Consider the following 72,089-nt stretch of genomic DNA (forward strand, 5'->3'; position numbering starts at 1 on the left):
GATTTAGAAGCTAGAGTTGTTTCTTTTGTGTTGCATAGTGTAGAAATATTAAGGACTCAAAAAACCACTGCTATAAGAACTTGAGAAGATTCATAGTTTTTATAAAGAAATAAAAACTGCTGCCCACCACCACCCTCTAAGCAAAATTCCAGAGGTAAAGGTTTGGTGATAAAGGAAAGGAGTCTTCATTCAAAAACTTCACAATTTTGGGATAACATGCAGTAGTCACTTAAGCCTATCAAATAAGGCCAAACTCTTTAACTCTTTAGTTATAGCTTTAATCACTTAAGCCTATTAATTAAGGCTAAACTCTTTAACACCTGAGTTCTCCTATCATTTTTCCCTCTTTTACAAACTAAAACAACATAAGATACAAAAGCCACACAATTTTGGAAGAATGGCAGGCTTCTGCCTCAGAAGTTGTCGCCTCTAGAACACCCAAAAAAGAATAACCCTGCTATCTTTACCAGGCCAGTCTATACTAAGCTGCACCTGGGGTTCCTTCCCATACAAAATACTGTCTGGTGGAAAATGCAGGCAGCTGCAGCACTATCATCCAGACGTCCTCCATGAAGAGAAAGCCAGCCAGTGAGGCTGGAGCCTGAGAGTGCTTCTTTTATTTGAAATCTTTTTGCCCATAATTTCATGCACTCTGGAGGCATTCAGCTTCTCAGCCAATCCCATCCTAGACTATTTACCATTGTCTTGGCAAATTCCTCCTCTGGCCCCTCCCTACTTCTCCTCAGTGATCTGATCAGATCTCTCTGTATCATGCTGGCAAATCTTAGATCCTGGCTAGAGGAGACCCATAATTAATGTCAGGCTTTATAGAAGCCAAAGTGGTAACATGACTTAAATTTTTATATGATGAACAAATTAATTGCTCAGGAAAAAGAACAACTATTTCTGACAGCAGAGAAAGGTTCTCTTTTGGGAGACTTCCCAGTCTCGTACACTCCCATTCAAGAATACGGAAGCTAGATAATCTTTGCATGCTATTCACTGAGATGGATTGGGTGTAGCAATGATGTATGCATGTATATTCCAGGTCTGCCCCACATTTATTACCAGTATTAAGGTTTTTACTTGAACTTAAAATCTTGGGTGCATCTGAAATTAGCCTTTTCTGGTCCAGGGATCTTTAGAAAACATAATTCTCTTATTTGTGTGTACCTTTGATGTATGTGGTTCCCACACTCAATTATTGTATTAAACTCAGTGATCTTCCTTCCTAGGGTATTGTGTAGCCAAAGTTGACTTTCATCCTTCAGTTAAATCTAATTAAGAAAATCAACTGAAGGAATGTCCTGTAACAGTGAGATGTTATTATGTGCTAATTAAAGGCAGACTGCCTCCTAGTTACAGCAGTCATAAACACCAGGTTGCATTCCTGTTATATGGTCTTAATTATGTGTCCCTGGAGTGTTCTCATAATAATGGTTATTATCAGGTGTTAATAAATGCTCAAATATACAGTATGCATGCAGAGTATGTTCTACCAAATATTTGAAATGATGGTTTTTGTTAAGCTTACCCAAATGTAAGACCCTAAGTTGCTCTACTTCTTTACAGCAAAACCATTTACTTTGTAAATTTCATGTAGAAGGTTCCCTTCTTTTCTTATATATCCAAGAATGTTCTTGGACAAACTATTGTGGAGGAAGGAGTGGGAGTGGGGTGCTAATCAGGAAGTTAATCTTACTGACCTCAGCACAGGTGGGTCTTGATGTGACTAGCCTCATCGGTCTCCTCTCTCCACCAAGGCTAATTTGCCACAGTATGTCCCTCCTTCATTCCAGCTCTCTCACACAATGGTTAGCATTGGCAATTTATTTTTTCCAGTATTCCCCTGCCTAGATAGTCTAACCATAATCAATTATATCAGACCTCAGTGTTTTTTTGTTTTTTTTTTTTTTTAATGTAGAATCAACTGGATCTCAGAGCCATTGCATAATATCAGAAATACTAAGGACATAATTTTTATTTCACTAGGTCACAAATTATTCCCTTGTACCACCCATAAGTGATGGACCTTACAGAACTAAGTACCTCAAATGTATGCTGTCTCTCTTAACTTCTTTCTTTTTTCACTTTTTTTGCAGAGTGTTTTTTTTAAAAGTCCTCAATCCAAATCAACTTTTTCTCTGGGAATTCCCTGCTCTTCCTAAGAGAGGTTTGTGTATTTGTACAGGTGTGTGTGTGTGTGTGTGTGTGTGTGTGTGTGTGTGTCTGGTTTATTCTGTATCACAAAGCTTTTTATTATCTTGTAAACTAGGGTCCTGGGCTTTAATGGAAGGTTTCTTCTTGGCTGGGTCCCAGCCTGCTCTCAAACAGGTGGAAGAGGCAATGGCCCCTAAATGAGATTAAAATGACTTTTTTGGTTTTTTTCTTTAAAAAGTCCTACATATCCTTTCTATCTTTTGCATCAGCATGAGTTTGGGTGGATTCTATCATTAGAAGCAAGCACCACATGGCAAGATGAGCACTATTTTTTTTTTGATGTAGTGTTAAGAAGCATCCAACCTTTCCCTGGAATTACTTACAATTCAAGAGTCAAGCCAAATTAGGCTCTTCTTCTATTTCTCATCATCTTTCTTCCTCCATTCCCTTCTCCCAATTAAAGTGTTTCTTCAGTTCATCTTTGTATAATTGCAATAACCACATATGAATCATGGATCATTTAAAAACCAATCACTCCAAAGAACAACCTGAAACTGTAAAAAATATCAGAGTTACCTGATATTTCTTCCCCCCTATTCTTACATTATTATTCCCCGGTCTTCTTTGCCAACTTTTCAGGATTTGGGATGTAATCTGTAACATGCTGATGAAGCATCATCTATTCAGTTGATAAGTGTCAAGTGCCTGGTCACTTAACATTTGTCCACATTCACACATAAAGTATTGGTAGAGTTCATGGGCGCCAGGTTCCTAGTCTCCATACCTTACTCATCATGCATCCTTTTCCTTCGAATCTCATCTCTCTAACATTTTCATGAACTGTTTGAGATTATACTCATGCCCATTCCTCCTTAACTCACCCCTACACAGGTTCCATTTCCTTGGCAGCAGTTTCCATATTTGTAATTTTATAAAATGTTATTTAATATCTGTCACTTTTGCTATAGAGTGAGCTCCCCCAGGGAAGGGACCATGACTACCTCGCTCATGCTCTGTCCACATCATGGACCTCGGTACTTGGCAAGAAAGTTCTGGATCAATAAGTAAACATTGAAAGTGCTGTCTTATTTTCCCCACCAATCACAAAGCCTACATTCATTAAAAACTTCCCTGGACAGAATTCAAAGTTAAAGAATATTACAGAATTTGAAATAAAGTCATCAGATTTTATCATAGCTTTGACAATAAAGTAAGCAGAACTCTAGCTTCAAAAAACTATCTTCTGATTCAATTCAGAATGTTTAATTATGTTACTCCAATTCTCTATCCAAAACTACTTTCAAGAGCAAAGTTAATTGTAAGTGCTTCTCTATGCAAAGACATCCATTGCTTGTCTAAGAAACAGAGAGAGATTCTTTACTCCAGAGGCAGAAAAAAGAATCTTGTCTGGGAAAATTAAACACAGATAGTCCCAATGACAAGTGAGATGTATGTCTTTTCTGTTCAGTGCCTGAAGAGCAGGGCAGCCAACACCATTCTCTGGGAGCCGGGAGCACTGACTATGCCAAATTACATGAAGCTGGTCCAAGGTAGGAAGCCACGCCTGCAGCAGGGCTTCTAACAGCAACCAAACTGTCTTGATAAACTGATAATGTTGCTAAGAAAAGTTAATGTTGCTAAGTTTCTCCATTTTTATAAATTAGCATTTTTAATAAATAAGTTATAGGTTATAATTTAATAAGAGGATTTACTTGAGAGCCAGTTTTAAATACCAAAAACTTAACCCTATATTTTAAAGTCACCTGCTAGTTGATGCTTACCATACTTATAGGTACAGTCTTAGACTTATAAGTCCAAACTGTAAAATTAAAGTTCTACAATGGTAAATGCTGCTGCTGTCAGTAGCGCTTGGAGGAGATCTATTTCCTCAGATGGACTGCTGCTGTCTCATCACACCGACTGTAGGAGTGGGATCTTTTTCTGTTTGTAGGATAAGCAAAGTCCCTGGAAATGTTGCTAATGTAGAAACTCTTCCTAGAACAGTCCACAAACACACTACACCCTCATACCCATCCCATGCATTTGTGCAGCTATCAGTGTTATATATATAACCCACTAGATGAAAATTTCCAGCTCACTTGTCCTTCTGTCCCCAGAATAATCCTTGCTGGGTGGCAGAAAGCCAACCAAGGGCAACAAGAAGCCATGCAAGGAGTGTCCTTTCACAGGTAATGAGGCCAGGTTGGGGGAGGACCAGATAGAAATGAGCTGGGGGCTGTATGCCAGGTCAACAAAGGAAGCTAGGGTCAGGCTTGTGGGAATATAGGAGATGTGTGCTGAGACTCTGAAGGGGACCGCAAACATGAGCTGGAGTGACAGGAAAAATCTGCAGGGTGGGAAACAAGAAAATGATGTGCAGTGCAACAGGGAAGTGGAAGCTTGATTTTTTGGTGGGGATCCAAAAGGTCACCACGGCTATGTGGGAGCCCTAAGGAAGAGCTGCAGTTCCAGGGGAACAGAGCCATCTGGAAGCTTCAGCATAAGAACTAAAGTGCCAGGTCCCAGCTTTGCTGGGGACCCTTGAGTGTTGCTGAAGTCTCTTCCTCCCAGTTTTTACTCTTTTACTTTTTGCTTTTATTTATTCTTCCCTTTTTCCAAGCAGTTCCAGAGAACCAATGGGAAAAACACATCATCCAAAGTTATTTGTCCCAGTCTTGGTAACTTTAACTCATCTCAAGATTCTCAGGTTAGGATCCAGAGATAGATTGTGAGAAATGTGAAGAAGTCCTTTAGTCAAAGATCCTCACTTTACCTCCTACCTGGGTTCTTCTGCTTCCATTGTCTTTGGGCTATGTCATCCTCACCCTCACCCCCACTTTTTCTAACTTCCCCTACTCTCTAGGGATAGGCAAAGCATCAGCCCCTAGCCTTCAGTACAGCAGGCAGAGGCAGACACAGGTCCTGGGTCAGAAAAACTGAGTATCCCACCTGTGGGAGTTGCTATATTTTCTTCTGTCCATGGGGAACTTTTGAAGCTGTTGTAACAGAATGGTGTGATCACACAGCAACATTTGTGCTTTAAGAAGGCTGTACTGCAGAGTAGATGATGGATTCTACAGAAGTCATAGTGGTGGCTGGGTGACTAATCAGTAAGCAGACTGAGCAGTATTCCAGGAAAAAGAAAGTGCCAATGGCAGCAGGGATAGAAACTATTAAGCCTACACGTGATAGATTAAAAGATCAGCATACACCATCTTTTGGAATTCTGAGTTTTATAAGTTTACTATATTAAGATACTTTATTTTTTAATATTACCAGTGCCTCAATGGTCCCAAAAGGTCTAGTGTCATCACTGGAAGTGTCCTCTAAATACCTGTGACCAATAGATATGGTCCCTTGAGGGCTGTAGGGACCATGAGTGCTTGAGAAGTTCTCAGCCTGGCTGGTGAGCTCTCCTCCGTGGAGCCTGGGTGTCAACTGCATTTAAAGATCTCTTCTTTAAATTCAATTTTGTTTAGTTGCCTACTAAGTTAGGTAGTCAAGTAGATTTACAGGAGAGAAAAAGAGACATGTGTGGAGCTGCACTTTGCATGCCTGTGATGTCCCTGGAATGCAGGACCAGCACATCTTGTTCAATGACATGTTTAATGGAAGTGCCAGCAGTGGCTGGACTTAGTGGCTCCCCTTGCACCTGACTTGCTTAAGCTCAGAATATTTGCAATCTCAAAGCCCATAGACTCCTATGTGAGTCAGGTGCGAAGGATTTTAATGCCTTCTGTGAGCTCAGAGAGGATTTTCTGACCACATTTCTAAAAAATCTGTCCTATGAAAATTAAATCCAAAGGACAGTAATAATAATGATCACTATGTACTGAACATTCCCTGCCAGTTCTGGGTCTGTCTGGTGTTTTGGAAGGGTATTTGTGAGACTGACATGGCTCCACAAGGGAGGCACTTAACTGCACTTACCTACTGCTGCTTCACAAACTGTCCCAGAGCTCAGTGGCTTAAAAAAACAAAAGCAAGAATTTGTTATTATTGTGACTAATGATAGTGTGGACAGGAATTTGGATATAGCACATTCTGAAGAGCTCACCTCTGCTTCATGATGTCTGAGATCTCAACTGGGATGGTTGTAATGGCTGGGGGCTGGAAGAACTGGGGCCGGCTGGGCTTCTCTACCTCCACACACACATCTCCTGTTAGCTTAGGCTTCCTCAGATAATGGCAGCCTCAGGGCAGTTGGACTGTTAGGGCTCCACTACTGACAGCAAGTAGGAGCTGCCTTGCTCTGAGGCCTGGGCCCTGAAACAACATCACTTCATCTATGTTCTATTGGCCAAAGTAGTCACAGAAACTGCATTCTGGGGAGTGTTCAAGGGAAGGGCCATAACACTCTACCGCTCAATGGGAGGAGTGGCAGAGATTTAACAGGCATTTTTAATTCACTACATTATTATCATCCCCATTTTATAGAAGAGGAAACTGAGGCCAAGTGATTTAAGAAACTGTGTTTCTTCTTATAAGAAATACAGCTGAGGCTGGAAAGTATGAGTTATTATAGGTCTTTTCACTTTCCAGTACACAGCGCTGCTCTCTCAACATGTGAGTGAACATTTGGTATAAATAAGATAAAACTTAGTGAGGGGCAAACTGCTTTTCTGACAGAATTTAGAATAAAGCATAACAAGTCATTTTGCTGCCATCTTTCCATACCATGTATCATGGCTGATGAGGCGCAGTCCAGCACACAGCTGTAGAACTTAATGCTTCTCTTCAGTTTGAGAGGTTGTTCAAGGTAAAGGAAGAAGGAAATGCAAATGAGTAAAATCACCAATTTAAAAGAGAAATACCTGGCTCAGTGTAGTTTTCTTTCCCCCAGAGGATACAAATGTATTTACATTATGAAATAAGCTGAATCCAATGGGAACCTCTTGTTATTATTAGATTTCCTCTTGAGAAGGAGTTATAAATAAAAACATAACTTGCTATTTTAGTATTTTGTTTTTCAGGGAAGAAAAACCTATTGCAAAAACAAATTTTAAAAAGAAAAACTTACCCCTTTCAAGAACTTGTTTATTTTCTTATTTACCAAACTAAAACTGTCTTCTTTCATCTCTGATTTTGTTGGGAGCTGAGGAGAAGAGGGTTGGTTTTTCCCCTTTTTCCAAATCTGAAAAGTCTCTTCTCGAACGTTAGCATTACTAAATCCTTCCCTTATTGGAGGCTGCAATTGATTCCAAGCGCTCCTCCCGCAGAGCTGTGGGCCAAGAGCGCCTCGGAGTGGGAGAAAAGGGAAAGGCAGAGCAGAGGGCGCCTGGGGCCAGCCAGCAGTTTCATTGGGGATTTCCGAGGCCCCACCGGATGGATTACTGTGGTCATAACTATTCTCTGGATCTTTCATATTTTTTTTTCTAGCATATGTCCTGCCATAATGTTGCTATTCTATCTCCTCAGCTACAGAAGAAGTTTGACAAAAAGTTTTCTGTAGCTGCTTTTGCGATCCTAGTGCATTGTGTGGATTTGACACTTTCATGTTTGGGTAAGCTCTGTATCATACACTGTGAGCACTTTCTTATCTTTATTAACATCTATTAATTTCTAACCACACAAGTAGAAGAAAGTTGCATTTACATAAGAGATATGTTCTTGGAGATTTTCAAACAGAATCCGAACTTCGCCTGAATCTAGTCTTGACAACGGATGGATGTGTGTCTTGGCTCATTGCTAAGCCTCACCAACATATGCTAGGCCTTATCAGCCATGCTCTTTGTCCAGATGGCCCATGGCCCAAGCCATCTCTTCTGCAGCTCTTCATTCAACTGTCACCTGCACAGTGAGGTAACTGCCCCTACTCTCACACATGCACTGTCCCAACTCCTCTTCCTGCTTTACATTCCCTGAAGCAGGGAAACCATCTAGCCTTCTATCTTCACTGACTCAGTTCCTGCTTGTCTCCCACTCCCCAACCTGCACCCTTGCTGCCCTAGCACCTAAGCTCCATGAGCACCAGGAGGGATTTCTGTCTGTTCTGTTCGTGGCTGCATCCCAAGCCTGGAGTAGGGCCTAATATGAAGAAGCTACTCCTTAGGTATTTGTTGAATGAATGCCTAAAGGGTGAATAGTTAACAAGTCTTTATTCCCGACAGTTTCAAGTTGTGCAATTCTAGAGGAATTCTTATGTAAAAGATGCCTGTTATTTTTAAAATTTCACTGATTAAGTTAGGCATTATTAATATTTTATGTTGTATTATTTCATATTTGCATAATTTACATTTGTACAAAATGTAACCACATGAATATATTCCGCTGGAAATAAAGTAAAATTATTACAATTTAAGACTAAAGTTCCTCTCACAGTTATATCTGTGGGGTATAGTTTTTAAAAGAGAACATTTACTGAATAGAAGTAGGGTATCTGTAAGTTGTACAGTAGGACACCACTAAGGCAGTTCAGTACGTTGGTTTCAACTTTCTTTTAAATATCACTAGCAGTGAAGGTTCTATACCTTCTTTCTTCTTTAAAATAATATTCATCAAAACAATTGTGTTAGTTTAAATGGATATAAAAGAAACCTGTTATTAAATATACCAGGATTAATGCCACAGATCTTTCCAGTTTTACTGTATTCTGAACTCTTGGGAAACAATGCTTACTTTTGTGTACAAAATACTGAGAGGTATCACTTTTATGTGGAAAATTCAGTGATGAAGGCGAAGGTTCCCACAATCTGACTCTGTAATCCAAAGTAGCAATCATTTCTGTTTGAGACCATGTGGTGTAAAACCATGTGCACGTGGTGCCACCCTGTGTTTGGTGGGGAGAACTACAAGACCACAAGCAACGAGGGATGAACGCCAGAAAGGTGCCTTAGAGGCTAAGACCTTCTCAGTACAATATGCCTATTGTATCTGCTAGGGATGTTTCTTTCTCAACCATTTGGTAACTTATTTCAGTCATACCTAATAAGTTCCTAAGTGTAACTTTTCAGTTATTAGCGAACTTTCAAAATAATAACAGTGCACTGTGTATTGTAAAGTACACTGTGATGTTTAAAAAAAACATTTGAAAATCTATCATTGGTTCATATGGCTAAGCAGAGATGGTGTGTGAGTTGCTATTTAAGCTACTAAAAAACAAAGGCTATTTTTCTGTCCATTATAGTGGCTCAAGTATAGATTTGGAGTCAAATGGTTCTGGGTTCAAGTCCTGCCTTCCCATTTACTGGTTGTGAAAACTTTGGCAAGTTATTTAGCTTCTGTAAACCTCAGTGTCCTCCTATGTATAATGGGATAATAATAGTGCTTCTTAGGTGGTACACATAACACACTTGCTAGCTGCTCAATAGCCATTTGTCTCATGATTGCCAGGACCCCAGAATCAGTTGTTGGCCTCCATCAGGAGCCTGGAGGGTCAGGCAAACTGAACAGTGCTGGATCCACTCCCAGCACCACCGTCATCCACCTCCTCCCTACTGAAGCAGAGACTACTATGGGACTATGGCTATGCTGGACTCTGTTTCAGCTTAGATTTTGCTGGTTCTGCATTTTCTGTGTTGAGAAAAGAGGACTGGCACACATGGTAAGGCCCTACTGGTCTTTCTTCGTTTTCACACACTCACTTTCTTGCTCTGTGTTTGATAGTCTATTGAAAATATGAAGAATTTTTAGATGATGATTTTGCGCAAGGTTAAAGTAGGAGAGATCCAAGGAACCATGGAGAAAACCCAGCAAATAGAAGCAGATGACAAGCTAAAGAAATTGTTTTAAAGTAGGGTCCCACCAAGGCTCCTGAGGAAACAGCCCCAAGCATTCTAACTCATCTTTCTGCTCACTCTCCCATAGCAATGCAGGTTAAACTGTGAGATAAGGCCAGGAGTAGGCACCATCAGAACATTATAATAAGGCACTACAGATGCAGGTACAGGGGAGCAGTTTATCAGTTAAGACCACACACATGCATTATGTGCCTGTTACATGTGAGACATTGTTCTAAACACCAGCAAACAAAATATCCAAAGACACCTGACATCATGGAGCTTAAATTCCATGGGGAGAGAAAAACAATAAAACAAACAAACAAAAAAAAAAAAAACTGAGTAAATGATATCATGTTAGAAGATGAACAGTACTATGCAGGAAAGCAGGACAATGTTAGGGACTGAAAGTGTAGAGGAGGAGAGGGAGCAGGATGCAGTATCAGTGGAGCAGCCTTACAGAGCAGTGAGGTTTGAGCAGACTTCAAGAAGGCAAGGAATCTTCTGGAAGCTCTCTGGTGAAAGTGCTCCAGGTGAGAAAACACTAAAGCAAAGGCCTTAAGGTGAGGTTTGCCTGTGTATTTAAGAAGAGGTGTGGCCAGTGTGAACCAGGAAAAACCACAGACAAAGGCAGACCTGTGGGAGGTGCTCAGGTTCTGGTAGGTCTTGCAGGCTGTTGTCAGCCCTTTGGCTTTTCCTGTAAAAAAAAAAAAAAAAAAAAAAAAGTGGGGGGTGAGGGGAGTAATTGGGGAGGTTTGCAGCCAGCAGTGACTTGATCTAATATCTCTGAAAAAGATCCTCTGGGTGTTGTGTTGAGAATAACCTGTGTGTCCCAGACAAGAAAAAAGCTAAAAGAGTTCATTACCACCAAACTGTTAAAGACCCCTGGGCTGCTCCAATTGAAACAGAACCCATGGACTCTTTAGTTAGGGGCCCAATTGCCCGCCACCAAAATTATAACCCTGAATACCAGAGCCAGAGTTTAGTGAAAAGAAAAAGAATTGTTTATTTAACAGTTATATAAATTTAGATTATTTGCGGATTTCTGCTGTTAAGTTTTATGTTCCTTATATCACCCATAAACACATATCCGGACTTCCGGCCAAGATGGAGGCTTAGACGGACATGCTCGGCCTCCCTCTACAACTAGAGAGGAATACAACTACTTCAAAAGAAAAGATAACTAGAAATTCCAGAAAACAAAACTACACGGAAGCACAACGTATGAAGTTACAAACCAGCAGCGCCCTTTGGGCAGGTAGGAAGAGCGAAAGTGGGTGGTGTTGTTTGCGGTAGCACCAGGGACAGCGGCAGGGAGAACAATCCCAGCAGCAGGGAGGACAATCCCGGCTGCAGTCAAACCCCAGCGGCTCGCAACCCCAACGCTGGGAGAAGCAGCCACCATATCGCCTGGAACAGTGAGGCCCAGGTGGCGGGAGGACGGATCCCGGTCTCCTAGCAGAATAACTGTGTGAATCCATCTTGGACCCCCGCCTCCACACAAAGCACCACAGGGCTGTGAAATAGGTTGCGGATCGCGCGCCACTGGTCGCTGGGCAGTGACAACAAAGCGCCGGCGAGAAAGGTTGCGGATCGGCGCCAGTCGCTGGGTTGTGACGAGTACACAGGCACTGCCCCCTGTAGCTGGCCCAAGAAAACAAAACTCATCTGTCAAAATGAGGCAGACAACTATAGAAATCCCGGTGGTGCAGCTCACCAGGCAACAGATGAAGAATCTGACAGATGAACAAATAAGAGGCTCAGTTCAGGGCCATTGTTATCAGGTGGCTTACAGAATTAACAAAAGGTCTGGAAAAAGATGAGAAAGAATCGAAAAACATTCATACTGAAAGGAACAAAACCACATACGAGACAGATGGTGAGGAAATAAAATCCAGAGTTCAAATCAATAAACCAGAACACAAAGAAGGAACAAACAGTCAACCAGTACAGAGAGAAAAACGGGAAGCAAGGAAAATGATGAGAGGATCAGAAACCTCTGGGACAGCTATGAAAGGCCCAACATAAGAATCATTGGTTTGCCAGAGGGCGAAGAAGATGAACTAGAAATTGAAAAGTTAAGTGAAAATATAATAAAGCAGAACTTCCCAAACTTGGGGAAGGAAATAGACTTACAGGTCCAGGAAGCACAGAGAATTCCAAAACAACTGGACCCAGGGAGAACCACTCCAAGACACATTATAATCAACATGTCAAAAGTTAAAGATAAAGAGAGAATCTTAAAAGCAGCAAGAGAGAAGAAAAGAATCATGTACAAAGGGGTCCCAATTAGACTATCAGCTGACTTCTCAAGGGAGGCCCTGCAGGCAAGAAGGGACTGGCAAGAAATATTCAAAGTAATGAAAATCCAAAACCTACAACCACGAATACTCTTTCCAGCGAAATTGTCATTCAGAATAGAAGGGCAGAGAAAGTGTTTCCAGGACAAAATAAAACTGAAAGAGTTCATTAGATCCAAACCACTGTTATATGAGATGTTAAAGGGACTGGTTTAGAAAAAGGAGGATCAAAACTATGAACACTAAAATGAAAACTGCATCACAAGAAACAACAACAGAAGCTAGGGAATTGAAACAAAGGCAAACTAAACAGGCAACGAGAGTGGAAAAAGAACTATAGGTATGGGGAGCATATTGGGGGGAGGTCAGCAGGGAGGGGAAAGGGGGAGAGGGAGGGAGATGATATAGGAATTAAGGAGCATGGTAGGAGGGAATGGAATAGACAGAGAGAGGTTGAGAAGAACTGTATGCACAACTAATGGACATGGTCTAAAAGCGGGGGACAACTGGAGGGAGGGGGGCCACCGGGTGGAGGGGAGAAGAGGGAAGGGAAATTGGGACAAATGTAATATTATAGTCAATAAAACACATTTAAAAAAAAAAAAAAAAACACATATCCTTGCCTCCCCCTACCAAACGAGGCTAGTTTAGAAAAGTTAGAGATACTGTTTCCCTACTTTCTAAACACAGTTCAGCTTTACCAGTAGTTGCCAATCATTCAATTCTAATTGGGGAGACCTCGTCTGTGTTATGGGGTCCACCAGCTTTTAATCCAGAACCTAGTGGATTCTCAGCCTCCTTGTAAACTGCATAGTTAGTCCATTGTAATCCACATGGTCAGTCTGTTCCTTTTCAAAGCAGCAAGGTACGTCCCTTCCTTAAAACTGCATCGTCAGACCCCATTAAATCCGTATGGTCCGCCTGTCCCCAGTTAAATTCACATGGTCAGCCTGGCTAAAATGTCTGCTTCTTATTTTTAAATCCCTGACTACGTCCTCTGGTGCAGTGGGTATGGTAACCAGTTCTAACCATTCACAGAACCTCACGCAGGCTCTGTGTGCCTTTTCCATACGTCCCCTGGTCCAAGACCCCTCCCATCTCCTTGAGGCCTTGGATGCATTAAAGACATTTTGCATAACAAAGACACTAGCCACCAGCCTCAGGCATGTGGAGGCATCCCGAAAGCTGCTTCCTTCTCCCCATCCCCCAGCTGCGAACTCTGGGGTTTTTTGGACTCCCCTGTTTCTGTAACAAAACCAGTATACAAGAAATGTTAAAGGGACTTCTTTAAGAAGAAAAAGAAAAAAGACATGAAAGATATGAATAATAAAATGGCAATAACTATATTCCTATCAATAATCACTTTAAATGTAAATGGATCAATTTTTCCAATCAGAAGAATAGAGTGGCTGAATGGGTAAGAAAAGACCTATATATATATGCTGCCTACGAGAGACCCACTTCAGATGAAAAAACACACACAGACCAAAGTAAAGTCATGGGAAAAGATATTTCATACAAATGGAAGCAAACAAACAAACAAAACCAAGCTGGGGTAGCAATACTTACATCAGACAAAGTAGACTTTAAAACACAGGCTATAATAAGACGAAAAAAGGACTCAGCAATTCCACTTCTAAGGCTGTCCTACCTCCAATGCCCCGACTTGGTCGGAAACTCCTTGTCCAGCAGAGGTTTCAAATTTATCCAGGAGACTGTATTTTGTCTGGAGGGATGGGATGTGGCTAATCTCTCTAGTGGTGAAGAGCCCAGAATTCCCGTGTCCCATGCCTTTTATTGAGGAGGGGATTTGGGAGATACAAGCTCAGGACTTATGAATCACCAATAAGCTTTTAGACGCTTGGACTACAGTTGACAGTTACTGATTACAGATATCAATATAAAGAACACAGTGACCAGTCTGTGTCAGGGTCTATTAAACATCTTGACATCACACTGCCATTAGGTGCAAGGCTTCATACATTTTTAGCTACAGATTGTTTAAAGTTAACTAAGATTAGAGCAAGCTCTAAAGCATAATATGCATTCTTTAAATCCAAATCCCATGGGAACCCTCTGAATGGCCTTTGGTCCTATCTGCCTCTTAGTCTTCTGGTTTTTCTGTTGGGACTTAAAGGCCTTCCAGGGGTGCCGGCTATAATTCCTGAAACCACAAGGAGAGGTCCCCTACGTACTTCTAGGTATTTATCTGAAGAAACCCAAAGCACTAGTTTGAAAAGACATATGCATCCCTATGCTCATTGCAACATTATTTACAATAGGCAAGATATGGAAGCAACCTAAGTGTCCATCGATAGATAAATGGATAAAGAAGATGTGGTACATATATACAATGGAATATGACTCAGCCACAAAAAAAGAACAAAATCTTGCCATTTGTAATAACATGGATGGACCTAGAGGGTACTGTGCTGAGTAAAATAGGTCAGATTGAGAAAGACACATATGTGAAATATAATTAACAAAACAAATGAACAAAGAAAACAGAAATAAACTCATAGAGAAAGAGATCACTTTGATAGTTACCAGATTTGGGGGGGCAGGGGATTGGGAGGATAGGTGAAAAGGGGGAAGTGATTAAGATGTGAAAACTGCCACTTGCAAAGACAGCTATGGAGATGCGAAGTACAGCATATGGAATATAGTCAATAATATTGTGATAAATATGTGTGGTGCTACACTTATTGTGATGATTGTCTAACACATATGTTGTATACCTGAAACTAATATAGTATTGTTTGTCAATTGTAATTGAAATAAATTTTTTAGAAAAACCAAAAAGATTAAAGACCTTGAGAGAGGAGATTATTGTGGATTCTCCAGGTGGGCCTAATCTAATAGTGTGAGTCTTCATAAATTGAGAAGCTTTTCTGTCTTTGGTTAGAGAACCAGAGAGATGACAGCATAACTCAGCCTGACACTGTTGGTTTTAAAGATGGAGGAAGGGGCCATGAGCCAAGAAATACAGGTAGCCTACATAAGCCAGAAAAGGCAAAGAAATGGGTTCTTCCTCAGAGGCTCAGAAAGGAATGCAGCCCTGCTAACCCCTTGATCTTAGCCCAGTGAGATTCATGTTGGATTTCTATCCTCAAAGGTAAAGGATAAGTTAGTGTTGTTTTTAAAAAATGCAAAACAAACGAACGAAGAACAGAAAGAGTCCTGGCTGGGTACCTCAGTTGGTTAGAGCATTTTCCTGAGCACATTCCTGCTGGGTTTGATGAAGAATGGATAGTTGTGAAGGAACAGGATAGGTGAAGGAGTACCAAGTAAGTGTAGTAAACTGAGGGAAATTTAGCGAGGCCTTTTGTTCAGATTCTTGGTGTCCCTTTGTCTTTGGAGATACGGGGGCTCCTTTCTTATGACCTGCTTAAGGGGAGAAGGTGGGGAAGGTCAGAGCAACCTTGCTTCTGCTGTTTGTTTTTTTCAAACTTCTTCAGCTTAACATATTCAACATGCCAAGGTGCCATATTTTAGGGTAGCCTGTCCTGAACCCCATCAACCCTCATGTGAGAGTTGCTTTCCCTAGACCCAAAGGAAAGGAATCTCCTTATCTCTGAAGACAGGAATGTTGAAGGGAATCTAAAGGGCCTTGCTCACTTTCCCCTAGTTGACTACACTTAGCTCATACCCTTTGTCTTATTACATTTTTTCATGATTTTTCACTCTTCATCAAACCTAGTCTAAACACACAGGTTTAACTGCTTTTGAGGGTCTTCATTTCCTTATGAAGGCTCTGTTGTCACATAAAACTTTGATTAAATATGTATGCTGTTTGCCTGTTGCTCTGTCTTTCCCAGTCTAATTTATAAGGCCCCAGCTGGAGAACCTAAGATGGGTAGAGGCAGAGATTTTTTTCTCACCTACATCCCCTTGCTCACTACTTTGTTCTGGGTGTGTCGGTGCAGGGCCTTGTGTAGAATGGTTGCTCAGGAAATAATAAATGAGTACGTGAACAAGTGAGAATGAGGATGAGGCTACAGACTTTTTGTGGTGATCCCTTAGAAAAACATCTGGGCACTTTCAATGGTTTTAGAAGTTGATGACACTGGGTGATTAGTAAGTATAATTTCACTTAAAAATGTAAGGCTTTCCTGTTTACTGATAAAGGCTCCAGCAATAGTCCTCTTGCAATTAATCGGTCATCCCAGAGCTATGTTAGACTGGAGGCCATCACAGCCACAGTATTTTGCAATTCCTCTATTTCCCTAACTCTTGAATCTGAACTTGCCTTGTGATTCGATTTGACCAATAAAATGTGGCAGAAATGATGTGGACATGGTCCTGGAAGCCTAGGCTTTATGAGCCTGTAACTTCCGCTTTCACCCTATTGGAATGCTGTGTCCCTCACATAAGGAAACTCAAGCTAGACAATAGGATGATAAGAGGCCTTATAGTTGGGTGGTACTTATACCCATGAGACTGAATAAGGAAGTGAGGATAGATGGGGGAGAGAGCCAAGGCCAGTTCAATCACTGACACCAGAGCAAAGGCAGACTATTTTGGAACAGATGTAGGTAATTTGTTGATGGGGTGGTGAGATAAATGGAAGATCTCTCCTAATTGCTGTTTTTTTAATTAAACAAGGAGTAGGAGTTGACAGGTGACAGGCAGGCAGGCAGTGAGACTGTACTGGAGTTTTGAGAAGAAGGAGGGTGTGTGCAGCCATACAGGAGAGTGAATGAGAGATTTGACCAGGGAAATATAGTGCAGTTGACCAGCAGTAGCAAAGGTCTCCTTGATGTTTATGATCATTAAAATGAGTAATGTTAGCATCATACTGGCTTGTTTTTCTCCAGCCACAATTACTTGCCCAAGAGTAGTTCCAGAGTAGGTGGAGAGTTGGGGTTTTTCCAGATAAAGAGAAAGGAGAGAGAGAAGCAAGAGGTTGAAGGTCATTGAAAAAGAATAGCTAAAATGATGGAGCATGGAATTTATGCTGGGTAAAGAGTATAAGGGACAAAGAAACTGGTGACTCTCAAACCAGTAGGAAATAATTAGCAGCAAAGGACAAATATAATTAAATCTTAAATTAAGGGGTCTCTGAGTCAGAGTCAACAGTATTAGCATACCTACAAGTCAGGAAGTGACATTCTGCATTCTGCAGCTTAGCACAAATGTCTCTGGGATCAAAGGGGGAAGATATTCATCCCCAAACACATGGAAATGGGAAAATGTAGCTAGACAGCCCAGCAAAGAAGTTAGAGAATCTTCAAGGGAGAGCTGGAGACAGACCTATAATCAGATTACCCTGAGTTAATTACTACTCTCAGTAAATTTAGTTAATCGAATTAGACTGTAACTCTGGATTATCCAGCAAATGGAGAAACTGGGGAGAAGGGAGAAAGGGGAAGGAGAGTGCTACTCGTATTAGTATAAAACCAGTTTGCTTGTCTGCTTCCACTCACACGCATGTCCCTGATATGGCTGTGTGTCCAGCTCAGCAGACCTGTGAATAAACAATGCCTCATCTACTGTTTAAGTCCTGTGTCCCAGTGTGTTATTGTGAGCATTTCTCACAAGAGGGAGTGTGAATAAGAATAGAGGGATAGAAAAATGTGAGAGTTTTGTTGAAGGCGAAGAATTATTGGCACTGGGAAAGGTGAATTGGAATGACTAGAGGAGCTAAAGTGGGCTGCTTGAAGTTGATACCGTAGAGGACACAGTTATTAGTAAGGTCAAGGTTAGAATCCTGGGAATGGTGGCTGAGCCTTTTGGGTTAGTAACTGAGAAGCTGCATACACATTGCCGGAACCATCTATGAGGATATTTAAATCACAGTGAATTATGAATTGAATCAACTGTATTACTGGCTATTATTTCTGCAAGATGATCACAAACAATCTTAACTCCCTGAATTTTTCTTTCACAGAACTCTCCTCAGTTTGTATTCGTCAAGTAATCATTTGACAATAATCAGGAATAACAGTCTGTTTTTGGTTACTGACTGACATATTAGCGCTCAAAAGTTGAAATGAAAAAAAAAATACTACCTATGGAACAAATGTTATAAATTATAACGCCAATGCATTTTCACATGAAAGGAAAGGCAAGGCTCCATGAGGGCGGCGTATTTTGTCTGTTGTACTCCCTACTGCTTTTCTGGTCCTTATGTAAGGCATAAAAAAGCCACTGACGCTCAAACCAGTAGGAGATAATTAACAGATGAATCATGGAAAAGGGACGAGGAAATGACATTCTGCAGCTCCTCACACATATCTCTGGGATCAAAAGGAGGAAGACTGTCATCACCAAACACAGAGCAGTGGGAAGATGTAGCTAGATAACTGCAAATAAGTTGGAGATAGACCTATATAGATTACCCTTAGTTAATCACACCCTTGGCCCTTGGCTGGTTTGGCTCAGTGGATTGAGCGTCGGCCTGCGAGCTAAGTGTCGCTGGTTCGATCTTCCAGTCAGGGCACATCAGAGAAGGAAAACTCTGACTCCAAAAAACCTCCGCTGCCTTGTGGCATACCTCTTCAGGGGAAAGGCTAAGGGAGTAAACCCCGACAGAAAATCCGGAGCCGGAGTCCCTAAGGCGGTTTGACGTTGTAGTCAACACCGGCAACTCCTGCGGCGCACCTGAAGCCAAGCTGTATTGACTCCGTCTTTCCCTTGGACCCTTCAGCTGCGAAGAGAGGGGGGGTCTGCTGCATGGGCAACAGCAGACCCTCCATATCACCCTGCCCAGGCTCTGTAGCTTCAGCTTCACTGGAGAGGACACTCCAGCGTCATCGCAAGATGTCGATTCAACACGGGAGGAGACAGATACCGTGTCACTCCCAAGTCGGACTGCACAACCATTCTCGGCGGTGCAGATAGACTCTTAAGAAGTTACACCATCGTCTCTCGAGACGGACGGCTGCCGACGACGAATCACACCCTTAGTTAAGTAGTTAATCACGTTAGATTGTGAACCCGGGTTAACCTGGAATGGAGAAACAGGGGAGAAGGAGAAGGGTTGGGGGGAGGGGCTAATAGCGTTAATATAAAACCAGTTCACTTTGTCAACTTCGTGTGCATGCCCCTGGCTGGCTGTGCCCCTGACTGCAGACTCGTGAATAAACGCCTCTCTTTGCTGCTCAAGTCCTGTGACCCGGTGTTTTATTGTGAGCGTGTCTCACACTTAGAACAGTGACTGACACATACGGGGCATTCAATAAATACTTGTTGAAGGAATGAACGAATGACCTCTAAAATTCCACCGCGCCTGCGTTAGAAGCCCACAGGTCTGACCAAGCGCTCTGCGCCTGCGCAGTGCCCAGATGAGCTCCCATACCTACTTTGCTTTATGAGATTTGACCCCTGCTGGCCCCGGTAGCCAACGGCGCTGTCCTAACTTCCTATTAGGTGTTTCCACGCCTCCTCAGCTGGGCATTTGCTCTCTATGGCAGGGGCGGGGTATTAGTGATGGCTGCTCAGAAGATCAATGAGGGGCTGGAACACCTCGCCAAAGCTGAGAAATAGTGAGTGAGAGACTCTGCTGTGTACCTTTGGCCACTGGGGTCGTGCCCCCCTCAGGCCGGGTTGGAAGGGGGGCGCGAGGGAGTGAGAGTGGCTGGGCTTGGGGATGCCGGAGCGGGCCGCTTACAAGCACAGTTACCCCCTCCCCCCAGGAAGTCGTCAGCGCGCCCTTTCTGGGGGTCCGTGGGGTGAAGGCTCTGCCGCCTGTGTTCTAAACTTGGCTTCTTAACCTCGGCGCTTTGGGCTGCGTGAGGCCCGGGGCGGGGGCCGCCCTGTGCACTGCAGCGTCTGCAGCAGCATCTCCGGCCTGCACCTACTGGTGCCAGGAGCACGCTTCTCCTTCCTCCCTTTTGTCACAACCAAAACTCCCCGCGGGAGATAAAATCGCCCCCGTTGAAAACCACTGCTCTAAAAGACTGCCGTCTGTTGAGTGGTGGGCTACAGATTCACCCTGGAAATTCTTCGGTGACCTTTTGTCAGGTCCCATTATACTCTTCCTGGGGGCAGGAATTGCGCTTCCTTAGTCTTGTCTGGTCACCTTCTACGGTTTGCAGTAGGCACCCAGCACATACTTGGGGAACTGAATTGATTTCTGCATAACCTTTTCGACACTCCTTCTCTGTTGCATTACTCCAGTGAATTTTTATCTGGCAGTTCGAGATAATGAAAAGTCTACACTGTGCTCTGTGTTAGAAGCTTCACATACCTCAGCTGACTGACATCTCCACAACTTACCAAATAGAGATTCTCACTTTACAGCTGAAGAAATGAGACTTGAAGAGCCTCATAATAACTAACCCAAGGCTGCACAGTGGAAAGGCAGCAGATACATTTCTCCTCCGGTGAAAAAAGAACTCAAGCTATTTTTGTTGTACCACATTACTTCCAGGCAGTGAGAAAGGTACTGGTGCTCTTTTGGTGCAGGTGCCCACAACAATCTGGTTATTGAGAACGAACACGAACGTATTATTAGGATAGCGTCTATAATAAGGATCATCCTAAAGCTGTTAACTGTGCTTTGGTTAAAGAGGGAGAAGGTTATTCTACCTGGGCGGCATTTAGGAACATAATAACAGGTGATTTCTGAACAGGGCATGAAAAATAAGAAATTTTTAGAGGAGGGAAATCGTACGACAGAACCCATGCCCAGGATGCAGTTTAGCCACACGCCTAAAAATGTGCTGGGGGAACAGTGAATGCAGAGTAGTTGCAGTACCCAGGGCATGAGCTAGAATGGAGAAGTGTTGGGGCCAGACTGGGAAAGGACTGCGCTCTGTCCAGTGGTCCTGAACATTGGCTTTCCTAGGGATCTAATAACCAGTGGGATCTGGTTAGATTTGTTTTAGCTGAAGGAAATGTGCCAGTGTGGAGGAGTTGTCGCTGTGTATCTGTACATAGGCTGCTGGGGTTACTGAGGTAAAAAGTGGTCTCTTCCTCAAGAGCTTAGAAACACAGGAGGGCAGACAAGTAAACAAATGAGTCAAATTAAGGCATTCATTGCTAGATTAGAAGTATACTATGGCTTCAGTTGAGATACAAGGTAAGGAAAGGTTGCTGTCCCAAGGGTGGGAGGAATGGAAGAGGAGGGCAGAGCCTGAAAGGTGACTTCCCCCTTACAGGTTAGTAATGGCAAGGGCCAAAATTAAAGCTACAGCACAAGGAGCAGGATTGGGTGATGTTCCTTAGATAGAATTGAAAAGCTTTAATGACTTGACTGGATGTGCAGGGTTGTCCCCTTTGTTTCTAACTTGGGAGATGGAATGGTGGAGAGACCTTCAGCCAAAGCAGGGCACAGAGATGAGTGAATATGATGGATGGGTAGGGCTGGGGCAGGGAGGTGCTGGATTGAGGCTTGAATGTGTTGTGTTTGAAGGCTCAGTGGGTGATAGGGAAAATGGGCCTGGAATGGAGAGGTGATTCGATATTTCTGTCTTCTAATGATATCGTGGTTCAATATTGCGAAGTAGTTTCGTCATTATAATTAACCCCCTCAAATGGGGTGGTTTTGTGGGTTTTGGTCCTATGGAAATTGATTAAACTGTTGGCCTCAAGAGAATACCTTTCTCGAGTCTTCTGAAAACAAACAAACAAACAGTCAAATCAGGTATAGTCTTTAAACTAAATTAACCAGAGTGCCTTCTCAGTTACTAATTAGAGGTGCTTAGTTTACTGGGGGCGATTTATTGGGTTGGCCAAAAAGTTCATTTGGTTTTTTCCATAAGACGACTAGTAGCGCTTAGTTGTCTTCAACTTCATTTGAAACAATTTTGTTAGATTGTATTGTGACAGCTGTCCTATCAGCCATGCATTAAAAAAAAAAATCTTATCGAAATTGGTGAGTTTTTGTGTAGGCATTTTAATATTGAAGATGGAAGAAAATATGCAACATTTTTCGCATATTGTGCTTTATTATTTCAAAGGTAAAAACACAACTGAAATGCAAAAAAAAAAAGGTTTGTACAGTGTACGGAGAAGGTGCTGTCACTGATCCAACATGTGAAAAGTGGTTTGTGAGGTTTCAAGCTGGAAGTTTCTGGCTGGACAATGCTCCACAGTCGGGTAGACAGTTCAAGTTGACAGTGAACAAATGGAGACATTAATTGAGAACAATCAGTGTTATACCACACAGGAGATAGCTGACAAACTCAAAATATCCAAATCAGTAACGTTATTGGTGAAAATGAAAAATGTGTCTTTTACAGAAAAAATCATACAGACTTTTTGACCAACCCAATACTATCTTTTTAAACTGTAGCTCTTGCATGTATAGCCCATTAAACAATTGAATGATTATACTTTATTTTTGATGAAATTTGAAAATTTTGTTAGTATACAGAACATAATAAGTGCTTTGGAGTGGGGTGGAGGATTAAGTTTTTGTTTTATTGTATACTTCCTCAGTTTTGTGGATTAGAGTGGACAGACTGCAATTTAAGGATTTTTTATTTTTTGTCTTCATATTCTTTTTTTTAAGTGTGTTTTATTGATTATGTTACAATAGTTCCAATTTTTTCCCCTTTGCTCCCCTCCGCCCAGCACCCCCTCCCCAGTAACCTCCCCCCCCAAGTCCATGCCCATGGGTCGTACATACAAGCTCTCCTGCATCACCCTTTCATATATTCTTCTTCTTCTTCTTTTTTAATAATTAATTGTTTTAACAATAAAAAAATAACAATCTCTGCCTCTCAGATTTAAGACCCTTTATAATCTTATAAAGGACAATGGGCGAAGGTTTCAATCTCCTCTAGCTGCTTCAAGCTGGACATGGTCGTCGTCCTACCTACCCTTTGGTCCAGAAATACCTAATAAGAGTGGGGGTATGGAGGGAAGGGTGGCCATCCCACATGGGGAAGGATCGTGCAGACTCCAGGTCAGTTGGCTGTCCCCAGACAACGGTGTGCTTTATTTAACAGGCTGGCATCCTTGTATTCTGGGGGCAACAGATTTGGCAACAGGGTTAAAAGACATCATTCAATCCGTAACCACTAGATGACAAAAGGCAGGGATTAATTTTTCAATGTTCCACATTAAGGGTAAAAAGGGCTTCTTTGGAGGAAGGTGTGCCAGGCACATCTCACCTGTCCAAAACCCTTTTGCCCATTATACTTATTTAGGGCTGAGGGAAATATTTTAGGTTCCCCCCCTCTCAGACCTCTGGGCTCTTTCTGTCCAAGCCATTAGGATAGAAAAGAGAAACCAGTTTTAAAGTGAAGCCAAGGACCACCCCATACTTCACCAACCCAGCCACTTAGTTCAGCCAAACTGTTAAGTCTCATGAGGCAGCAATGCAGACAGGATTAAGTGAGGCCTATATGTACAGACAATCACTCAGGTAATGAGATCATAGGCTTATGCCCTTTGAAAACAGAAAACACATGTTAATTTATGTAACATAACCCATAAACAAGTCTCTAAATCTGTAAGACTGTCTTATTGGAAAGACATCCAGTTGCAAGTCATTTGACATTTTTCTTGCCTGTGAATTAAACATCTTGGGTGACATAGTTTAACTTTCAAATGAAAACAAATTTTCAATGAAAAGAAACTTTCAATGAAAAGAAACTTTAGAGACGGTTAGTTGCACTACTTTATAGTCTACCACTGAGCATTGTGATTTTCCTTGAATAATGATTTTTCTTCCTAAGATTACCCTTCTTGTCATTAAAGGGACTGCATTAAGTCCATTTTTAATTTATCCTGTTCATTTGCATAAACACAAGAGGAGCAAATGATCACTTATGATCTTTAGTTCTGCTTTGCTGGAACTTATGCAAGGAACATTTAGGGTGACCTTCAATCTGCCCTTGAGGGCGCAGAAGCTGAGCCACATACCTGGCATTCAACCTTGCCTGTAAACACCTGTCTTTTCCAAGTCCTTCTGGTTTTCCATTATGCCTTAAGGTCCCTTCTAGCCATCTTTCAGGAAAACAACCTTCATTCCTTCCCTGGAAAGACTGCTGAGGACCACACAACCAACCATGGTACCAGGCCTTTTATCTCATGGGCTTTTATTACCTTCGAACGTCAATCCCAGTTCCTCAGGGCTTTTTGGTAACAACCAGAGCCCAAGCATGTCTCCTTTAGTTATGACATTCCAATCAAAGTCTTGGTCAAAAAAACCTCTATTAACAACTGGTCTTATTAGTTTTATGCAAAGAGCCTTATGTCATTACTTCTTTAGAATGCCAAACCCTGGAGGGATCAGATAGGGAGAAAAATATACAGTGTGAATGAAAATCCTTGTCCTAATATTCACTGAACTTGCATTTCCATTCTTTATATTTTCATTTTTTCCCCCCCTAAAAATTTTTTTGTTTGTTTTTCCATTACCGTTGTCCCACTACGCCCCCCCGCTTCCCTGTACCCTGTCTCCCCCTTCTCACAGTCAGTCCCCACCCAATTGTCATGTCCGTGGGTCATTTATACCTGTTCTTTAACTAGACCCTTCCCCTTCTTACCCTCTTCTCTCCCTTCTCCCTCCTTCTTTGTTACTGTTAGTCTACTCCTTGTTTACATACCTGTGGTTCAATTTTGCTCATTTGTTTGTGTTGTTCATTAGTTTCCTGTAATAGGTGATAGCATAAGGTATTTTTCTTTCGTTGCCTGGCTTATTTCGCTAAGCATAATTTTTCCCACTTGTACTTGTGTTCCTCTCTGTCTCACTCTGTTTCTTCATCTTAAAGCAGACCCTTTAGCATCTCTTGCAATGCTGGTTTGGTGGTGATGTATTCTTTTAGCCTTTTTTTTTGTCTTGGAAACTCCTTATTTCACCTTCCATTTTGAATGAGAGCCTTGCTGGGTAGAGTAGTCTTGGTTGTAGGCCTTTGTTTTTCATTGCTTGGAATATTTTTTGCCATTCCCCTCTGGCTTGTAGTGTCTCTGCTGAGAAATCTGATGATAGCCTTATTGGAGCTCCCTTGTATGTTATTAGTTTTCTCTCTTGCTGCTTTTAGGATTCTCTCTTTGTCTTTGAATGTTGCCATTTTAATTATGATGTGTTTTGAGGTGGGCCTGTTGGGGTTCATCTTCATTGGGACCCTCTGTGCTTCCGGGACTTGCGTGACTCTTTCTCTCCTCATGTTAGGGAAGTTTTCTCTCAGTTTTTCAAAGAGGTTTTCTATCCCTTGCTCTTCTTCTTCTTCTGGAATTCCTATGATATGGATATTATTACGTTTCATGTTGTCCTGCAGCTGTCTTAGAGCCTCTTCAGTCTTGTTCAGTCTTTTTTCATTTTGTTGCACTGTCTGGGAGTTTTTGTGTACGTTGTCCTCCAGCTCGCTGATCCGATCTTCTGCTTCCTCTAGCCTGCTTTTAATTCCTTCTACTGTGTTCTTCAATTCAGAGATTGTATTTTTCATTTCTTTCTGGCTCTTGTTGATAGCTTCTATGTCCTTTTTCATGCTCGTGTAATTCTCAGTAAGTTCCTTGTAGTTTCCCTGGAGTTCTTTGTAGTTTCTGCTGAGCTCATTGAGCTTCTCCATAATCCATGTTTTGAATTCCATATCTGATAGTTTGCTCCCCTCTTATTTCATTTAGCACTCTTTCTGGGGATTCTACCTTTCCTTTCGATGGGGGGTTGTTTCTCTGTCTCCCCATTTTTGTGACTTATTGTTTGTTGCTGCCTCTTAGATTGATCTGCACTTCCTGGATCTGCCCCTGTTGACGTCAGATCCTGTACCAGTCTGACCCTAGGCAGCCTGTTGGAGACTTCCAGGGATCTACTGCCTTTGTCTGTCTCCTTTAATTGTTAATCTAGTCAATCTATGATTAGCCATCAGGCTTAAGGACCAGGGTGTGGCAGCTTAATTCCTGTAGGCAGGACTTTTGCTTCCTCTCTGGCTGGCCACTTGGAGGGGAATGGTTTGCCTGCAGTACTGGGGATGAGTCAGCACTGGGACCCGGTCGGCTGCTCCCCTAGTTCTCCCCTCAACGCCACGGCGCCAAACTCTCCCCAAGTGTCTCTAGTCCTCTCTGCATTCCCTCTGCTTGAGCCCAAGGTAAGTGGGGGCCAAGATATTTTCATATGTGATCTGCTTAAGAGGTCTTTTTCTCTAGCTCTTTGTCTCCGGCTAGGAAGAAACCCTGTGGCTTTTCGCTTTTCACAGCTGGGTACTATTTTACTTTCCACTCTGTTGCTGTAGGCTGGGAAGCTCAGCTGGGGATTTAGACCCTGCTCTTCTCAGGGGGAATCCCCGGCTGCTGAGCTGTTTCTCAGTCCCTTCAGCTGCCACCTGTGGGAGTCCAGCCAGCCCTGCCGCTTCTCCCCACTCCCTACCGGTCACGTTGTGATGTAGCGGCCTTTTCTATCTCTCCGTGGTTATAAGACTTCTCTCCAGCTAGTGTTCAGTTGGTTATTTCAGATGATTTCTCCAAAATTAAGGTGTAAATCCAGACTGGTCCTGGGAGGAGGTTAGTGTAGCTTCCACTTACTCCTCCTTGGATTCTAATCTTAAGGATTTTTTTTAGCAAAAATATTCTTGGTAAGCTTGAAAACTTACGTTACAGATTTGCATCTTATACTAGTATACAGAAAATACAAATATTAAATAAATGTAATTGGCAGAAAAATATTTCTTTAAAGTTAGGGCCTATGGGCAGTTCACACAGCTGTTACAAAATGAAGGTGTACTTTTGAGGGAATTCTCCAGCTCTCAGGTAAGGAAGGTTTGACGCTAACAATGTTATATGTAAGCTAATTGAATTAAAATTTGGAATCTAAGAGCGTGTTTCTTAAGCAATTCTTACGCACATGCAAGCTTAATAGTCACTGAGTTAATTTAAACTGGAAATACATAATTATTTTAATTAGAGCAAGAAAATAAAATGTTAAGGTAAAGACTGAGAATTGATTGACCTTTGGTTTGGCATCTGAGAAGCCAATAGTGATCCTTGAAAGCAGCTTCTCTTATTTTCATAACATCCTTGTCTTTCTGGTTATTCTTCCTGTTCACTGGTGGCTGATTTGCAGCCTTTTTTTGGTGACTCCCTCTGTTGTTCCTCTGAACATTAGTATTCTGGAGTCTTTCTGCCCTCTCTCTAAGGCAGCGGTTCTCAACGTGTGGGCCGTGACCCCTTTGGGGGTCGAACGACCCTTTCACAGGGATCGCTTAAGACCATCGGAAAACACGTATATAATTACATATTGTTTTTGTGATTAATCACTATGCTTTAATTATGTTCAATTTGTAACAATGAAAATACATCCTGCATATCAGATATTTACATTACGATTCATAATAATAGCAAAACTACAGTTATGAAGTAGCAATGAAAATCATTTTATGGTCGGGGATTCACCACAACATGAGGAACTGCATTAAAGGGTCGTGGCATTAGGAAGGTTGAGAACTGCTCTAAGGTCTCCCTAGGGGATTTTTTTTTTTTTAGGTATATTTTATTGATTGTATTGTTACAATGGTTCCAATTTTTTCCCCTCCTTAGGGGATCTTAACAGGGCTCTTGGTATGGCATTTGCTGATATCTCCTCATTTAATCTTCCTAGCCTCTTTCCTGAGCTTCAGTCTCACAAATTCAAATGCTTACCTGGTGCTGTGCTTTAGAGGGCTTCAAGCTTTAATATGCCTCAGGGCATGTTAGGTGCTGGTTGCTGGTTTTTGTTACCACCTGAGTCACTGTTTCTGTGGGTCTTGGATGGGGCAACAATTTACATTTCTAGCAAATTTTCAGGTAATGCTGGCCTGGGGGCCATGCACTGAGAATCTCTGCTATACTTGAATGTTATACAGGCATTTCAAAAGGAGGAAAACCTTTCAATGGCTGCAGCAGGGAAAAGGGTGAGCTTGTATTAAATTGTAAATAAGGTTGGTTGGGGACTTGTTACCTGATGGCTCCTCTTCCTGTTTTTTTAATGACCCATAAAGTCATTACCAGCAGAATTCTAACTTATAAATGTGATTGGCAACCTCTAAGAAATATGTCTTTCTTTCATTTTAGCCTGAAAACCGGTTTTTTAAAGTGGAAGCCAGATTATGACAGTGCTGCTTCTGAATATGGAAAAGCAGGTATGTGTGACTATAGCCCTATAAGTCCAATGTATAATCTTAAAGTAGGCTGATAACTTTCTCTCACATACTACTTGCTCTTAATGCTTCCTATAAGATTCTAATAGTTAACAACAGCCATCTACCCAAGCCCTGGCCTGTTTAACACTTGTTATTTTCAAATGTGTTGACGGCTGAGTGAGAGATTTCTGTAGTTTTGCCTCTCATGACAGCAGAGATGAGTAGGGTTGAAAGAACTTAGCTGCAGGTTTTTAGCATTGTATGTATATTCTTGAACTTCAGTCAGTTGCATAGTATTTCTAGAAGATTTGCCATATTTTGTGTACTTCCTGTTATTGAATAAAGATTTTTGTTAATTTTTTTAATGTCTACTGTAAGCAGATCTAAAGTCATGTGTTTGATGCATGATTTTTTAATGTGCCTCACTTTGAGATACACTGATAAATGTTCATGAGCGTTAAGCTACATAAATATTAGAATACATTTATCTGAATGTAAGATAAAAATGATTTGAAATATGCAGCAGATAGGGGTTTTACTAAAAATTTAACATTTTAAATTATGGAATGATAGCTTTTAGCATATCCATGATTACTTGTGTTTCAGTGATAGCCCTGATCACTTTTATTATCCTAGCACAGAGATCATATAGGTACAGTGCTTTTGGCAAACTTTAGTTTTAGTATATCACCAAAGAAAAAAGAAGTTGGATAAATTGAAGCTAATCAGTACAATAAAGGTTTTATTCTCTAGATAATAAAACAAATGACAACACATGAGTCTTTAGCACTTTTATTTAAATCATGAATAAATTCTTTCTGATATTTATATATCATATTTGAAGGGAAAATTATTAAAAGTTTGAACTTTATATGGATTTAATGGACACCTGTACAAGAAGGTGTTGTAAATTGAGGGCATAACATTTTGTAAATTTTCATGAGGAAGTTGGACACAGATTTGTTTTATATGCATCTGAGACCATGAGCTGCTTTCAAAAATAAATATTTCAGGTCGGATTTTTCCCATTAAAGCGTTCTTTATTTTCTTTAAGTGTTTATGCAAAATACATTTAAATTGGAGAGGGAAATAATTTCAGTAGTTTACTTTCAGTATTTTACTAGAAAGAATTTTAAGAGTGTGTTTTTAACAAATACCTTTTTTAAGAAAAGTTGTATCCTTTTTACATATTTGTAAGCAACCTTTGATAAGTTTGTCAAATCTGTGATATATTTTAGAGCCAACCCTAATTGTTTTGCTCTGAGGATGTAATTTTACAATAGTGAGCAGTGTATTTTAACTCTCCGGATACTGGATACTGAGATTTTTTATTTTTTTCACAGAAACCTAAGCAGTGCAAAAGCTTTATTTTAAATGCATTTTAAAAAACATTTAGACATTTATTTAAAGATTGTGCCAAAGAGGAGGGTTTATTATAAAAATATTTCATGTGTTTATTAGTCTTCATTTCAAAATAATTTAAAAGATGGAATAAGCTATAACTAAAGCATTGAGTTTTTTTGTTTTTTATTAAATATAAAACTAGCGAAGTAAGGTACTGTTTTTTGTTACAGTACCTGTTACTTGGGAGTATTGGTTTGAGTGATGCTATCGTAGTTTCTCAAAGCTTAGGTGTTAGTGTTAGAAAGACTTCTTCGTTTTGAGTGGAAGTAGCACTGATTTGTAGGACATAGTCTACAAATAAGAAATTAACCAAACTTTCGAAAATACTTCGAAGTTATTGATTATCAAAATGTGGTAAGAAAACTGTTTCAGAAAAAGTAATACTTCAAAGTTTTATGACTTCCTAACTATTTGATTAAAATAAGTATATGTATTTTCTAATGCTTTAGACAATGCACATTTTGGTAACAATTCATTAGAAATTTCTTAAATGGTGGAAATAGAAAGTCTATTTGTTGTTGTTTTATTTCAGCTGTTGCTTTTAAAAATGCCAAACAGTTTGAACAAGCAAAAGATGCCTGCCTGAGAGAAGCTGTTGCCCATGAGAATAACAGGGCGTATCTTTTTCAGCCTTTAAAAAGGACTTAACAATTCCATGGTTTTGACAAATGCATTTTCTCTTGTTATAAAATTGGTACATTTGTAATATGCTACATTTGATACAATGCTCTTAAATTAGAGAATGATTAGAAAACAATATGTATATGTAAACTTTGAAGGAGCATTTATAGACACTTCTGATCATAAGGTCTCTACTGCTTTGCAGAGTTATATTTGAAAGTTTATTTTTGATTCTTCTAGATTTGTTTGATGGCGGTTTTACTTGGGCTAAAGTGAGGAAAATCTCTAGACAGGCACTGAAGAATTAAGAGGTAGCATAGGTATTGGAGATGTATAAACTGCTATATAAATATTTTTAAAATACAGTCTTCCTCATGTATTTGAAATAAGATTTTCCTGAAGTTTTAAAAACATACTGAAAATTGTTTATTTTGTCTTACTTACTAATTATGGTTATAATAGCCTTGCATTTTAGTAAAACTTCAGATTAATGCATAATGGAACTAGCTTAAAATCCACGTGGTATTCTTGTGAATTTTATAGTTCTATGAGACATCAGCCAGCATTAAATTATTTCTTCTCTACCTGTTTGTAGGATTTGCCTTTTGGATCACAGCTGAGGCAGTGATTTAGTTACCGTTGTCTTTTAAATAGTAAATATTTAGAAATGGTTAATTTGCTTTTTTTCCTTAATTTTGACTTTGTTATATGCATTCAGCCTTTTTCACGCTGCCAAGTAAGTAAATATTCTTCCATGTTTTCATGTATTTGTAGATTATTATGTTTTAAATGTTGCTGTTTTTCCATAGGTCAGTAAATTTTTTCTAAATACAAATTTGTAAATAGTGAATTCTTTTGTATTGACTTAAATAAAAATCATTTCCATTTGTTTCAGTCTTTTCCTGAACCTTGAAACTAAGCTCTCCAAAGATAAACAGTGTTTAAATTAAATTCACATTAATATTGTTAGGACCATTCTGTTCAGTAACCTATGAAAAACCGAGTAAGTTAGAATCCTTTTTCCCCCTCTTTCTTGATAGCTAATAGTGCCTATGGAGAAAAGTAGGAAGCCTTCTCCTGCTTTTGGGGAGAATATTATTTATTTCAAAACTTGGATTTAGGGGTGTCAAATAGAAGATCATTTAATCTTTCTGAGTCATACTTAATTTTGCATCTGCAACATAAAATCCCTTCAGTTCAGATGTTTCTAAGGCATTATTGCCCACAAAAATAAAAAGAAAGAAAAAAAATTCTGTGCTAATACAAGCCTAAAGTAATATGTAGTGCCTGAGTCAGTTAAAAGTGAAATAACTTCTGTTATGTGTAGTACAAAGTTTCTCCTCCTTCTTTTTCTTTAAGAGCTCATCCGAGAAATTATTCTCTTTGCAGAGCTTACGAGCAAGCTGGCATGATGTTGAAGGTCAGTAATGTTCTGTCATAACTGTGACATAGATAAAATTAATTAATTACACAATGTTGATGTAAATTTATGTTGAAGTTGAAAAGTTTCCTTGCTGTAAGGCAAGAGAAAGCATTGCTGATTGCACCTACAGGGTACATTGTGTGTGTCATAAGAGAGGAAGTTTTAAAAGTAAAATTTAAGAGAGAACATTTTGAAGGGAACTGGAAACCTCAAGGTTCTAAGCTTTGTTACCAGGAGAGAGTGTATTGCTAAACAAAGAGCTATGTGGGAAGTTTCTCCAGTTTTGAGAAATGTAGGACATCTTAATGTAGTAAAAATTTACAAGTATGTATTTTTTACTACCCATGAATTATAGAAAGGAGAGATTTTTGCTTTTTATATAAATATCAATTGGCATTGAACAGAAAAAAAGCCTTAACTGTTGTGATTTAACTCTGATTGTTTTTGAATGGGATATTTTGGTTAATGTGGCTATGCTGCTTTTCGTATTTCTGCTTCTTAAAAACAGGTTGGGAATTAATAATCCTGTTGTGAGACAGAATATACTGCTTTATGACACTGATTCTCTAAGTATGCCAGTGACAATCGAAATAGAACATTTTCCTTTTCATTTTTATGTTCTCTCATATGGTGAAAAGTTGTTTTGAATTATTGTAAAGCCTTGTTTGAAGAACTTATTCTGTTTGTTTTTAATTTTTACAATTTCTGTAATCTTATTGATTTTTAAGTGAATACATGCTCATTATAGAACATTTACAAGCACTGAAATGATTTAAGAATGTTAGTAATTGCTGTTAACATCTTTATTTTTTTTCACATAATTTTCACATGTATAGGAAATGGGTAATGTTCTGTATACAGTTTTGTATCCTATTGTTTATATTTAATGTTTTCAGGAAGATTTTCTAATGTCATTAAAAAATACTTTCATAATATATATCAGGGGTTTTAAGAGTTTTCATAGTCTTTGACTCAGGAATTCTAATTGTATCATAAAGAAATAGAGAGATAGCTTCCCCTGAGACAAGGAAACATGAAGGTGCCTCATGAAATCTCATTGTACTTTGTGCCTGTTATTAGGATATACTGTCTTAGAACAGAAATGCTAGACCGCTAATAATAAATAATCTTCACAGCCTCAGCTTATAGTCTAGCAGCTGTGCTCAGGCTAGTTTTCATCAATGATTATTAGGCCAAAAATTTTTTTTTGTCTGTCTTTTAAGGATTTGAAAAGCATTGCTTTGAAAGAAGGGAAAGTAAACCTGTTGATAGGGAAAAAGATAAAGGAAAATGCTTTCTGGTGTTCTTTTGTATTTAAATTAAATGCTTTTGAATAGTCTTAGCACAATTAGGAGTCTTAGGAATCCTGAGCTACCTGATCCACAGTTGGTTCTGAGGAATAAAATTTCCTCTATCATACAGACCTTCACATTTGTCCCCTAAAGGGGCTTAGGAAGAGACAGTTTGTTGATTGAGACACAGGGACTTGTTGGATCAACCTCTGGTTCTGTCATTTTACAGCTGTTGTGATTTCATATCCTGTTTGCTCCAAAGAAGCAATAAGGTGACTAAGGCACACAAGCCACTGAGAATAGGTATATTTTAATTTTGTTCCTTATGATTTTGTCATCCTAGAAGAACAGGGTGAAGAGTATAAAACAGTGTAACATTTAAGTAGGCAGCCCCTCCTTTTTTAATGGAGAGGTGTCAGCATTATGGTTGAGCCTCTGCTACTCATAGTCTTGCTTGATTTGATGCAAAAGCAGGAAGAGGTACTTAATTTTTAAACATGTAACTTAGATGGTACTTCATATTGCCTTTTTATATAGCTACTGCTGTGTGTCTTATCTATGAGAGTAACACTCATAAAGGATAGTACCCTGTGATATATATTTTTAATCCCCCTAATGTTATATATATTATAGATCTCAATATGTATTTATTTAACTAATGGATAAGTGAAGGAATGGGGAAAGAAATACTCTGTAAAAGCCAAAGTATCCCTCAGGACTAAAGTGAGTGAAATACAGTTTGACTTACCTTCCCTTTCTACCAGATGTCTTTCACTGTACTATAGACACTATTCTTTCTTGACCTTTGGTTTCTGTAACCCCCCCAAAAAGATTTTTTTTCACTGCGAGTTGAGGTTATATTAACTAGTATTCCATTTGAGTTTGATAGCAACTTATTTTGTGTAGTATCTTTTAGTCTGTTGTATTATTTATCTCCCTAGCTAAATAATAAAAAGGTTATATTTTAAAGTCTTAAGGATGAGACCAGCAAGTTTTACATCCTAAAAAATCTGTCAACTTAGAGAATAAACAGGCAGATTTGAAAACAACCCATGAAGTGTCAGCATGGAGTCTACATTAACATATAACATGTCAACGCTAAGTAAATAATGCCTGTATACATTATATCAAGCTTTTAAATGAATTATTTTAGTTTCTAAGAAAAAGCTTTGCCATGGAGATATTAGATATGAGGTGCACAGGATGCTGAGACTTATGATTTATGGTATGATGTAGAGTTACTCTGCTGCTGGCATTTGGCATGGAAGATGGTTGCAAACTCAGATGAACTCAGGGCATAGAGGAGTGACTGAGATGAAACAGGTGGGCCTGGGTGTGTAGAGTGGTTAGAAACAGGGAGAAATGAGTCTGCTTCCAGCAGGTGGTATGCCTCCAACTGAACCGCTGCTACTCAGCCCCAGCGTATTGTTTCCATCAGGGAATACAAGCCTTTTGATGCTGTAGGTTTTGATACTTTTTAAAAATAGGAAGTCATAAAACAACTTTTGTGAAAGTACCAGATTTAAAAATACTGAATGGTTCAAACAAGATGCACTTGTGAATAAGATGTAGCGTTTGGGCTATCCGTTTTATGTAGTCCTTGTGTATAGTAGGGACTCAGTTAATGTTCAAAGAATTTTGAATGCTTATGGAACAGTAAAGAGCAAACCTTTTGGTTTTTACTCTTTGTATAGTTTCCCTGAAATTCTATGAAGTGATGAATTCTGCATAGAAATTAACTAATAGATATTTGGTTCGGCTAAATGAAGCTTGATGTGGAGAGGAATCATGCGAAGGCATTTTATTTTAAGTATATTTGTTGTATAAGGTTTGACTCATTTACTTTCATGAATCAAGGATAAGATAATTGAATTTTAGATTAACTTTGTATTTAGTATGGTGCATTTACTGATCCATGCTGCATCCTTCGCCTAAAGGAGATGCAGAAACTACCAGAGGCCGTTCAGCTGATTGAGAAAGCCAGTATGATGTATCTAGAAAACGGCACCCCCGACACAGCAGCCATGGCATTGGAGCGAGCTGGGAAGTGAGTGAATGGAACAGTCTTTGCACAGAAGTCATTATCTTTTTGTCTTAAAGTGTTTCTAGAAACAAGTTTTCTATTTCTCATATAAGTCAAATTTTCTTTTCTAATTTAGGCTTATAGAAAATGTAGATCCAGAAAAAGCTGTACAGTTATATCAACAGACAGCTAATGTGTTTGAAGTAAGTTTGAATTTTTTTTCAAGTATACTTAGAATATTTAGATTCATAATATTTAGGAAAACAGAAACAGCAGTTACTTTATAAAACTTGCCTGTGCTCACAGCTGAACTCTATTTTTTCTATTAGAATGAAATGAACTAAGCCCTTCGGTGTCACCCTCCCAACACAACCCCCTCACCCTCATATTGAATGCCATTACTTTTTTTATTAGATAATTATTGGAGAGAAAAAAATATTACTACATTAAAGCAGCCAGTGCTGTCTTTTGTTTGATTCCTTTAGAATGAGGAACGTTTACGACAGGCAGTTGAATTACTAGGAAAAACCTCCAGACTGCTAGTACGAGGACGCAGGTAAGTTTTCCAAAACTGTTCATGTGTGTCCATGTATATTATACCTTTACTTCATGTTTGGAACTAGTTGAGTAATTTTGAGAATGGCTTGTTAATCTTTTTGGTATAAGCCGTAGATACACCAGGTTACCAGTACAAAAATTGATGTGTATTAGACAGCACACTGAGTTAAATATTAAAAGATCTGCTGTTTTTCTAAAGCATAATCTCAAAAAGTATCATACATTGTGCTTTTATTGGTTAAGAGCTGGCTCGGTAGCACTAGAGAGCAATTTTCTTGATCTGATACTTGGTTAGATTATAATGTCTCTTTCTTGAGGAGAAATATCTGTGTAAGTGTAAATAACAAGATGCCCTTAATACCCCTGAAAATGGACAGCTTTTTGATAAACAAATAATGTCATTAAATATAAGATATTTACCTTTTTATCCTTTAAATATATGGCCTAAGGCACAGACAGACCCTGGAAACCTAGAATCCCTTTTGGATTTTCCTTTATTTTTTACTTTGCCTCAATTTAAACTTAGTAAACAATTTCTGTCATTCATAAAATTCTGTTTGCTGAGATCTCATTTAATAGCAGTTAAGATAAACACCTTAAGAGACTCTAAGTCTGAAGGTAGGTATCTTAATTGAAATTTACGCCTTGCTCTTCAGGGACAGGAAAGACCCAAGATACATTTTGTCAAGGAATCAAAAAAGAAATGACTGAATAATCTATTAATCCCTTTCTGAGACTGAGTTAAAGTTTTTTTCTTCATTAAGACCGCAGATGCTAAAATATAATTCAAACATTTAGAGTAGCATCAGAGTAAATACAGAATTAATAACGTAAATGTTCTCACTTAAATGTATGATTTTATAGGATCTTTTTTCATTGATTTGTGTTTTTTGTGGGCGTGGGGGTCTAAATAACATTTTTATTTTGTTTTTAAATTAGGACTTTGTATTAAACCATGATGCACAATTTAATTTATAAATCAGCCTTGGGTCATTACCTTTATTTAATTTAATGCTCTTGGCTTCCTAGAAATTAAATATTAACTGGCACTTTCCAATTAATACGTGGTCTAATAAATTGAATTTAGTCTCTGAAAGGGTTTCCTGCAGAAACAAAACTGTTTGTGGTGGTGGTTTCAGGCTGTTGCAGAATAACTGAACTTGTTACAGAGTGGGGCTCTCCAAAAATCCCCAGAGCCTGTGGGTTGGGAGATTGGGAAAAGGGAACCACTTTTAAGATGCCTTTGCATGACTATGGCTAGTAGCTAGTGTCTCAGTTATGCAAATGGCTTTGGTTCTTCCAAAGCCCCAAGGAGATGGGAGGGGTTTTGACCATGGAGTGGTGCAGAAAGAGCATACAGAGCCTGCACAAGGTTCTGTGAATGGTCAGAACTGGGTACCACACACACTGCATCAGAGGACGCAGTCAGGGATTTAAAAATAGATGGCAGTCATTTTAGAGGGAGGAGGAAAGGAGATCCACGCGTTTGCAAGGAGGGCAGAGGAGAACTCCATGTGGCTTGGAAAGGAAAGAGAGAACTCCATGCTCCTTTGAAAGGGAGAATACCATGTGACTTTGAAAGGGCAAAGCACATGTTTTCCTGGACGGTTAGATGGAGGCTGATGACATCGTACCCCAGATCCTGAAGGAAGAGCTGACAGATAAGGGATGGGGAACTTCTGGGCATGTTTTTGACTTCTAGCCTTTTGGGGAACAAGGGAAGTGCTGGGTCCCGAGGGAGAACAGGGCTCTGAGCTGAAGTGCTCACTGCCCTCCCCAAGTTGGAATATTGTAAATAAAGACCTGTTTTCCTCAACACTAGTGGTTGGGTTTTACACCAAGGCACCATGTGAAAGAACGCTCTCTCGCTCTGTAATAGTTTTGGCGACTCAGATGGGACTAATGGAACCTGTAGACAGGTTCTCTCTGTAACAGACTGAAAGGTAGTACCCAGATTCTGACCCCTGTGATCAGGGCTCCACACTGTAGAAACAGACAATGGTTCTGACTCTCTGTTACAGGACAGATAGGCACGTCTGGCATACCTTTACCTCCTCTTCTCATTAATTTCCACTCCCCAATGGTCCTCCTACAAGGCTTCTAGTGCCTTCATAGAACTCTAAGTCCCTTTCCACAAGGCCCCAGTGAAGGCCTAAGAAGTGAAGTTGGAGACAGGGGGTAGGATGACTGTGTAGGAGTGTTCTCTGCTTCAGCTTCCCTAAGGTATTTCTGCTTTCCACATCCTTTTCTCTTTTGTGTCCTGAACTGCAGGTTATCTAAAACTGTGTTTTAGGGGGAGTAACAAAGCATAGGAGGGGGCCTAGGATGTCCCTTGGGAAGTCAGCTGAGGAAGCATTTTCCAGCTATGTAAGAGAACTCCATTAGTGGTGGTAGCCACCATCATTCTGAAAAAATTACTAATTGATTGTGATATGTGTATGAGAATCATTATTTTATAGCAAGGACTAAGTTTTCTTCACAGTGTCAATGGAGGGGGGAAAGTATGAATTGAATTAGCAGCAGAAGTTAGAGGATTATTTAGATATGCTTGAAAGGTGGACATTTACAAATCTGCGGTAACCAAGAAGTCTTTTGTTTACTTTGTGAACTTGTTTTATTGCCTTTTTATCATTTAGTAAAAATGCATTTAAAATGATAGTATTTAATGTAGTGTTTGAACAAAATTAATTTTGTGGAGGTATTTTTAAAAATTGTCTAATAATTTAAAAATTGATTATAATTTACTCAGGAATATTAAGGAATTTTGTACTTTTAAAAGTATCACTGGGAACCTGGCTGGTGTGGCTCAGTAGATTGAGTGCCAGCCTGCGAACTGAAAGATTGCTGGTTCAATTCTCAGTCAGGACACATGCCTGGGTTGCAGGCTGGGTCCCCCGTTTGGGGCGTGCAAGAGGCAACCTGTTGATGTATCTATTGCACATTGATGTTTCTCTCCCTCTTTTTCTCCGTCCCTTCTCTTAAAAAAAAAACAAAAAACATAATAATATATATATATATCACTGGGTACATGTAGTATGATAGAATTGAAAGTTAACTACCACTGTAGTTCTATCAGGAATTTAACTAGTGCAAGGTAAGAAAAACATAGAGAGTCAATACTAATGAAAAGAAAATTGAGATAATTTATGTGCTGTTTCAATATCTTGAATATATATTTTGATTATAATCTGATTTGAAGCTACCAGTTGCCGAAAATAAGCAAAACATGGTAATTTTATATCTTGTATAAATAACATCTGATAGAATGTGGGATTAAATTTAAAATTTTATGCTTGTTAACATTTAATATGCTTATATTAAGATTTAATTCTAACTTAATAGTTTAGTTTGTGTCTTAGTATAGCAAAATTAACCTATTTAATCTATTGATATTAGTCTCCTGTTTTTCTTTATTTCTGGAGAGCTGTAATGCAGGAATGAGTTAGATTTCATTTAGGTCACATCTGGGAGGCCTTAAGTCAGTTCTAGACCAGTGTCCTTATTTCTTCCTGGGAAAGGCCTTTCCAACATGTTTACCTGGCTTACCTGTGAGACTTTCTGTTCCAGTGCTGTCCAAAGATCTGAGGCAACTGAGCAGATTGGCACATTGTGTGGTTGGCTCACAGTGACCACAATCCAGAGAACTCTTGCAGAGCTTTGCTATAATCCCCAGTAAGAAAGAGAATCCCACTTTCTTTTTTCTTTTCTTTTAGATCTCCATTTTTTTCCTTTTTATTGAGTTTATTAGGGTGATACTGGTTAACAACATTCCACAGCTTTCAGGTGCACAGTTCTACAACACATCACCTGTACACTGTTTTGTATGTTCACCACCCCAAGTCAAGTCTCCGTCCATCACCATTTATCCCTGCTATACCCTGCTTTCCCTGGCAGTCACCACACCGTTGTGCATATGCATGAGTTATTTATCTTTTTCTTTTTTCTTTTTTGATCAATCTCTCTACCACCTCCCTAGCACTCCTTCCCACACTTTCTGACAGCTATAAGCCTGCTGTCAGTCTATGAGTCTGTCATTGTTTTCCTTGTTAGTTCATTTTATTCATTAGATTCCACATGAGTGAAATCATATGGCACTATCTTTCTCTGACTGGCTTATTTCACTTAGCATACTGCTTTCCAGGTCCATCTATGCTGTCGCAAAGGGTAAGATTTCCCTTTTTTATGGTTGAGTAGTATTTCATTCTGTAAATGTACCACGGCTTTTTTATTCACTCATCTCCTGATAGACACTTGGGTTGCTTCCAAATATTGGCTATTATAAATAATGCTGTAGTGAACATAGTGGCACATATATTCTTTCGAATTAGTGTTTTAGGTTTCTTTGGATAAATTCCCAGAAATGAAAACGCTGGGTCATAAGGCAGTTCCTTTTTAAAATTTTTGAGGTAACTCCATAACTCCATATTGCTTTCTACAGTGGCTGCACCAATCTGCGTTCCCATCAATAGTGCATGAGGTTTCCCTTTTCTCTACATTCTTGTCAACGCTTGTTGATTTATTGATAATAGCCATTCTGACAGGTGTGAGGTGACACCTCATTGTGATTTTAATTTGCATTTCTCTGATGATAGTCATGTGGAGCATCTTTTCTTATGTGTATTGACCATCTGTATGTCCTCTTTGGAGAAGTGTCTATTCAGGTCATTTGCCTATTTTTAAATTGGCTTGTTTGTGGGGTGTTGTGTGTGTGTGTGTGTGTGTTGAGTTGTGTAAGTTATTTGTAAATTTTGTATATTAACCCCTTATCAGCTGTACCATTGGCAAATATGTTCTCCCATTCAGTGATTTGTCTTTTAGTTTGTTGATGGATTTTGTTGCTGTGCAAAAGTTCAGTTTCATGTAGTCCCATTTATTTTTGTTTGTTTGTTTCCCTTGTCTGAGCAGATATGTCAGAAAAAAATATTACTATAAGGAATGTCCTAAGATTTTATTGCCTACGTTTTCTTCTAGGATTCTTCGGGTTTTGAGTCTAACATTTATGTCTTTAATCTATTTTGTTTATTTTTTGTATGGTGTAAGAAGGTTGTCTAGTTTTATTTTTTTGTGCATATCTGTTCATATTCCCAATAATATTTATTGAATAGACTCTCTTTACCCCATTGTATGATTTTGCCTCCATTGTGAAATGTTAACTGACTATAAAGGCGTGTGTTTACTCTGGGCTCTTTGTTCTGTTCCATTGAATCTATATGACTTTTTATGCAAGTACCATGCTGTTTTGACTTTGCTGAGAATTTGTATTATAAATGGGTGCTGGATGTTATCAGATACTTTTTCTGCATCTATTGATGTGTAGTGTATCGCAGATATTGTACCAACCTTGAATCCCTGGGGTAAATCCCACTTGATGATGGTGTATGATTTCTTCAGTGTATTGTTGTGTCCAGTTTCCTAATGTTTTGTGGAGGATTTTAGCATCTATGTTCATCAGAGATACTGGCCTATCATTTTCTTTCTTTGTAATGTCTTTATTTGATTTTCAAATTAGGATAATGCTGGCCTTGTAAATTGATTTTGGGAGTCTTCCCTCTTGAATATTTGGAATAGTTTGAGAAGGACAGGTGGTTGTTCTTGGAATATTTGGTAAAATTCCGCTGTGAAGCTGTCCAGTCCAGGTCTTTTGTTTGTTTGATTCCTGCTTCAATTTCACTTGGTGTAATCTGTCTATTCAGATTCCCTGATTCTTTCTGATTTAGTTTTGGAAGATTGTATGTTTTGGGAATTTATCCATTTCGTCCAGATTTTCCAATTTGTTGGCATATAGTTTCATATTTTCTTACTATCGTTTGTATTTCTTTGATTTTAGTTGTTACTTCTTCTATTTCATTTCTCATATTATTTATTTGGGTCCTCTTTTCTTTTTTTCTTGATAAGTCTAGCCAAAGGTTTGTCAGTCTTGTTTACCTTTCCAAGAACCAACTGTTGGTTTCATTGATCTTTTCTATCATATTTTTAAGACTCTTATTCCATTTATTTCTGCTTTGACCTTTATTATTTGCTTCCTTCTACCTTTGGGCTTGTTTTTTGTTTTTGTTTTTCCAAGATCCTTTAAATATAAGGTTGGATTGCTTATTACAGATTTTTCTTATTTCTTGAGATAGGCCTGTAATGCTATGACTTTCCCTCTTAGGACTGCTTTCTCTGTGTCCCATGGATTTTGGGTGGTTGTCTTCTGATTTTCATTTGTTTCAAGGTATGTTGATTTCTCCCTTGATCTCATTGTACTCATTTCTTGTTCAGTAACATATTATTTACCCTCCAGGTCTTTGTGTGTTTTTCAGTATTTTTCCAGTGATTGATTTCTAGTTTCATACCACTATGGTGAGAGAAGATGCTTGATATTTTTTCAGTCTTCTTAAATTTATTGAGACTTGTTTTTTGTGCTGATGTGGTCTGTCTTAGAAAATGTTTCATGTATACTTAAAAAAATGTATATTCTGCTGCTTTGGATGAAATGCTCTGAAGATGTTTATTAAATCCATCTGATCTAGTGTGTCATTTAAGGCTATTGTTTCCTTGTTGATTTTCTGTCTGGAAGATTACCCATTGATGTTAATGGGGTGTTAAAATCTCCTACTATGACTGTATTACTCTTGATTCCTCTCTGTGTTCATCAAGATTTGCTTTACATAGGTGCTCCTCTGTGGGGTCCATAAATCTATACAAGTTGCATTCTTCTTGTGGATTGCTTCCTTTATAATTATGTAGTATCCTTCTTTGTCTTTCACTGTAGCCTTTGTTTTAATGTATATTCTTGTCAGATGTAAGTATTGCTACCCCAGCTTCTTTTTTCTTTCCATTTGCATGAAATACCTTTTTCCATCCCTTTACTTTCAGTCTGTGTGGATCTTTTATTCTGAGATGGGTCTCTAGTAGACAGCATATATATGGGTCTTGTTTTCTTATCCATGCAAGTACCTCCTTTTTTAACAGAGTGGAATATGGTAGAGACCAATAAAACCTGCTACTTGTTTTTCATGGATGTAATCATGGGCAATCAGTTTACACAGGCATCTTAGCACAGAGTATAATGATTAGAATACATCCAATAGCTCCTATTGCCCAGATTCTCAGGGTTAGTCCATTAAACCAGTTTTTAGGATTGAGCCACTGCAGGTTATCCTGCAGGGTTTGAAAAACCTTTTGTTTAGTTAATTTTCTAATGTCCTGGAGTTGCTGATGGAGTTTAAGTTGCAATTGATTGACTTGGCCCTTAAGGTTGGTGGAAAAGGCCCCCTTGAGATGGCATTGGACCTCTTCCCACGAATGCTGGCTAGAGTTTCATTTTAAACGAGTGACACAGAGTTTAGAAAATCCTAAACTGTAAGCTGTTGGCAGGTGACTAGAGCATTCTGCTGCTCTTCCAGCCATACCAGCACAGATTCCAAACTGAGAGCTGGGCAAGGCTTTCCTGGTCAATTTGTGTTTGCTGGAGCATTTCCTGCGTGTTGTTGGTGAGGAGAATATCAACAGCGTGGGCAGTCTAAATAGATGCAGTTAGGGCTACAGTAGCAGCAGCAGCTGTTGCTGCGATAACGATAACAGAAACAATGCAAGTAATAAGAATGCCTAGGAACTGTTTTACTCTCACTTGGGAAAGGGCAAGGTTTATAGCCGCCAGTCCTCCTGGGCCCTCCCATACCCGGGTGACATTGACTGGTAGCCACAACTCCGCCTGCTTCCTCGATCTCTCGGGCCGTTGGTCCTTGGTCCTGCAGGGGGTTCCCACTGGAACGGAGGTGTTTGCTTTGCCATGATATGGTTTCACTCGTTTCGCTGGCAACCACAGGGGACTTGTAAACACAGCATACCCTCTCTTCCAAGTTAATAAATCAACCAGTCCCTCCTAATTTCCCATCACAGTTTAAAAAATTATATATATATATGTTGCCAGCATGGTAGGTTTTTTTTTTTTTTTTTTTTTTTTTTAGGGGAGGACTCTGTGCTCCCCCTTTTTTGTTTTTTAGGGAGATTTTTAAATGTATGGGCCCGTAGGATTATAAGGTATGCCTGTTCTATGTTTTACATTCTATTTTTGTAGAAATTTCTGGCTGGAGCAGGCAATGCATCTAGGTCTATTGTCAGTTTTAATTTGCTGAGGATGCCCGAGGTAGCTAAAAGCATTGAGCAAGTGGGCCTGAATATGATATGCCGACTCTCCCATAAAGGCAGAAGCGTGGAGAGCCCCAGAATAGGTGTGCACAGAAATGTGAATATATTTTAACCTCCCAAAAGTAGGGTATTTTGTAACATTTGTTTGCCATATCTGGTGTGGGGCTAATCCTCTTTTGATTAAACTACTATTAGCAACTGGTCTTATTAATTTTATGCAAAGAAACCTTATGTCATTACTTGTTTAGAATGCCAAATACTGCAGGGGTAAGATAGGGAGAAAAATATAAAGGCATGAAGAAAAATTTTTTCCTTTAAAATTGCATTTCTGTGCATTATACCTTCTATTACTAAAACCACACAATTTCTTTTCAAAACGTTCACAAACCTTCTATATACCTTTCACAAACCTTCTTCATATCAATGCATTACACTTTCCCTTGCTTCCTTTCTTTCATGTGAAGTTTTAACTTTCCCTGGGAAGCCTCAATTTTTTCTTCCAGAGTATAAACAGAGTAATAATTCAAAACATAGAAAGCTAGGCACTCTTTTACCAGTATGTCTACTGGCCTCTTTAGAGAGATGTGCCTTTGGCAGAGAAACATGCTTACTTGCCTAGACTGGAATGCTTATTAGCCCTGAATGACCCTTTCTGGGTCCCGAGTGGCAAAGGCATTTTCCCGACTGATTTACAGATGACCTTTCCTAAGTCTTACTGGCCAAAAACAGATACAGAGAATTCCACAATAGAACAAAATCTAGAATAGTAAAATTTAAAGCATATTACACTTCTGTAAAATCAGAACATGAGCAGTGGAGGTTTCCTTTCTCCTAGTTTAAAAACTTTTATAATTGTTTTCATTTTATTTTTACGACTTTTACAGACCTTCTGCAACATTTACAAAATATAAATACCCTTTACTTCTTTAGATTTAACCATAACATGCTTTTAATTCTTGTTTTTTCCACATTGTGAAGGACTATACTTAAAACTCAATATCTGGCAGCTAAAAGTTCCTAGATTTGCAGATTTCCTGCAGCTTTTTGAAGCTTTTGCTGCTGCTTCTCTTTTTTAATATACACTTTTTGAGTTTTCTTGAGATTTTAAGTTGTTTTATTTGGCCCATTCATTTGCCTTCTGCAATTTCTTACAAATATTTGGCCGGCTTTTTGTTACAAAGGTGATCTTTTAAGAGTCCCTGCCTTACAACCGTTTCCTGGATTTAGACTAGAATACTTTTTTATCTGGTCCCTGAGCTGTTGTAGGAATGCTGATGGAGTTTCATCTTTTTTGTTTGTTTGTTTTTGTATCTCAAATGCCTTGGATACATTCTGTGGTTGGGGACGGAATTTTTGGTCCCCCTGATAATAAGACTCCTAAGGTCTTTTATATGAGCCCTATCCTCCAGCCTGTGCTGCTGGAGAGGGAAGAGCAGCTGCTGCTTCTACCACAGTCTGAAGAATAACGGGTGAACTTTAAATGTGTCACCTTTTTTTCCTTTGCATTGGAGAGGCAGGCACCCTGCTGTTTTTTGCATAGATTTGAATAGCAGATTAATTACCCTGTTGTTACTAGGTTTTAGTAGTTTCTAAGTCTAGAATTTAGTTATTGTTTTAAAGACTTATTTTTCCATTGGAATTATAAATGAAAGTATATTAGAACTTTGTAGCCTTTTGGAGATTCTTGTAAAATGTCCTTATTTGACAAAGGTTTCCAAGTATCTCAAAATGTATTAAGCCTGATTGGTCTAGAATCTTCTTTTTGGTAAGAAGAAAATAATAAATCCTTGAGATATTTCAAGAGCCCTTTGAAATACCTTGAGGCTATAAGGAAGTCTTCTAAATTTTAAATTCTGTAAATTCTGTCAACTAAGGAATATATATTATGAAATAATAATTGACTATTTAAAGTGTTAATAAAAGGTATATTAATATAGGCTGACAAAAATTCAGTTCTTAGAAAGACATGAATTTTTGAACATAAGTATTTGACTAATATGCCACAATACGTAATTATTTTATTAAACAGAACCTTAGCTGCTAGGCAAATATAAGAAAAACTTTTTTACAGCTTTTCTGTAAAGACTTGGGTCAGGCAGCAATGAATAAGCGTCACATCCTGCTGGGTGATTAGATGGCTGCTTGGCTGGAAAACAAACACAGCAATTACTTTGTAAAGCAGATAGAAATGGGGGTTACAGATATGTAAATAAAACAGTCAAGAAAAGGGAAAAAGACTTCTGAGGAAGATGATTTGAATGCAAATTGAGTTGCTGAAAGTTATCTGGGGCAGGAAGAAATGCTGCAAGCTTTTGGGGGAATGGGGAAATTCTTAAGGTAGCTGCTCCTAATAGAGTTTAAAATTCCTATAGTAAAGGGCGATTGTAACCCATTTTATTTAACACTTTTTCTAAGCTTTTTGTATATATAAATGGTATGGGCTCCCACCGTGGAGCCTGTCCATGCCTGACAGTAAAGGGAAAGGCAGACAGGGCTTTCTTATCTCCTGCGTGTGCTGCTTCCTAAAAACAGTTTTCCATAGGAGTAGGTGGACCTGTGTCAGCTAGTGGAGGTGGTGAGAGCCATTGGGGCTTTCTGAGACTGATGGGTGAGGGGTTGGCCGAGCAGATCGCTTGGCAGGGATTATAAATCTCTGCATATTCCCCTCTCCCTCCTTCTTTCCTACTTCTATCCCAGCTTTGGCGTCTTCTATGCTTGAGTTATTTTCCTTACTTTCCCTTTGTTCTTCTGAGGTTTCAGTGCTCTGAGCCATGGCAGTATGTAGTTTTAAGAAGTTGTTGGGGCGAGCAGAAGTAAATTTCCTGCTTCTTAGATTCGTTCCCATGACTATATCACTTAGTTTTAGTTTTCAACAAAATCAGAGTTTCCTGGTGTAGGTTAGGAACTCGGTCTCTCCCCTCTTGAGAATTATACTGAGGGGGAATTGCCACAAGGCTGGGACTGTGAGTGTTTTACAGTGTGCCTGATTGTTGTCTTCCGGATGGCAGGAAAACCTAGTATTTTTGTCCCGGTCCACGTTCCAATTTATCCTTTCATGGGGGTCTTCTAGCATCGAGCGCCCTAATAGGTTTTAAATGCTCAACGCATGCCCGCAGAGTGTGGCAATTTCTTGAGAGAGACTAAGACTTGTACACGAATTAACTTCCCTATTTTCTTATAAAAGAAAGACTTAAGCAGATTTTTTAATTCTTAACAGTAAAAATGATGAATCCCTTCTTTACTGAGCACACAGCGGCCTTACTGATGAGAGGTGCCACTGTCCCTTACCTTGGGATGTTTTTTTGTTCTAATCAGAATGTTTCCCTCCTTTCTTGACATGGTGTCTGCGTGTACCACTTGTAACCAGCAGCTTTCCAGTGAGTCCTTCTTGCCGGTCCCACTTGCGGTGTACCCATCCCACAGATCCCTTGGCGCAGATGAAATGACTGACTCAGGAACGAAATACCTGAGGAAAGAGAAGGGTTAGTGTCTTTTGGAGGAGATCACTGTTGAACCTTCTTTTGGTCCGAGTTTTTATTAGGTTGGCTATGTGCAGAAATGCATGACTTGAAGAGGCAGCCCACCTGACTATCCTTAGGAAGGACAAAGAGAAATATAAATCAACATGGTGATAAGTGGTTCAGACTTTCAGGGCCAGAGTACTTTGCAAAAGTTTAGACTACACTCCCGGAGTTAAACATTCCGTTGACATAGATTAGGAGTTACACAAAGCAGAGCAGGCTATACTAGTTTCAAAGAGCACATTGCATTCTTATTTTTTTCCTAAGACCCTCTGGAGTGTGGGGATGGTTGTGCAGGAATTGGAGCATGCCAGCCTTCCGCCCTTAAGACTTATGGGCCAGTGGGACGGTTCCGGCTCAAAGAGCAGCCACAGTTTCCAGTACTATGCAGACTGGTCTCCCACAGGTACCCTATATTTTTTGATTGGAGCATTTTAAGCCATTTACCTTTAAAGTGATTATTGATAGGTATGTGTTTATTTCCATTTTATATTTGTTAATATGTTTCTTCTGCTTCTGCTCAAGAAGGCCCTTTAACATTTGTTGTAATCTGGTTTGGTGGTAACAGACTCCTTCTGCTTTTTCTTGTCTGGGAAGCTCTTTATTTCTCCTTCAATTTAAATGATTGCCTTGCTGGGTAAAGTAGTCTTGGTTGTAGGTCCTTGCATTTCATAATTTTGAATATTTCATGCCAATTCCTTTTGACCCTTGGTGTGAGCCTCTTTGAGTCCATCTTGTTTGGGTTTCTGTGTGCTTCCTGGGCTTCTATGTCTTTTTCCTTTATCAAAATAGGGAAGTTTTTGGTCATTATTTCAAATAGGTTCTTGATCCCTTACTCTTTTTTCTTCTTCTCGTACTCCTGTGATACCAATATTGTTATACTTCATGGTGTCCCAAAGAACCCTTAAGCTACCCTAACTTTTTAAAATTCTTTTTTCTTTTTGTGTTCTAATTGGGTGTCTTTTCTGCCTTGTCTTCCAAACTGCTGACTAGATGCTCTGCTTCATCCAATCTGTTTGTTCCTTCCAGTGTAGTCTTCATTTCAAATATTGTTTTCTGTGTGTGTGTGTGTGTGTGTGTGTGTGTGTGATTATTCCTTTTTTACAGTTTCAATGCCCCTTTTCTTGCTGTTGAGCATCTTTATACCCATTTACTCGATATCCAGTACATTGCTTGCCTCCATTTTATCCTGGAGATTTCTCCTGTTCTTACATTGAGGGACTGTTTGTCTCCCCATTTTGGCTGACTCTTCGTGTTTGTTTCTATGTGTTGGGTAGATCTCATATCACTTAACAGTTTTTACGTGTTGCCCTTACATATACTAGGTGTCTTGAGCAGTCCAGTCTTGCAGTCTCTATGCTCACCAGAGCTGGGTGCTCCAATAATGTTCTTTGTGTGGGTTGTGTGTGGTGTCCTGTTATATTTGGGTCTTCATTGCTATTGGTCCATTCATGCATGGGATCAGCCCTTGGCTGGCTGACTGAGGCTCTACCCCAACCATGCTATGTGATCTAATGTGCAAGTGCTGACCACACAAAGAGGAATTCCTCTCTGTAGGATTTGGTGCCTGCTGAGATCTCCCTTTGGATATGCTACCTGTGACTGGCCCCTGGCTACCTATTTGTAGCTACAGTGAATCCACAGGTTATGGCTGCCTCTGCTGGACTTGGGTGCATGTAGGAAGGACCGTGCTGCACACCAAGGCCTGCTTTTATCAGTGGGTAGGGGGCAGGTCAGCAAAAGTCTCAAGTATCCCAGTGAGATCCGCCTCCTTCTGTCTCCACCTGCAGCTGTCTGGTAAGCTCAGTCACTTAAAAGAGCCTCCAGTTGTACTCCCTGACACAGTGTAAGCTCCATAGGGTGCGGTGAGTCGGAGTCCAGAGGATCAGGTTATCCTCCAGGCTGATGCCACACAGAGGGGAATGTTCCAGCCAAAAAAGATGGCGTCTGCAATATGGGAGAGTGACTCAGTACAGGGATCCTGGTGGCTGTCCCTTTAACTCTTTCCCTAGAGACACAAATTCCAGGCTCTCCTCTTGTGCCTCTAGTCTACTGCCAATCCCTGGCAGACAGAAACCTCACTGCTTTACACAGTGAGATGTTATGTGGGTGACTTTTCCTGACTCTGATGCTCTGGGCTAGACCCCATGCTTTTCAAGGAGATCTCCCTGCAGCTGAGATATCCCTTCAGAACCTCAGCCACCGTTCATAGGAGCAGGGCCAGCCCTTTTTTCCATCTCCGCCCTTCCTACCAGTCTTGATGTAGCGTCTATAAACCCTTGGTTATAAGACTTCCCTTCATCTAGCTTTCAGTTGTTTTTTTCAGGATGATTTTCCTATTATTTAGTTGCAATTTTAGTTTGGTCTTGGGAAGAAGTGAGTGTAGTGTTTACCTACTTCACCACCATTGTGAATCTTCCAGCATTCATTTCAGTTAACCACCCCCACCCCCACCTTATTCTCACTTTTAGGACTCACTTAGAAAAGAAAAGTACTTCTTTCCATCAATCATCTGAGACAGTCACTAGAATCTAAATGCAGGGAGGACTGGATGTATGTGGGACAGGTGGGAGGGCACTCTCTGAGGATTATCACTAGGCTTCTGCCTTGCATAACTGTTCTGTCCAGTGTGATGCCCAGGTTTATTGGGGATGATGATAAGTTTTGTTGGCAATATGATGAATTGGGTGAAAACTTTTATAGGAAGTTAAAAATATTTTCTGGAGTTCAGGAGGTAGTTGGGGCCCAAGGAAGACTTTTGAGTCATTGTGAGGGAGGTAATCCATTGAAAGCTCAGTTGAGTAAGGTCCTATGACAAATTCTTGTCATATGCACATAATTTTTGTGGGGCTTATATTTTATTTCTGAATTATAGGAAGATAAAAATGCACTTTTCAGCCAAACCAGATAAATTTTCTTTTTTTAGAAGTGTTAAGACTTACCTCTGTTTTTCATTATAAGTAATTAATAATTTTCTGGATACATTTGAAAGTAGATGGCTTTATATGTCAATTTTATGGACTTTTAGCAAATTGAATCAACTTTATTTATTTATTTATTTATTTTACTACAAACCCATATAAGTGTAAAACGTCTTGGATGGCTATTTTGCTAGGTAGGTATTAGCACATAGAAATGGTATTTCATGTGTGCAGAGTGTAGCCTTAATAGTTAAGTGTATGAAAAGCTTAAAATACTGAGATTTCTAACTAGATTGATATAATTGGGACATTGTGCTCATGGAATGTTATGATTTTTTTTTTTTTTTTTAAACAGGATCTGTGATAAGCTCGTGGTCACAATTAAAAATGATACAGATACATGTAATTTTCTATTTCTGCCTAACAAATAGCCAGAATCCTAGCAGCTTAAAACCGCACTCACTTATCATCTTTCAGTTTTGTAGGTCAGAAGTCCTGCACAGTGTAGCCAGATTCCCTGCTTAGGGTCTCTCCAGGGCGGCATCACAGTGTCAGGTAGGGCTGTGACCTCATTTCTGGTTCGCTAGTTGTTGGCAGAATTCCTTTTCTTGGAGTTGTAGACCACAGATCTGTTCCCTTGTTGGCTGTTGGCCAGGGGTCACTCTCAGCTCTAGAGATTCCTACAGTTCCTTGGCATATGTCCTCTGGGTGATTTACAGCATGGTGGCTTGCTACTCTTTAAGGTTAGCAAGGACACAGCTCTCTTGACACCCAATTTCTAACTTTTTAATGGCTTACTAATTAAGTCAGGACCATTTGGATATTTTTTCTTTGATTCATTCATTAGTGTCCTCACAGGAGTGATATTTCATCATATTCAGAAAGTTATGCCCTCATTCAAGAGGAGTTTATACAGGGAGTGTATATGATGAGCAAGAATCTTGGGGAACAATCTTAGAATTCTTCTGCCATACCCTACTTATAAATCAACTTTGTTCCCACAATTTAGTGTGTTGATCTTTGGAAATTCAGAATGCTTTTTTCTTATTTTAGGAGGCAGTAAGTTGACAGGGCACAGCCCACAAAAATTCGAGTTAATTCATAATGTGAGTTAGACCAAGCCACTATGTGTATTTTTAATGCAAATATTTTAAAAATAATAATAAACACAGAAAAATACAATTAAACATGTTTGTATTTTTAATTTGAGTCACAGCAACATCTTTTTCCCTCTATATCCTAACAGTACAGAATGGTTGCTGTTGAAATAATAACAACAATAATAAGACAAATAATACAAATAAATAATAATAATACAAGGATAAACTCACGTCCTCACAACTGTAAACCTGCTTTTGCCAACCCCTGTATAATAGAGCTTTACTGTGAGATGATCTGATGAGGGGTTTGATGGCATTAGGGTCGGGAAGGCAAAAAAGGGGTAGGGCCTTGGAGGATCAGAGAAAAATTTTTGGTGATCCTTTCCTGTTCATTCTGTAATCTCAGTGGGATGGAAGAAAAGGAAAATGTGTGAGAATAGACAGAAAAAGATGAATATTGAGGATCAAAAGTGGCAGGAAGGAGTTTCCTAGCTTTGACCTGTGTGCCCTTCACTGATGCCCTTTTTGGCACCATGTGCTATTAGGTCTCACTGAGGAAGTAGTGAGTATGTGACAATGAAGCCAGAGTAGAAGTAATTCCTTAGTGGAAGGCACTGCTTGCAGGGCATCTAAATGGCCTTTCGGTGGAAGAAAATAAATACGGGATGATTAAATTGAGGGTTTGTCTCTAATATATTTCTTAAATACTCATAAGGCAGTTTGTTGAATTTGAAAGGTATAGATGAGTGAATGATCCTGTCCAGACTTAAGCCTCTCCATTCGAAGTAACCTATCCATAAAATCTCTTGCTTTTGTCTTTATGTTTGATGCTAAAAGGGCAAGTTGATCATTTAAAAGACAAGCCATATGAGCAAAGCTCATGGAAACATGGACTATGGAGCAGTTGCTAAAATGCCTGATAACCTTTGTTTCTCTAAAACACTATAATATTAAATACATTACAATAATGGCTTTTGCTATAGCTCATTTAGACCTACCTTGTTTTACATTTCTTTGTTTTATCTTTAGATTTGATGAAGCAGCACTCTCTATTCAGAAAGAAAAAAATATTTATAAGGAAATTGAGAATTATCCAACTTGTTATAAGGTATGTTCTGAAAGTGCTGATTTTTGGCTTTACATTAGATAATTTTTATATTGGCATAAATATGTACCTATAACCAGATTCCATGGATATTTGTACATTTTTTAAAATAATGCTTTCTGGACCTCTTCTTTTGGCCAAACTATAGTAAGCCCACTGCAGCCTATCTCTCTTATTGATTACAACTAAAAATTCCAAACAATATACAAAAAACAATTACTTTGAAAAGTAGAGCAGGACGATAGAGGTGTGTAAACACTTGGAGAAGCAGCCAATGTAGGAATGAGTTTCTAGGATTTTCCCCTATTCCTCTTGTGGCATTGACTTAAGAGAAGCCTGTCATGGAGCTGGGCAGCAGAGGCTCCAGCAGCTAAAACTCCTGAAGAACCCATCTAGCGAAGACTTCCAGCCGAGATGGAGGCCTAGATTGACACGCTCCATTTCCCACCACAACTTAGAAGGACTACAACTACCGCAAAACCAGAAATAACCAGAAGTTCCAGAAAATAAAGCTACATGGAAGTCCAATGTATGAAGTTATAAAGAAGTGGTGCTCATTCGGACTCGTAGGAAGAGTGAAGCCAGGGCAAAGAGGTCAAGCTGTGCTGGCTGCGGTGATGGCGGTGGGACAGCAGTAAGCACAGACACCTGCTGTCCCCACACAAAAGTCCACAGCGCGGTGAGAAGGGTCGCCCGGTAGTGACAAGTGCACGGGGCTGCGCCCACTATAGCGTAAGAGGTGTGGCAGCCCCGCCCAGGAAGCAAAGGTAAACACAAAATTGTCAGGATGGCACAGATCATGATAGCGATCCCGGTGACACAGCTGACCATACAACAAATATCTAATCTAATGGATCAGCAAATAGGAAATCTTTCTGAGGCATAGTTCAGAGCTTTGGTTATACGAATGCTTACAGACCTAATAGCAGATCTTAAACAAGATGGGGAAGGCATGAAGGTTAGTTCTGCTGAAATGAACAAAAACAAATATGAAACTAGTGGTGAGGACAAGAAAACAAAGATCAAATCAACAAATTGGAACATAGGGAAGGAACAGTCAACCAGTGTAGAAAGAGGAAACAAGAAGTGAGGAAAATGAGGAGAGGCTCAGAAACTTTTCGGACAGCTATAAGCGGGCCAACATCTAAATCATAGAGCTGCCAGAAGGTGAAGAAGAAGAACTAGAAATTTAAAAATTATGTAAAAAAAATAATGAAGCAGAACTTCTCTAACTTGGGGGAGAAAATAGACTTACAGGTCCAAGAAGCACAGAGAGTTCCAAAAAAACTGGACCCAAGGAGAACCACACCAAGACATATTATAATCAAAATATCAAAAATGAAGGATAAAGATAGAATCTTAAAAGCATCAAGAGAGAAGAAGAGAATTATGTACAAAGGCGTCCCAATTACACTATCAGCTGATTTCTCAAAGGAGACTTTATAGGCAAGTAGAGACTAGCAAGAAATATTCAAAGTAATGAAAAGCAGAAACCTACAACCACGATTACTCTATCCAGCAAAGCTGTCATTCAGGATAGAAGGGCAGAGAAAGTGCTTCCAGGACAAAGTAAAACTGAAGGAGTTCATCAGATCCAAACCACTGTGATATGAAATGTTAAAGGGACTTGTTTAGGAGAAAGAGGATCAAAACTATGAACATTAAAATGAAAACTATCACAACAGCCAACAATAGAAGCTAGGGAATCGAAACAAAGGCCAACTAAGTAGGCTATGACAGTGGGAAAAGAATTATAGATATGGGGAACATTTTGGGGGGAGGTCAGCGGGTGGGGGAAGGGAGAAAGAGGGAGATGGTACAGGAATTAAGAAGCATAGTAGGAGGGAGTAGATAGGAAGATGTTGAGAAGAACTATGCACAACCAATGGGCATGGACTAAGGGGGGTGGGACAGCTGGAGGGAGGGTGGTCAGTGGGTTGAGATGAACAAAGGGAAAATAAATTGAGACACTGTAACAGCATAATCAATAAAGCATATTTTAAAAAAACCATTTACCTCTTTCTGTCTAGAGCAACTGGGAAAAGAGACCCCATTGTTTTCTTCCCTTTTTTCTTTCCTTGGCTTTGCTGTGCAAGGAAGCCCTAGTTATGAAGCTATAGCTGTGCTGGTGGCCCAGGCAGTTAAAATGCCAATGGAAACCTAGTTTCTGGCTGGAGGAACTGGGAAGATGAGCTAAGAGAACAAGGAGAAAACCTTAGAAAAGGGAGCTAGAATAGGTGTTTCTCTCCAGCAGTGCGTGTGCAGAACAGACCCAAGGCAGAGCATAGGCTTTGAGAACTGCAATAGGGTCAAACCACTGTCCAGGGATCATAGGAACCTTACCAGGCTCATGCATGGGACAGAGCCCAAGCTCAAGAGCAGAGGTACTGAACTAAGATGAGAGCCACTGCCCAGCAAAAGCAGACAAAACATGCAGTCTGTGCCTGACTAGGGTGATTGCTGGAAACATCCAACTTTCCTGAGAATGAGAGGACAGTCTATGCATCATAACCTTTACAGTGTCCAGGACGCAGTCCCAAATTACTGAACATAGGAAAAACCAAGAAAATATGACCAGTTTTCAAGAGAAAAGACAACTGATGCCAACCCAGAGGTAAATCAAGTGTTGAAATTATCGATCAGGACTTTGAAGCAGTTCTCATAAGAGTCGCATGAGGCAAAAGTACACAGGTGAACGAATGAAAGCACATTTTTTTAATAGACACTAAAAATGAACCGAATGAGAATATTAGAACCGAAAGAGCAATATCTGAAATAAAATACTAGATGGGCTTAATGGAGATGAGAAGATTCAGGGAACTTGAAATAGATCAATAAAAGTTATCAGAAAAATAGAGATAAGATTGAAGAGCTATTTTGCCAATAAGATCTTATTAGTCACATCTTTGATCTTAATGCTTTTGTTGGCTTATAAATAGTATCATTGTTTCTGTTATCTAAAGTTTTCATTCATTCTAGTTTTTCCTAGTATCTCTTTAAGAATGCAAAAGTGTAATTGTAGAGTTTTGTCCTCCTTTCTTACTCCCCTTTCAAATTAAACCTATGTATATAGGTATTTAAAATAAATTTTCTCTAAAATGTGTGGTGGTGTTCTAAGGCTATGTTACTCTATGTGGTCCTCGGACTAGTAGTATCAGGACCATCTGGGACCTTGTTACAGACAGCAGAATCTTGGGCTTGCTTTGAGCCCATCAACTCAAAGTCTTCATTTAATAAGACCTCTGGGTAGTTTGTACATTGGAGTTTGAAATGTACTATTTCAGAATATTTTCCTCAGATGTCCTGTGAAAATTACTGCAGAATTTTATAAATCTTTCTGTATAACACCAAAACTCTGAAAGCTAAGTTCCTGATGTCACAAAATTGACTTTATTAAGTAGATATAAATGTGGACCATAATCACCTCTTTTGTTTTAGAAAACAATTGCTCAAGTCTTAGTTCATCTCCACAGAAATGACTATGTGGCTGCAGAAAGATGTGTCAGGGAGAGCTATAGGTAAGACGCTGATAGCATTGTCTTGACTTGCAATGTTAACATTTCTATTAATTTGAGATTACTGCTTAGATAAATAATCCTAGCCATGAAAACTGGTTTGTTCTTTAAAAAAATAAATTTCATTGTGACAAGAGCACTTGAGTACTACTATTTCAGCTTTTACAGCAGGAATTTTACAAGTACGTTCTCTCTTATATTTTGTATTTTTCTTCTTGGGGACTTCATGGAAGTGAATGACTTGATTTTGTTATGTTTGCCTTTAAAAAATATGTATAACAGAAAAAGAAAAGTTCTCAGAACATATGCTACAGGAAGATCTGAAGGAGGGATTTTCTTGTTTGAGAAGTTTAAAATGAGCAGTCTCAGTCTGAGCACTGTTGACATTTTGGGCTGAGTAATTCTTTGTTGTCATGCCTGCCCTGTGTCCTGTAGGATGTCCAGTTTCATCTCTGACATCTGCCTGATTGTAACAACTAAAAATATCCCCAGATGTTCCCAGACCTCTGCTAGGGGGAAAATTAATCATTGGTTGAGAAAGAACAGGTGCAGAGGTGTGACTTGTGCTTGTTGTAGCATTCCAGGGTTTAATGGGAGTGAAGATTGTGCTGCACTGGAACAGCTTCTGGAAGGATATGACCAACAAGACCAAGATCAAGTGTCAGAGGTCTGCAATTCGCCCCTTTTCAAATACATGGATAATGATGTAAGTGGCCTTTTGGTTAGCTTTCTTTCCTCTTGAAAGGAAGAGGCTTCTAATAAGATTATCTCTCTTGTGGACTTGTCATATTTTTCTGCCTCTATTTTTTACCTCAGGATACTTCTCAAAAGAGAACTTAGCATTTGCACTGAATATTAATATAGGTTTAGATTGTTTAAATGTCAGCCATGTAGGTTTATAGCCTGATTGTTCACCATATGTGTATTTTTAATTTAGCCCCACTTTTTCAGTTTCTTTCATTTGTTGACTTCTATAGATTTTAGATTATTATAAAGTTTCTTTCAGGCTAACTGTCTGAAAGACACCCATCATCTAGTGACCTTTGTAATTCAGTAGACTTGTTGGAATTCCATTTCTGTGACAGCTGGAGATATGGAGCAACTGGCCTATGTCTTGGCAGCCTGTTGTGAAGAGTGCATTAGTCTGTGTTCACAAAATAGCCTCACGTGGTGCCATAACAGAAAGTGAATCACAATAGTGGGTTTCTCTTCTTTCAGATTTCCCTTTTCAGTAATTCGTGAGCACTAATTCATTTGATTTGGTCTTGCAACTTTAGTCTTACCGTATCAGATCAGCTTAAGACCTTCAACATTTTTTGAGGAAGACGAAGATGAATATGCGGAAGGGAAAATCCTGACATGCCATTCATGGAATTGGAACTTGTCTAAGGGTATCCAGACTTCATTGCAGTCGTGGCTTGGAATGCTAATAAAAATTGATTTTTTAGTTATCACTTCCCCAAATGTATATAAAGGAACCTTTTTTTTTTTGATAAATTCTTAATAGGCGTTTGTAAATTTGTATATATATTTTTAAGAAATTGTCTCTAGCTTACACTCTTTATTTACTCAACAGATCTTTATTTCATAGGAAGTAAAAGTATTATTTAACTATGTCCCAATTATCTCAAGTTTCTAAGTGTGGCCAGTAATTAGACATTTTTGCTAGTTGTGTGCCTGTCATTATTATCATGAGCTATTGAGGGCGGAGCAATGTTGAGTTTTGTCATGAGTGTTTTTCCATAATTAGTATTGGTTTTCATGATGTAGAGACCTAGGATCTACCTTTTGTTAAGACATCACATAAGGAGATTCTAGTTATCAGCTTTTGAGAACATGTTTTGTCATTGACAGTATGCTAAGCTGGGCCTGAGTTTGGTGGTTCCAGGAGGGGGAATCAAGAAGAAAGCAGCAGCAACACCACAGGCCAAGCAAGAAGGCACCACCGCCACCGCTGCAGAGGAAGACGAAGATGAATATGCGGGAGGGCTGTGCTAGGCTTTACAGAAAAAAAGGGAAAATCCTGACATGCCATTCATGGACTTGGAACTTGTCTAAGGGTATCCAGACTTCATTGCAGTCGTGGCTTGGAATGCTAATAAAGATTAATTTTTTAGTTATCATTTCCCCAAATCACCCATTTTATCTACTACTTGTGAAGTTCTTTTTTTTTTTTTTTCTTTCCAAAGACATCAGAAGAAATTAACAGGAACAAGTACTGTCACATTCTAATACAGTTGGTTTTAAAGTCTGCAAGCCAAATTCTAGACAAATTGTATTCTAAACAAAGGGGACATAGGTATATTCCTTTTATTCTTTTTCTTTTTTTTTTTTGTAATTTTTTGTTAGAGAATTTTCTTTGCATTTTATTTAATAATTGCTAAAATTAAAGATTTACTGGTTAAACAAAATGATATTTTAAACATTTCTTTTATGTTTTGAAAAGAAAATTTATCCCCCCCATAATATTACTACATTTATTAGATTAAGTCTTTTCAGGGGTGTGATTAGGATAGAAAGTATTTTGATCCTTACAATATTATTTATCCCAATAAAAGATTCATTTGAAGTTTGAATGTTCTGAAGGCATAAGGAAGTGATTCTGTCAATGTCTTCAATTCTCTGTGAAATATGGGTATTTTTTCCCACCAAAACACACACACACACAAACCCAACAAAACCACATAGTGACTATCTCCCAGCGTATGTGGTTCCTGACTAAATGGAACTACTGTGGACCTTTTTATGCACTCTTAACAAAGAACTAATACTTCCATCAATTTATATATACATTTTTTCCCCTCAAAGTAATTTGATTCATTTACAGTTGTAACAGGTTCAGTAACATGACATGGGAAATACTGTATACCACCAAATTTTAGCTGAAATGAAAAAATTGTATTTAAAGTACTTATATTTAAAGTGCTATGCTGCCAATATTTTGATTCTTTATGCATAGGACCTAAAAGGTTATTTTGAAGCATTCCTTTTTCACCCTGTGTGGCTCAGATCCATCTCCCAATCTATTAATTTGAAAGAGGCTCCAAGCACAAGCAGTGTGCATTCTGCAGGCAGATGCACCCTGGAGTGGTTTCCTGTTTGTTTTCCACCCTGTCTCTTTCTTCATAGAGTCCTACCTGTTGCAAGTGTACTTGGTTTTTCTAGACTTCCTGAAAACACTAAGGTAGATTATCACAAGTGGTTTTAGTCCCAGATGGTTCTGTTGGAGAGCTTAGACAGTGTAACATCCTCATTTGGGGTGGCTGGATGTTAGGATAGAAATTTTTATTGGAGGTCTGATTCAAAACACTAAGAGATTTGATGTTTTGATTCTTTAAGTTGCTTACGTAATTTAGTGGGTAGCAGCTAATTTTCAGTTATTGTTTGGAGATTAACTTTGAAAGTCTTACCAAAACTGTATTTAGGCAGTTGTATTTAATGACATATTAATATTTCAAAGATTCTGCCATTGCCGTGTACCCTCCAGAGTCTTATATTAATGCTCCTTTGAGCTAATTAACAACCTGCTTAAACAGGCCTGGCAGCACTTAAAGGTATTTCATGCAATTTGTTTAAAGACTGTATTATCCATTGCAGTCTTGGGATTTTTCTTTTTAACTTCTTTCTTACATATTGAACAAAAATGAAGAATGATTCAGTGCATTCTGTAGCAGCAGTGCAAGTGAGTCTTAACTTAAAAGTTATAAACAAGTGCAACCTCTTGCCTCCCTCCCTGCTCACATTTAAGGACTAATAGATGGACTTGTGGATGTCAGGGTTATTCTATGTGGTGTCCAGTAACAAGCATTGGATCCACATTTATGCATTTAGTTTTTCCACATATATGTCTTTATTTTCAGAGAATAGTCAGAGTGGAAAACTTGTGTTTACAAAAGGGAAATTTGTGATTACTTTTACCAAAGTGGAAGTCTGCATGAATATGCTCAGAATCTAATATTCAGTGTTCTCTTTTACTGTAAGTAGAATCAGCTTACAAAATATGTTTAATATATTGAATTTATTTGTATATATGCAGAGTATGGTATTTGTGCTTTATTTCTATTTTTTCCAGCATTTTGATGAGTAGAATATTAAATGTGTTGTTATGGAAATGCAGAATATTGCTTCTATGGGAAGATAATTATGCAAATAAAATATGACATGATATAAATATGATTTTTTTAATTCATATGCTTTGCTTTTTTATTTCCTTTTCTCCAAGGACTCAGTCTTATTCATATGATTCCAGCTGTATTTTACAAAAACAGTAATCATCTATGAAGTTGTGTATTTCTCCCTATGGGGGTTAGTTAAGTACCTTTGGGAGTTACTTCAGACTGCTTGGGATTTTAAAATACTGATCACCTAGTTTCTATAATACTGCACTATCTGCGACTTAGATGGACAACTTTAATACATCTTCTGAAAGAATTCTTTTATTGACTTAAGGTAAAAATACATGATTAGAAGACTAAGAAAAATAACGTGAAATGCATTGTTCTGCATTTAAGCATAGTTAGCACCTTAATTATCAGTGGATTTACTTAGATAATTTTTGAGTGCCTGTTATGTAATATTGTCCATGTTTTGCATAGAATGGAAATCAATCTGATTTAATAGCTGGACTTAATAAAAGTTGGAGGAACAGGTAGAGGTAAGGCAGGGAAAGGTATGGCTCTTGGACGTAATGCAATTTTGCATTTCTTTCAGGACACTTGGGAGTGTTCTGAGTGTGCTGTGTGTACACCCTAGTATTTTGTAGCATTAAGATGAAACAGGAAGGATTAACAAAACTTATCTTCCTCTACCCCCCTCCTGTTGTTTTATTAGGCTAATATCAATAAAAGACTTTAAACTGATGTTAAAGGTAAGGACATTAAAAATGTCTTGAGAATTCTGGCCAAATGGAGGCGTAGGTAGACACACTGTGTCTCTTTCCACAACTGAGAAGGAATACAACACTACAAAACTGGAGAAAACCATAAGTTCCAGAAAACTGAGCCACATGGAAGTCCAACAAACAAAGATATAAAGAAGAAATACTCAACAAGAAAGGTAGGAGGGATGGAGTCAGGCGAGAGGATGTGGTGTGGAGGCAGTGATGGCAGAGGTGACAATGGCTGTGGCCAGTTAGTGGAAAGTGCAGTAGGGAGGGACACCTGGGGAACAATCCCAGCACTAGACCAGACCACGCAGCTCACAGTTCCAGCGCTGGGAAAATAAAGCCTCATTGCTTCTGAAAATGAGTGGGAGTTGGGGCAGCAGAAAAACTGGTCTCTCATCAGAGTCAGTTTGTTTAAAGGGCCCCCACAATCCTAGAATGTCTGCAAACCCACCCACTCTGGGAACCACAACCAGGGCAACAGCTAGAGGGGCACAAGTAGGGGCACCAGTCCCATAAGAGAAGTGGAAGAAGTGCCTGGAAAAGGGGCGAGTGCAGGGCAAGTTGTTCCCTCTCAGATGCCTCCCCCAATTAGACCATCACAACATGGTGAAACGAGTCGCCCTGTACTGATAAATACCTAAGGCTCTGTCCCTTATAATATGACAGGTGCAACGGCTCTACCTAAGACAGAAGAGGCAAACACAGGAGCCTGTCAAGTTTAGGAGACAGAGAAGTATGGACCAAAGGAAGGAGCAGATCAAGGTTTCAGTGGGAGAACAGCAACGAGGAAATAACCAACCTAACAGATGAGGAGAAAGCCAACCTAACAGACGCAGAGCTCAAAACATTATAAAGATGCTCACAGACTTAACAGGTATGCTTGAGTATGGCAAATGCAGACAGGAAGAACTTAAGGCTATGCTAAGTGAAATGAAGGAAAACCTGCACGAAACCAATGGTGAAAGGAAGGAAACTGATTCAAATCAATGGTTTGGAACATAAGGAAGAAATAAACAGTCAACCAGTACAGAATGAAGATGCAAGAATTGAAAAAAAAAAACGAAGAGAGGAACCTTTTGGACAACTCTAAACATGCCAATGTCCAAATCATAGGGATGCCAGAAGGAGAAGAGGAAGAGTCAGAAATTGAAAACTTATTTGAAAAAAATAATGAAAGAAAACGTCCCTGATTTGGTAAAGGAAATATACAAGTCCAGGAAGCACAGAGAATCCCAAACAATCTGGACCAAAGAAGACCACACCAAGACACACCATAATTAAAACACCAAACATTACAGATAAAGAGAGAATCTTTGGTACTTTTCTGGGCTCTGGCCAGGGCATGGGGTGGACTGGAGACCCAGTGGCTCTTAGAGGCATAAAGCAACGTTTTTGTTTTTGTTTTTCCCACCCGAGAGCAAAAGCTGGAGGTGCAGCGAGATTCTTAGGGGGAGCTCCTGCGCACACTTGCCCCACTTCAGCGGGAGCGAGAGGTGGACTGGAGACCTTGAGTGCAGTGGGAGAAACCATTTGGGGAGATTGCTCCCCTGTGACTGGCAACAGCCAGAGGGGAAGCAGTAGCCCCACCTGAACTAAGTACTCAGCCCCACCCCATTGTGCTTAAGCATGACTGCGGATTTCAGAGTGACTAAACAGTGAAAGAGAAGAGCACTGATAGTTGAGATTAGGCTGCCTAGATCCAGATTTGGACACAAGCTGAAGTGAACAGGGTGGTTCTAGAAAGAATAGGAAGTGAAAAATATAGAAACTACAATGACAAATTCCACTGTGACCTTCTCATACATATCCTTTAAATAATCATTCTTTGTCTCTCAGTCTATGCATTATAAGTAGTCTTTATATTATAGTTTATTTTAAATCTCATATTTTGCTCCTCTTTTCAATTTTACCATTTGATTTCCTCTTCTTTGTTGTAACTTCTATATTTTCTCTCACTACCACTCATATCCAGTCAACACTCATTTTTTCTTACCTCTTCAGCCTCTTCTTTTTTCAATCATAAACTATACTTACTCTATCCCCACCTTGACCAATCTGTGACATTCCTGCAACTTATTTTTATAGATTTTCACTATTCTGGTATTTCAAATTTCATCGTTCCCCTTTCCTAATCCATCTGTACCTTCCTCCAGCCCTTCTTTCACTTTAAATTTGAAATTTTCCCTTAGTCTTGTTTTCATTCCTCACTGTTAGTATTCCTGCTCCCTCTATCATCTCAAAATCACTTCCCTTTCCTCCAGACATCTCTAAGCTTTTCTCTTTCTTTTGTACATCTTACTCCCATCTGACCTACATTAATCTTAGCTGATAGGTTACCATTAGTGCTGTGGGATAACTTTTTCTCTAATTTGGGGCTTCTTATATTTTTATTTTTTCTTACTCCTCTTCCTTGTGTGTGTGTGTGTGTGTGAATGTGTGTGTTCTCTCACACACGAAATATATATATATTTTTACAACTTCTGTTTAAACCTAATACTACACGTTTCCCCTTGCTTCATTCTACCTTCATCCCTCCCTTTTTCATATACGATATAAATTTTTCTTTCTCTCATTGCCTTGTCCCTACTTGCCACTCTTTTTTTTTTTTTTTAGATTTAATGTGTTTTATTGATTAAAATATTACATTTGTGCCAATTTCCCTTTCCTCTGCTCCCCTCCACCCGGTGGCCCCCCTCCCTCCAGTTGTCCCCCCCTTTTAGATTATGTCCATTAGTTGTGCATACAGTTCCTCCCAACCTCTCTCCGTCTATTCCATTCCCTCCTACCATGATCCCCAATTCCTATATCATCTCCCTCCCTCTCCCCACTCCCCCTCCCTGTTGACCTCCCCCCACTATGCTTCCCTTACCCACAGTTCCTTTTCCACTCTCGTTGCCTGTTTCGTTTGCCTTTGTTTCATCTCCCTAGCTTCTGTTTTTTAAACCAGTCCCTTTAACATCTCATATAACAGTGGTTTGGATCTAATGAACTCTTTCAGTTTTATTTTGTCCTGGAAACACTTTCTCTGTCCTTCTATTCTGAATGACAATTTCGCTGGATAGAGTATTCGTGGTTGTAGGTTTTGGATTTTCATTACTTTGAATATTTCTTGCCAGTCCCTTCTTGCCTGTAGGGTTTCCCTTAGAAGTCAGCTGATAGTCTAATTGGGACCCCTTTGTACATAATTCTTTTCTTCTCTCTTGCTGCTTTTAAGATTCTCTCTTTATCTTTAATTTTTGACATTTTGATTATAATGTGTCTTGGAGTGGTTCTCCCTGGGTCCAGTCTCTTGGGAACTCTCCTTGCTTCCTCGACCTGCAAGTCTATTCCCTTCCCCAAGTCTGGGAAGTTCTCCTTTATTATATTTTCACTCAATTTTTCAAGTTCTAGTTCATCTTCCTCATTCTCTGGCAAACCAATGATTCTTATGTTGGGCCTTTTATAGCTGTCCCAGAGGTTTCTGATCCTCTCATTGTTGCTTCCTATTTCCTCTCGCTGCATTGGCTGACTGCTTGTTCCTTCTCCATATTCCAGTTTGTTGAAATGAACTCTGGATTCCTCACCATCTGTCTCGTATGTTGTTTTGTTCCTTTTGTTATGAAAGTTTTTCGCTTCTTTCTTATCTTTTTCCTGCTCTTTTGTGAATTCTGTAAGCCACCTGATAACAATGGCCCAGAACTGAGCCTCTGACAGGTTTCTTATCTGTTCATCTGTCAGGTTCTCTATCTGCTGCCTGGTGAGTTGTGCCACCGGGATCTCTATATTTGTCTGCCACATTTTGACAGATGCGTTTTGTTTTCCTGGGCCGGCTGTCGGGGGCGGTGCCTGTGTAAGCGTCACAAGTCAGCGACTGGCGCCTGTCTGCGACCTATTTCGCAGCCCTGTGGTGCTTTCTGTGGGGGCGGGGGTCCAAGATGGATTCACACAGTTATTCAGCTAGGAGACCGGGATCCGTCCTCCCGCCCCCCTGGGCCTCACTGTTCAAGGCGATGCTGCGGCTGCTCTCCCCAGCGCCGGAGTCGCACACGCCAGGGGCTTGATTGGAGTCGCGCACGCCAGGGGCTTGATTGCCTCCGGGATTTTTCGCCGCCCCGCCCCGCCGGTCCGCAAACAGCTTTGCCTTCTTTAACTCTTACCTGCCCAAATGGCACCGCTGGTTTATAACTTCATATGTTGGGCTTCCGTGTAGCTTTATTTTCTGGAATTTCTAGTTATCCTTTGTTTTGAAGTAGTTGTATTCCTCTCTGGTTGTAGAGGGAGACCTAGCGTGTCCGTCTAAGCCTCCATCTTGGCCGGAAGTCCTACTTGCCACTCTTTTTGCTCCTCTGCTTCCCCTCTCAAAAGTCATTTTCCTTTCGGTTAGTCAACTTTTATTTATTTTTCCTTTTTATAATAGTCTCAATCTCATTACATTCTTATTAACACTGGCTCATTAGCAATTGATACGGTGATTGAAGGTGGGGGAAATCTTTGTGAGTGTGGGATTCATGCCTGGGCAGGTGGCTTTGTTTTAGCAGCAGCTCAACAGCTGTTTACAAAACAAAGTGGGCAGAGCGACTCAGCTAGCTGGAGAGAAGGACCCACCAAAGAACAACAAACAGCAAGCAAAACCAAAATTCTACCAGACAGCTCAAATAAAAGGCACGAAGGGCATCCCAAGAGCATCAAGTTCAGGAGATCAAGAAGTCTGTAGCACTGAATCCCAGAGAACTCCCACCACAAAAAGTCACAACGCAAAAGCAGGAAGTTAAAGCAGATCATCCCAAGAAGCAGAAACAAACAAGAACAGCCACATAAAATGGAGAAATGAAGAAACACCTTATCGAAAGGAAAGGAAGAATTCACAGAAGGAAGGATAGATAAACTAGAAGGAAGCAAACTAACAAACATGGAATTCAAAACAGTGGTAATAAGGAAGCCCAAGGAACTCAACAAACTCAGAGAAAACTACAATAAACTACAGGAAAATGTCTCAACTCCAGGGAAACTACAAAGAACTCTGGGGAAGCTACAAGGAACTTACTGAGAACTACACCAGCATTAAAAAAGACATAGAAACTATCAATAAAAGCCAGGAAGAAATGAAGAATACAGTTTATGAATTGAAGAACAGTAGAAGCAATCAAAAGCAGGCCAAATGAAGTAGAGGATCGAATCAGTGAGTTCAGAGGACAATGTAGAAAAAAATTCCCAGACAGTGCAACAAAATGAAAAAAGACTGAAGAAGAATGAAAAGGGTTTAAGAGAGCTTCAGGACACCATGAAACACAATGATATCCATATGATAGGGATATCAGAGGGAGAAGAGGAGCAAGGAATAGAAAACCTGATTGAAAAAATGACAGAAAACTTCCAGGATCCAAGGAGAGAAAAAGTCATGCAAGTCCAGGAAGCACAGAGGTTCCCAATGAAGATGAACCCAAAGAAGCGCATTTCGAGACACATCATAATTAAAATGGCAACATTTAAAGACAGATAGAATTTTAAAGGCAGCAGGAGAGAAACAGCAAAGAACATACAAGGGAGCTCCGATAAGGCTATCAGCGGGTTTCTCAACAGAAACACTACAAACCAGAAGGAAATGGCAAAAAATATTTCAAACAATGTAAAACAAAGGCCTACAACGAAGACAACTATACCCAGCAAGGCTCTCTTTCAAAATAGAAGGTGAAATAAGGAGTTACTCTACAAAGGAAGACAAAAAGAATACATCTCCACCAAACCAGCATTACAAGAGATGCTAAAAGCACTGCTTTAAGATGAAGAAAGAGAGAGAGAGAGGAACACAGGTACACAGGGAAAAACATCACAATGAATAAGTACCTATCAATAATAACCGAAACGTAAATGGTTTAAATGCTCCAATCAAAAGACATAGTGTAACTGAATGGATAAGAAAACATGACCCACATATATGCTGTCTACAGGAGACCCACCTCAGAACAAAAGATCTACACGGACTGAAAGTGAAGGGATGGAAAAAAGTATTTCAAGCAAATGGACATGAAGAATAAGCTGAGGTAGCAATACTAATATCAGGCAAAACAGATTTCACAACAAAGGTTATTAAAAGACAAAGAAGGACATTTCGTAATACTTAAGGGAACAATGCATCAAGAAGATATAACCCTGGTAAACATATGTACACCCAACATAGGAGCACTCAAATGTATAAAGGAAATCTTGGAGGACTTCAAGAAGAATATCGACAGCAACATAATCATAATAGGGACTTTTAAAACCCCATTGTCAACAATGAATAGACCTTTGATGCAAAGAAACACGAAGGATATTGAGGCGTTGAGCAACACTAGATCAAATGGACTTAGTTGATTTATATAGAAACTTTCACTCCAAAGAAACAAAATATACATTCCTCTCAAGTGCACATGGAACATTTTTATTTTTATTTTTAATTATTTATCTGTTTGCTTATTTATTTTTAGAGAGAGAGGGGAAAGGAGAAAGAGGGGAAGAGAAACATCACTGTGTGGTTGCCTCTCACGTGTCCCCAACTGGGGACCTGACTTGCAACCTAATAATGTACCCTGACTGGGAATCGAACCAGCAACACTTGGTTCACAGGCTGACACTCAATCCATTGAGCCACAGCAACCAGGGGTGGAATATTTTCAAAGATAGACCACAGGTAGGATACAAAACAAGCCTCAAAAATTCAAGATAATTGAAATTATATCAAGCATCTTCTCAGATCACAATGACTTCAAATTGGAAATCATCCTCAAGGAAAAAACTCAAAGACATTCAAACCCATCGAGAATGGATAGTATGCTATTGACTAATTAATGGGTTAACAATGAGATCAAGGAAGAAATCAAGAATTTTCTGGAAACAAATGATAATGAACACACAAAAGTCCAGAACCTATGGGACACAGCTAAGGCAGTACTGAGATGAAAGTTCAATGCAATACAGGCCTACCTGAAAAAGGATAGAAGAATCTCAAATTAAGAAATCTAACCCTACAGCTACAAGAACTAGACAACAACAAACAAAGCCTAGAGCGAGTACAAAGAAGGAAATAATCAAGATCAGAGTAGAGTTAAATGACATAGAGACTAAACAAACATTTCAAAGGATCAATAAACCAGGAGCTGGTTCTTTGAACAAATAAACAAAGTTAACAAGCCTTTAACCAGGCTCATCGAGGAAAAAGAGAGAGCTGAATAAAATCAAACGAAAGAGGAGAAATCAGCCAATAACACAGAAATACAAAGGATTGTAAGAAATTACTATGAATGAATGTATGACAAATTTGACAACCTGAATGATATGGAAAAATTTCTGGAAATATATAATCTTGCAAAACTGAAACAAGAAGAAGCAGAAAGCCTGAAAAGACTGATAACTAGAGAAGTTGAAGCAGTTATCAAAAAACTCCTGGCACACAAAAGCCCTGGACCAGATGGTTTCACAGGCAAATTTTACAAAACATTTAGGGAAGAACTAACTCATTTTTTTCTCAAACTATTCCAAAATTTCAAGAAGAGAGGACTCCCAAACTTTCTATGAGGTGGTATTACCCTAATTCTAAAACCAGGTCAAGACACAACAAAGAAAACTACAGGCCATTATCGCTGATGAACATAGATGCTAAAATCCTCAACGAAATATTAGCAAACCAGATCCAGCAAAACATTAAAAAGGTCATACACCACCATAAAGTGGGATTCATCCCAGGGATGCAAAGATGGTTTAATATTCTCAAATCAATAAATGTAATACATCACATAAACAAAATGAAAGACAAAAATCACATGATCATATCAATAGATGCTCAAAAAGCTGTGATAAAGTGCAACACTTATTTATGATGAAAACACTCAGCAAAAAGGGCACAGACAAGAGTATGCCTCACAATAATAAAGGCCATCTGTGAGAAACCTCAAGCCAACATCATACTCAATGGGCAAAAACTGAAAACACTCCCCCAGAGATTGGGAACAAGACAAAGATGCCCACTCTCTCCACACCTATTCAACATAGTCTTGGAAGTTCTAGCCATGGCAATCAGGAAAGAAAAAGAAATAAAAGGCATCCAAATTGGAAAAGTGGAAGTAAAACTGTCATTATTTGCAGATGATACGATAGTGTACATAGAAAACCCTATAGACTCTACTAAAAAACTACTCGAAATGAATTTGGCAAAATAGGGTACAGAGTCAATATTCAGAAGTTGAGGGCATTTCTGTACACCAACAATAAAATATCGGAGAGAGAAACTAGAAAAAAAATCCCATTTACTATAGCAACAAAAAATTAAGGTACTTAGGAATAAACTTAACCAAGGAAGTAAAAGACCTGTACTCGGAAAACTACAGAACACTGAAGAAAGAAATTAAGGAAGATACAAATAAATGGAAGCAAATGCCATGTTTATGGATGGGAAGAATCAACATCATTAAAATGTCCATACTACCCAAAGCAACTTATAGAGTCGACGCAATCCTATTAAAATACCAATGACATGTTTCACAGACCTAGAACAATTATTTCAAAAATTTATATGGAATCTAAAAAGACCCCAAATAGCCACAGCAATCTTGAGGAAGAACACAGTAGGAGGAATCACAATACCCAATATCAAACTATTCTACAAAGCCACTGTAATAAGAACAGTCTAGTAGTGGCATAAGAACAGATATATAGATAAATGGTACAGAATAGAGAGCCAAGAAATAATCCCACTACTTTATGGTCAACTAATATTTGACAGGGGAAAAGAATATCAAAATGAATGAAAGAGCCTCTTCAACAAATGGTGCTAGGAGAACTGCCAGGGCCATGCAAAAAAAAAAAAAAAAAAAAAAAAAAGAATCTAGACCACCAAGTTGCACCATACACTAGAATAAACTCAAGATGGATCAAAGACTTAATCCAAGCTGTGAAACCAAAACAGTCCTGGAGGAAAACACAGGAAAATTTCAGATATCCTATATATCAATATTTTCACCGATATGTCTCCTAAGGCAAGGGAAATAAAGGAAAGAATAAACAAATGTGACTACATCAAACTAGTGTTTCTGCTCAGCAAAAGAAAACATCAGCAAGATGAAAAGGGAACCAATTGTATGGGAGAACATATTTCCCAATGATATCTCAGACAAGGGATTGATCTCCAAAATATATAAAGAACTTATTTGTCTCAACACCAAGAAGACAGACAATCTAATTAAAAAACAGGCAAAGGACCTGAACAAACACCTCTCCAAAGAGGACATACGGAGGGTCCAAGAATGCTCAACATCATTAACCATTAGAGAAATGAAAATAAAAACCACAATGAGATACCACCTCACACCAGTCAGAATGGCTGTCATCAACAAACAACATGTGCTGGCAACGATGCGGAGAAAAAGGAACCCTAGTGTACTGCTGGTGGGAATGCAGACTGATGCAGCCACTATGGAAAACAGTATGAAATTTCCTTAAACTAAAAATGGAACTTCCTTTTGAAACAGCAATTCCACTGCTAGGATTATACCCGAAGAACCTTGAAACACCAATTCAAAAACGTATGCACCTCTATGTTCATAGCAGTGCTATTTACAGTAGCCAAATGCTGGAAGCAGCCTAAGTGCCCATCTGTAGATGAGTGGATATAAAAACTGTGGTACATTTACACAATGGAATACTATGCAGGAGTGATAAAGAAGGAAATTCTACCTCTTGCAACAATGTGGTTGGAACTAGAGAGAATTATGCTTAGCGAAATAAGCCAGGCAACAAAAGTCAAATATCATGATATCATCTAATAACAGGAAACTAGGGAACAACACTACAAATGAGCAAAATTGAACCAGAGGTATGTAAACAAGGAGCAGACTAACAGTGACCAGGGGGAGCGTGAGAAGGGGGGTACATGTAAACAAGTTAAGGCACTAGTATAAATGTCCCATGAATATGGACAGCAGGGTGGGGATTGACTGTGGGAGAAGGGCTGGGCAAGGTGGGGGCTGGGTAATGGGACAACTGTAATAGAAAAACAATAAATAATATATAAAAAATCTTAAAAACAGAAAGAGAAAAGAAGAGAGTTACCTACAAAGGAATTCCTTTAAGACTATCAACTGATTTCTCAAAAGAAACTTTACAGGCAAGAAGGGACCGGCAAGAAGTATTCAAAGTGATGAAAAGCAAAGACCTACAACCCCAATTACTCTATCCAGCAAAGCTATCATTCGGAATGGAAGGGCAGATAAAGTGCTTCCCAGACAAGGTAAAGCTAAAGGCATTCATCATCACCAAGTCCTTATTATATGAAATATTAAAGGGACTTATGTAAAAAAAGAGGATCCAAACTATGAACATTAAAATGACAAACACAACTGTCAACAAGAGAACCTAAAAACAAAACACTAAGCAAACAACCAGAACAGGAACAGAATCATAGGTATGGGGATCATTTGGAGGGTTATCAGCTGCGAGGGGGAAGTGGGAGAAATGGGAAAATGGTGCAGGGATTAAGATACGTAATTGGTAGGTAGAAAATAGACAGGGGTAAGTTAATAATAATATGGGAAAGGGTGAAGCCAAAGAACTTGATTGCATGAATCACAGACATGAACTATGGGGGAGTGGGATTGCAGGAGCGAAGGGGGTACTGGGTGGAGGGGAGCAAAGGGAAAAGAAATTGGGACAACTGTTAACAGCATAATTAATAAAATATATTAAAGAAGAAAACAATTTGTTGCTCGTTGGAGAAGGAAATAGACAAGTGTGCCATCAGCATGATCAGGCCCATAGAAAGAAGCCGTATTTGGGACCCCCTTTGATACAGTGTGGCCAAGAACTACCTAGTAATGAGAGAGAACCTTCTTCAGGAGGGGGAAATCCCTGTTGCTGAGTTTGCTAAGCCAAGATGAAACATTTGTCTGCTGGGGCTGTTGTAGAGGGGATGTGCCCAGGAGGTAGACTGTCTAGGCTACCATTTTAGAAGGTGGGTAACCCCGGTTGAGAACCACAGTGCCTTCTTTTACTCCTAAGGTGCTTGAAATAGCATGGGGCATATTTGGACAAAATCAGGACTAATGGAAATGACTACCTTCTGGGAGTGGTAAGAGGTAAAATGTGAAGGGGAGGGCTCTGAAGGAGGCTTGTCCTGGCAGGTGGGCCAGCATGAGACCACTCAGATTCTCTAGGACTCCAGAGAGATTGCTTATCAGGGAGCATCCCTCTGATCTGGGAGGGGTACTAATACCTTTTCAGGACCTGGTTCGACCTCTTGGGAAGGCAGAATAGCACAGACAAATGACTTATCAACTTATTAGGGCTTGAGACCTACCTGGGCATTCCACGAAACAATTAAAAAGTACCTATAAGTGAATTGTAGGACCAACCCTCAGAAAGCATCCAGATCTGGAGCGGGGCTCATGCTTCTGC

The 72,089-nt window shown here is 39.4% G+C and overlaps 1 protein-coding gene across 2 annotated transcripts; it reads left to right on the plus strand.

Annotated features, from left to right (window-relative positions):
• The first annotated feature begins 19,556 nt into the window (after positions 1-19,556).
• On the plus strand, positions 19,557-57,924 carry NAPG (NSF attachment protein gamma). Of its 2 annotated transcripts, none has more exons than XM_090285153.1 (12): positions 19,557-19,665; positions 28,118-28,185; positions 30,122-30,206; positions 30,929-30,946; positions 31,570-31,630; positions 34,863-34,972; positions 35,085-35,151; positions 35,434-35,504; positions 52,211-52,289; positions 55,725-55,804; positions 56,378-56,507; positions 57,656-57,924. In XM_090285153.1, exons 1-12 carry the CDS (start codon positions 19,610-19,612, stop codon positions 57,797-57,799), a joined length of 969 nt encoding a protein of 322 aa, XP_090141279.1. In that variant the 5' UTR covers positions 19,557-19,609; the 3' UTR covers positions 57,800-57,924. The 2 variants fall into 2 exon arrangements, with proteins under 2 accessions (XP_090141279.1, XP_090141280.1); XM_090285154.1 differs by having other exon boundaries at positions 31,600-31,630.
• Positions 57,925-72,089: the final 14,165 nt, after the last annotated feature.

Source organism: Furipterus horrens, unplaced genomic scaffold (genome assembly GCF_987537825.1).
Source record: "Furipterus horrens unplaced genomic scaffold, mFurHor1.1.pri manual_scaffold_8, whole genome shotgun sequence".
Classification (NCBI taxonomy): domain Eukaryota; kingdom Metazoa; phylum Chordata; class Mammalia; order Chiroptera; family Furipteridae; genus Furipterus; species Furipterus horrens.

Coding starts and splice junctions, on each gene's coding strand:
- NAPG (XM_090285153.1), top strand. CDS start 19,610: ATGGCTGCTCAGAAGATCAATGAGGGGCTGGAACACCTCGCCAAAGCT. Junction 31,631..34,862: donor AAGCTGGCATGATGTTGAAG/GTCAGTAATGTT, acceptor CTTCGCCTAAAG/GAGATGCAGAAACTACCAGA. Junction 56,508..57,655: donor TCAAATACATGGATAATGAT/GTAAGTGGCCTT, acceptor TGTCATTGACAG/TATGCTAAGCTGGGCCTGAG.